The sequence below is a fragment of the Hyaena hyaena genome, unplaced genomic scaffold, assembly GCF_003009895.1.
Source record: "Hyaena hyaena isolate Hyena2069 unplaced genomic scaffold, ASM300989v1 scaffold_973, whole genome shotgun sequence".
NCBI classification, from domain to species: Eukaryota; Metazoa; Chordata; class Mammalia; order Carnivora; family Hyaenidae; genus Hyaena; species Hyaena hyaena.
The window spans coordinates 16,976-89,064 of NW_024081601.1; the positions used below are offsets into that span (position 1 = coordinate 16,976).

The window sequence follows — 72,089 nt, forward strand, 5'->3', positions numbered from 1 at the left end:
AAAAACATTCCTGGGTTAAAGCACTGACAAGAAGCTTTTAAAGAGACTTACTTCTAAAAAAAAAAAAAAAGGCAGAGAAAAAATTTACAGTTACAAATGTTATAAAGCAAAGATCTAGCAACAGGTAGTTCAGTGCCTAGGGTCAGAAAGAAACCTGTCTAATGTTTAATCAATCTTAAGGGAACTTCAATGCCATCTTGGTGACACTCAACATAAGGAGAATTGGGAGAGGGGAGTCTGAGCAGAATGACAGTGGACTGAACCATAGTTAAAATATTTTTACAGAAGCTCTGCCATGAGAACACATTGCCAGGGCCATCTCAGTGCATTTGAAGGGATCTAAGTGAAGGACACTGAAGTTCAAGGTTCTTTCACGTCCCAATGTATCTATCACTGTGAGAGTATATGAGGCACTGCCATTCTTTACAATACTGCAAAAGCAATTGTTTTGAAAATTTGGCTCCCCCAATGGCTCTTAACTCTTCTCTTCTGTATTTGCAGCCACCATGATGTTTCACATACTACAATGTTGAAACCACTGAGGTCACTGTGCTTCTGCTGCCCTCATATGATCCTCTCACCACAACCTCAGTGGTCTTTCAAAGATTTAAACAAATTCTATCACTTGCCTGTTTAGAAGTACAAAGTTATTCCCATTTCACTTCTAAGTAAATCCAAACTCTATCCCGTAGCCTGTAATGGTGTAAATGATCTGTCTCCTTCATTTACTATATTCTAGGTATTCTGACCTGCTCTCACACCTCGAGCATGTTAAATATTGTCTTGTCTGGGCATTTCCAGAGGCTGATTCCCCTGTAAAAAAACCCCAGCATTTTCTTCATTTTTAAAATCATTATAAAAATGATGGAGAGAAACATTTAAACTTAGGGACGCCTGGGTGGCTCAGTAGGTTAAGTGCCGATTTCGGCTCAGGTCATGATCTCACAGTTCGTGGGTTTGAGCCCTGAGTCGAGCTCTGTGCTAACGGCCAGCTCAGAGCCTGGAGCCTGCTTCAGATCTTGTGTCTCCCTCTCTCTCTGACCCTCTCCTGCTCATGCTGTCTCTCTCTCACACACACAAATAAATAAAAAAACATTTAAAAAATTTAAAAAAAAAGAAACATTTAAACTTACTTTGGTTACTAGTGACCAACTGTTAACTCCATCAGATTTTCTTGTATAGCTTCTAGTACATTCTTTCTTAATCATCACTTCATTGATTATGCATTGCATTATTGCATTAGAAGTAGTGAGAGTTTATGTCTTTTATAGTTGGCCTATTTTTCTTAGAGAAATAACAAGCAAAGTCATTACCTGAAAGTTAGGATGGAAAGAAATTGTTGGTATTTTGTGGGAAAAGAATAAGGTAAGAAACACCAGGCAATGTAAATAACAGATTTGCTGTGCTATACTAATGGACAATTTGACACTTAAACATTCATTTGAAAAATATTTATTGTGCTCCTTGTATATTCTAAGTGCTCCTCCAGGCTTTTGTGATACAACAGTAAATAAAAGAAATTCCTTGTCTTATGGAACTTAGGTTAGTGGTCATGAATTTTAAATGAGACAACTGTGATTTTCACCAGCCATGTTCGGTTGGGCCGTTTCATTCACAAAGCAGAGAGAACAGGAAATTAACTAGAGTTGAGGTTTTGCAGATACCGACATGAAATGAAAGAAAGGAAAGGAAATTGATGAAAAAATTATTTTAATCATGAACCATGGAGTTTTAGCTGGTAAGGAACGAGGCTAAGACATCAGATTTGTGAAGGACAATAAAAATTGGCAGTATTAATGAAAGGTTGATCTTGATGGAAGACAAAAGATTGTTTAAATCAGAGCATTAGAGGAACTAGCCTGGAATACAGAGGGTGAAGAACAGGAGACTATGAACTTCCTGTAGTAGTAATAATTGGCTGTGATAATGTGAATGATAGTGATTCTTGGCTCTTTTGTAAACTGACACAAAATTAAAGCCGGTCACAAAACTCTAGGGTGAGTCCTGAGCTTTTGTATTTTTAAATGTTCCCAGATGATTCAAATTTACAACCAGTGTAGAAAAACCTATCCTATGGGAATCCTATGGAATGAATGGTTGAGGTAGCATGGAAGTTGAACACATTGGGGAAATGAGAGACCAGAGAAAGAATTAGCTACATATATATGTAGCAGGACTTTAAAAGCACTGTGATTCACAACAGAGCTAGTGTTGAAGATAATTATGGTGATCTAGCTGGAAAGAAGCGTAAGTAATACCAAAGTAGATACTAAGTTTATAGTTGATGGCATGAGATTTAAAGCTTAAGTGGTTTTGTTCTGTTTTTGAGAGAGGAGAGATGCAGAATGGCTTTGAGGCATCAATGAGAAATTAAAAGCTCTCTCACCCAGAGGTTTGAGGGCTACAGGGAAACAAAAAACAGTAACAAAACCACTTAACATAAAGAGGCGGCATAATGTCAAGGCCATATGTGGCTCAGTCAGTTGAGTGTCTGACTTTGGTTCAAGTCATGATCTCATAATTCGTGAGTTCAAGGCCTGCATCTTGTGGGTTGTTGTCATCTCAGAGCCTGCTTCTGCTCCTCTCTCTCTCTCTGCCCTTCCCCTGCTCACCGACGCTCTCTCTCAAAAATGAATAAACCTTAAAAAAAAAGACAATGTCTATTTTTAGGGAAGAGCCAAAAGTCTTAGTTTTAGTTATCTCTAAAAGTGCATGACCTCCAGAAGGCACAGAGGTATATTCTAGAAGTTAGACATCATGGGAGTTGGAGTTTGAAAACAAATTCCTCAGAGTTACATGAAGATGGGAGATAGAATAGGAGTCTGAATTTCTTAGGGTAACAGACATGCACAGAGATAACGGGCATTACTGTTCTTGGTGTCAGCTTCTTAATAATATAAACAAATCGCCTTGTTTTGTTTTAAAATAATGCACTCTCTCCCAAAATAGCTGCTTATTACAATAAAGCTTAAAAAGCAAATTAAATTAAATTTAAAAGTGGTTATTGTAGGGGCACCTGGGTGGCTCAGTCAGTAAAGCGTCCAACTTTGGCTCAAGTCATGATCTCATGGTTTGTGAGTTCGAGCCCCTCATTGGGCTCTGTGCTGACAGCTAGCTCAGAGCCTGGAGCCTGTCTTCAGATTCTGTATCTCTCTCTCTCTCTCTCTGACCCTCCCCTGTTAATGCTGTCTCTCTGTCTAAAAATAAATAAAACATTAAAAAAAAATTTTTTTTAAAAGGTGGTTATTGTAAACAAATTACATAAAAATTTAGGTAGCCAGCACCCTAAAATTACACTTTTAAACTTTTTCCTTGATCCATAACTTCTTGGGCAAGGAATCCAATGGTCTCTGTAATTCACTCCAGGCCTGACAGACACTTCAGGCTCCTCACTGTCAACATGAATATTGTCATCCTTTCTCCTCTGTGAGGAGTGCAGCCTTTGTTCTCAGTGTTAAATGATAATCATAACATGTTAAGCTGTACTATACAGTATCCTGCATAGCCTTGAGAAACATTAGCTTTAGGTCTAAAGCTTAAAGACCTGGGTTTAGATCCTACCTCTGTTACTCCCTAGCATGTGACCATGGACAAAGACGAGCATCTCAGATATTTAGCTTCTTTGTTTATAAAAGTGGGTTATTACAGTACTTACTAAATGCAGGGGGTTACAAAAATGTGAAAAGCCATGTGAAAGCACAGTATATGGTATGTATTGGCTCTTCACTAAAATTGCTACTTTTCTCATCTATCTCTGCCCACAACACTCTTTTAATATGAACACTATTTTCATCACTTTCCAGAAAAGGAAATGGAGGAACACAGCAAACAAATAGCAGGACCAGGCTGAATCATGCCTGTCTGCTTTTCAGTTGGCATGGTGGCAGATCACCATCTCTCTCAAGATTACACACAAGTACAGAGTAGAATAGAGCTCATTAGCCTAGAACTTCTTCAAGAAGAACTCTTCTAAAGGGCAAGTAGAGTTAGCCCGGAGTGGGGAGGGAAATACATTTCTCACCACTGTGTCAGGACTTGGCAACAGTCTAACAACCCCATTGATCCTTGTTGCTCAAATAACCCAGGGGCATAGGGTCACCTATTCAAATTAATTCCTAGGATACTAGATAGATAGAGATATGTAATTAGATACATATGCATAATTAGATATTATTATATAGTTCCTGAAGGGGGAATCTATCAGCTAAATTCTAAATTGTAATGATTATGCTGATATCATTACTAATAAAAATAAATAATATAGACTGCATGTTAGACTCAAGGCTTAGAGATTGAGCAGTATGCAGAGTTACAAAGCAGGAGGCTGTTATGTTGCATTTATAGAGCGTTGTTTCAGTAGCAGCTGCTTTTTAGAAATCTGAGAGGACAGACTATCAACATGGAACAATTTTCTTTGATGATAAACCTAGTTATATCTCCATATCTTTAATAAAATTCTTTTGAAGTAAAATGGATTAAGGTTAAACAGATTGTCTGGTTTATACCTCCCTTTCTAAGCATCATTCAAATTCATTCTTTATCTTGGATATTAAAATGTAGACCCTGTATACATTTAATTTTAAAACAAGTTCCACGAGAATAAATAAAACTAAAAAAAAAAAAGTCTTTGCTGATAAATTTGTCAGATTCCCTAAAAGAGAAATATCCCTTCATATATGATTGAGATGTGTACTAAGAAAGCAAATATGACACACTGTGTGCTTGTTAGTATGACATCAGGCAATCCTGGGCTAAAATTCTGATGCTATCACTTATTTAAACTCTCTAAGCTTCTGTTCCTGTATGTTAAAAATGATAACATAATTAACTCATAAGGTTGTTGCAGTGATTAAATGAGACAACAGAATCAGCATGTAGTAATCATTCTGTATTATTTGCCTTTAATGGAAATATTTTTATTGTTATTAGGCAGAAATATTTTTATTATGAAAGTCATTACAGTTTATGACTCTCGGTAGAGAAAGACTAAGATTTCCCCAAAATCAGCACAAAAGAATTCCAGACCCACCATCTCCAAAGTCTGAAACTTATGTGGCTCACCCCCACTCATCTCCAGGGCTGGATTTGCAATATAAGTCTCATTTTGTTAGCTATAGCGCTGCACTTTGGTTTCTTTAATCTATATCCATCACTCTTAATAAAGAAGACATTTAACAGAAAACAACCAAACAAACGAAAAAGACAGGTTAGAAAAATGTTAGCTGTATCTGACTATAAAGAAAGCAGACACCTTAAGAAAAATGGGAAACCATTTTTAAGTCATAATTATGAGTGTCTCATGATGAGAAATACCAAGGTTATTTTTTCCCTTAAATATAAATCTGTGTATTTACTTTAAATTAAGTCAATGTGCAATTTTTGTGAGTCAAAAGTTATAAAATACTGGCAACTGTATACAATTCAATCAAAATAGATGTGAGAATCACTTTTATCCTTGTTAATTTGACATTTTATTTACTTAATATATTTATTTGTTGGGCTTGACAGACATATAAAATAAATTATATACTGTATTCATCACTTGTCAATACTTGTCATGTTATATGATTGAAAATGTGATTTTATCCTTTAGTAAATAGCAAATGGGATATGATATCTTATAGTTAAAGTTTAATTAAAACTTTACCTTTTTATTCTAAAGAATTTTGTCTTTATATATGTAAATATATATGTGTGTGTGTGTATATATATATATGTTGTGTGTGTGTGTGCCTCTGCATGTGTCAGCTGAGGATTTAAAGAAAACTAGCAGAAGTGAAATAGTATTTTTTAATTATTAATTTTTTAACCTTTATTTATTTTTGAGAGACAGACAGAGCACAAGCGGGGGAGAGGCAGAATCAGAAGTAGGTTCCAGATGCAGCTGTCAGCAAGAGGCAGATGCAGGGCTTCAATCCATGACCTGCGAGATCATGAGCCAAATTTGGTAACCGAATGAGCCACCCAGGCACCCCGCAAAAGTGAAACAATATTAGGAAAGAGAATCAGGAATGTTCAACAAGGACTTGTTAGTACTTACAGAAAATGATATGAAAAGTGTTTGTGATTGCTTATTGATAAAAACTGTCATTTTAACTCCATTAAGATAGTCTCTTTTCCCCAAGCTGTTTTAATGTCTTAAAATAAATTCTATACTGGATGAAAAAAATGGAGAAAGTTATCAGTATTATTCCAAAAAAATAAAAACCTATAACCTAATAATAGATGAGATTGCTAAAATTTATGATGTGAATGAAAAACTGTTGCACTTACAAGTTTATCAAGCAAAATGTCACAAGCTCAAAATATGCCTTCATGTGATTCTGCTATAAAGAAAACAGATGAAACACCTAAGTGCTCTACAGTATAATTAAATTATTTTTGTGAGTAGTAGTAGTATCAACATTACTGTTACATTCTAGGCATGCGGGGCACAAAGGGTAATGATACTAATGTTTATTTTTAATTAAAAGACAGTGTAGAAAATTCTGCCCCAATTTATTGTGTCTCTTGCATTTGCGAAAATCTCAAGACAGGAACATGCTCTGTGGCACTTTATCCCTTGAATTGATCATATTGTCTGGCAGCAGAAAATGTTTAATTATCCTCAAACTTGATCTCCCGTTTCTGCTAAATGGAACATTGTGTTCAGAGCTGGGTAAGAAATTAGACATGTAAACAATCTATTTACATTAGTTCTTCTTAATCTAATGGGTAATTTAACTCTCTTACAGCTTCTCTCTTAAAATACCATTGACTTTCTTAAGGGGCTGGTCTTAACAGAGACTGAGTTACTTTTCTCTACAATCTTGATGTAGCTATTGATTTTCAAATGTAGCAAGGCAGAAATTAGGTAAATTCATTCACAGCTTCAGGATATCCAAATGCTTTATTTCACAAACAATAATATTTGATATGTAAGCTAAATATTTGAGGAGATTAGATGCAAAAATAAAAACCACCAGATTTTTTTAAATAATATTTTTAAAACCCAGGGTCACAATTCAGCTTTAGGATCAATAAGAATCAGTTTACTTCACTCATTACTTACATTAAGTGGGTGTAATTAAATCTTTTTTTTTAAAGAGACAAAGTGTGAATGGGGAAGGGGCAGAGAAAGAGAGGGAGACACAGAATCTGAAGCAGCCTCCAGGCTCTCAGCTGTCAGCACAGAGCCCAATGCGGGGCTCGAACCCACCGATCATGACCTGAGCTGAAGTCAGATGCTTAACCGACTGAGCCACCAAGGTGCCCCTAAATCTTAAAAATTAAAATATATTTCTTAGATTGATATTCACAAAAGGCTGAAACTAATTTGTTCATCTGGAAGCTTTCCATTCTGGATCTCTATACATGTAGACTTTGAGATTTCTGGGGAGCCTCCTGTCAAGTGTCTCAAGGACCCTTATTGACAGTAAATCATAAAAGCACCTTTCACAAGAGACATTAATAAAAATGCATGGTGACATGTTAAATTTGATCCAGCAGTTTAATGATGCTATAAGTGGGATATAAAATAAGGGAGAACTTTCATACACTTTAGGACACAGTAAGATAGGCCCTGGTATTTACCTAAAGTGTTCATTATGAGAATTGCTCGAAGATTCTTTTAAAAAATAGAAATTAAGATGACTATGTTAATATGATGTTGCCATTCTTCTTTAACTGATAGTCATGATACCCACCTATTCAATAGAGATGGTTTCAAATAGGGCTTATATAATTATAGACATAGGAACCAAGTTTAAATCATAATTTGTTTGAATAACAAAATATTTCAAGATTAATTCAACTAGAGTATGTTATACTGCAGCAGCAGAATATAAATAATGCACAAATCTCTACCTTGCAAATGCAGAGAATATTTCTTAAATTTGATATGGATGAATAAAAGTATAATTATTACCTAAATGAAGAATTTATTGCACTAAGTGGAAAACAAAAAACATTGTGCAAAGGAAACTAATCCATCCATCTTCCCAATGGTGTGAATTTCAAATCTTTAATATAGAACTTATTTGCATATTCAAAAGTAATGTATTATCTACTCTGCACTCTAAACACTAGGAATAAACAGCTGTATATATGTATTCCAGTAGCTCACTGGCCCTAAGGATGACTGACAAGCAAGCCAAATATTATATTTCATGATAAGTAGCTTACATATAAAATGCTATCAGACCACAAAGGCTGATCATCAAATTCAGCCCGGGAGTAGAATGATTTTAAAAGTTTATTCTAAAACTGAGGCAAGTCAGAAAAATAAGAGTAAGGTTGAGAATGGAAAGGAAACATTCTTTTAAAAGAGAGCAGCATGCATATTACACTTGTTCAAATTTTATATCTCCTTCTAATAGACAACTGAGACCAGGAATTTTGTCGTTTTCATTTATATACCTATGATTTATAAAGTTTTTGCATACGATGTTCAATCAAGAGTCTTAAATGAGTAAAGTGAAATAAATAAATCCATCTGATCAGTCAGTGCCTGTATACTTACACAAACCTGAAGATACATACTTTTTTTTTTTTTAATTTTTTTTTTAATGTTTTATTTATTTCTAGGAGAGAGAGACAGAGACAGCGTGAGCAGGGGAGGGTCAGAGAGAGAGGGAGTCACAGATTGAAACAGGCTCCAGGCTCTGAGCCGGCAGTCAGCACAGAGCCCGACGCGGGGCTCGAACCCACGAACCGCGAGATCATGACCTAAGCGAAAGTCGGACACTTAACCGACTAAGCCACCCAGGCGCCCCTGAAGATATATACTTAATACATGCTGATTGAAAATCAGCAAAGTCAGAAGAGATTAAAGACAAAAAATAAAGCCAAGAGATAGTATGCTAAATAAAACAGACTTATGAAAAGTGATGTTAACATATGTCAAACACAGGAGTTTGGAAGTGCACTGAAGACTATTTGAGTTTAAATAAGAGAGTAGCAATAAAATCATAATACAGGACTAAGCTGCATGGACTATGTGTTGTATTCCTGCTATTGGTGAGAAACCTGTGATAGGATCATATCAATGATGAGCAATTTGAACAGATACAGAAAGAGATGATGAGTCTTTGATGCAAGATAGACAATTTTAATTAACAAATAAGAAAATTAACTGTTAGGCTAAAGTGTACATTGTGCTACCCGCCTGAAAAGCAGAAGCACAAGGAATTCATCTGCCTACAGCTTAGGATCAATGTTGTAACAGAAGAAAATGACAGAGAAAATATAGAAATTCCTCAGCTCTCTTTCATTTTGGACTATTCTGTCCAAAGAATACTCATAAAGCTATAATGGAGATAACAAACAGTATCTGGTGGGATATGAGTACTAATGAAAAACAGATGGCCTTCAGAAGGAGACACACAGATTTTTTAAATACTTTGACTTGGGCAAGTTGTATTCCTACAGCATTAATATAATGTAGAGATAAGACGCCTGAAGTGATGGCAGTGAATCAAGAGGACAAAAGAGAATAAGGGAGCTAAAAAAGGAAGACTAGGTGAAGACAATCCTGATTAAAACAAAATATACTCTCCACAGTACAAATTTTGAGACTCCCAATATTCCCAAGGAGAATTCTGTAATGGGTCATTTAAAATATTCCTCTTTTGAGAGGGTAGCAAATATGAAAGAAAGTCAACTTGGTTTTATCTGGAGCAAGTCATAGAAAACTTATTTTATTTTTTTAATTCCTTCACACATTCACTTCCCTACTTGACAATGTTTATTGATAGCTTTCTATGTGCTAACCAGGAGTTAGGATTAAAAAAAAAAAAAAGAGTGATTCACGGGAAATATCACATTTGGGTTCAAGCAATCAACTGTAAGCATAAACAGTTTTTCTAGTCTTAGAGGTGGGAGGGGACATATTAAAAATAGGACAATGCATATTGTTCTGCAGGGCCACTGTTTTATTGAAAAAAATAAAATCCTTTATTTTAGAGATACTTGAGGTGGCTGTTTGAACTTTAGCCTGAAGAAGAGAAAGAAGTCTTCAGAGAGAGCATGACAACTCTTCAAAAGGTGGTGGTGAACTGTCATGTGGAAAAGAGAGTAAATATAAGATCTAGAACCAAATGGCAGAAAGTCTGATTTATTTAGATTGAAAACAGTATGTAATCCTCTACATAGCAATCAATCCATGCAGAAGCTAGAGACTACTTACGGATGACTTTTTGGTGAGAGTATAATGGTCAAGTTTAAATGACTCTTCATGTTATTTTTAAAATGAGAATTACAATATTTTTTTTTACAGTTTTATAGTCCTTTAATAGTCTCATGCTTAAAAAGTTATTTGGAGCGAACATTGGCAATAAGTAGATCCATTAAAAGTCTTTTTATAGAAAATTCAGATTTATATAATCTTGAAAAGATATAATCAAGAGACCATATAATTGTCCATGATTTTCAAAATGGTTTATTTTGAGAACAAAGACTGGTTGTTCATATTTCCTGTAGGACAATGGGTTCAAACAATATGAAGAGTATGCTGCAAGAACAAACTAATAGACTCTTGTTATTTTTAAATGTGGGCTAGGCTTCAGAAAAAGGCTGTGAAACTTTGATCACAGATCTTCTGTGATAATACAGCATCTCTTCTGGAGGTTTTAGAGCTTTGCCTCATCATCCATGTTTCAGATAGTGTATAATACGTTATCATCATGGCTTCTTCCATTCCTACAGTGGTTCAAAATTCACTCTTGTGTGTTCTAATAGTTTCAGGCTCCTGCTGCTGCTGGAATAGCTTCTCCAATGGTAAGTAATATTTTTCACAGTTTAATTTTATGATGGTGATTAGTGCTTTATTGGTTCTTTTTTGTTAAATAAAGTCACTAACTTTTATCCTTTTGACATTAGTTTTAAATGCTGTATTGTTTCAAGAAATTAAATATCTACATATGCCCTTCAAGTATTTTCTAATACACATCTTATGCTACTTTCAAGTTCTATTATTAAATATTATGAATAGCGTTCTCAAGAATATGAGATAATCTTTTCTTATTATTACATATCATAAAAATATAACAAAACATTTCTCTCTGGTTAACACTATCTTTACTAAATCAGGCTGAAATCATTTATAACTATGATTTTTTTTTAAATTGTAAAATAGATTTTGCAGTTTCTCTTCCTATTGAATGCACTGTTTACTAATACATTTTTTCTGGCTTATTCTCATGAAATAGATACATGTTTTAACCCATCAGGTCAGGGGTGATATGACAGCTTTATGAGACAGGCTTTATCTTGCTACTCAAGTATCTTTAACTACAAGAACTATAAACTCAAACCAGCTGATTTTGTCCTCTTTAAAATTATTTCTCACCTCTAACAATTCCTGCTTACATCCCATTGACAATAATGCATCACAGGCCATTCCTAGGTGTAAGAAAAGTTGGGAAGTCAGGAAGTTAACCCATATATATTGCTGCCCTCACCATAAATAAATGGGTCAGTGTTAATAAAAAAGAAAATGAATATCATAAGTGCAAATAATGTCTGGCATAGGACTGAAGGGATTCAAAATTTCAAGGAAAACAAGAATATGTGAGTTAGTATCCTGAGAGATAAACTAGAGGAAAGTGTACCTTAGCGGAAATTGTACCCTAAGTCGAAAAATATCTCATATATAATGTTTGTAGCCACTGTAGTCAATGGATCTTTAATTCATATTATGCTTTTTTGAAGGCACAGTATTTCAAATTCTAATGGAACTATTACCATGGATCAAAAATTCTTCAGGAAAATTCCCTGAAGAATGTTCATTGTTTCAGGAACTGTTCAACTTATAAAGGAAATATATATATGAAAACAGGATAATGGCACAATACCCTTGCCCTTAACAAATACATCTGAAACAATTAACAAAAGAACATACAAAAATAATGACAGCATAGTGATTTAAATACAAATAGAAATGTCTATAACATTCTATTGGAATAAAAAATATCAATTTGTTGTCACTGGAATAGAGAAAGCTTAGATAAATTAAGGCAAAGTGAGACCAAAAAGCATAAGAATATTTTGAAGGAATTTTGGGGAAAAAGCATAAAATATTACCATAGTTTTAAAAATGACAACCCCATGGAGAAGATTCAAAGGTTGTGAACTTAGTTAATAGAATAAGTCAACTTTCTTACTGAAAAACGTTTAATACTATATGACATCAAATGGGCATATGAACTTTCTAGCTTATTTTTAACCTTTTAATATTCTACCATTGTACACCCTACTTCCAAATTGACATCCCTGAAATAAAATCCCATCATTTACACAGAAAACAACAGGACAAAATTTTTCAGAACATATTTCAATTACTAGAGACTCTATCACTTTTATTATTGAAAGACTTTTTAGGTTTTGCCATCTTCATTGTAAGTTAAAAAGAAATTAGTGAACTATCATTATCATTCAAAAATATCCTTATATCTGAATACAGATTAAAAAAAAAAAAGAAAAGAGGAGAGTAAAAGATAGGAAAAAAGAAAAGAATAGGGAATTACAGGTAAAATAAAAGAATTAATTTTGAAAGGAACAAAAAATATATTAACATAACTGCTCAATATTTTTCCTAATGTATAAACTCGGTAACATAAATGTCAAATGATGTCCAGATATGGCATGATTTTCAATCAAAAGTAATGCATTATTTTTGCAAATAATATTCATGAAGGCCTACTACATAAGGAAGGAATAGCTAGAGTGAACAAAAAGTAAAGTTACATTGGATAAGCTTTATTTTCCTACATCCTTTCAAAGACTTGAGAAAAATGAAGCTAACAGCCAACATGGACAAACCGTATTACAACATAAACATATGATGGACAAAGGAAAGGAACTACAATTCTAAGAAAGGTAAATGTGTTTTTACTTTAATACTAATAATTTACTAATAAATTTATTAAGAGCTTTAATGTGACATTTTTACCACTATTATGCATATGAAAATAAAAACAGTGCAAATATTAAGAGAAATCCTATTATCATCCACATTCCATACTCCCATTTTCTTAGATATTTTTAAAAGTAAAACAAGATTTAGTAGGAGCTATTCATTTTTGAGCCCCTGTTTGTATCATGAAATTGAAAAGAAACTCAACCAAAAATCCCAAGATAAGTTTTCCAAATTTTATTGACTTAGAATAAATGGTATAGTGTAATATATATTACATCCTATTATAACTTAAACATTAAGGCTAATTTTGAAATTCAGTTTTTAGTTAGCTTGAATTATTAGTTGAAAATCAGCAATTAACAGTTATCTTTGTGAAGGTTCCTTTTAACATTTATCCTCACACATTTTATTTTTATTTGAACACTTCAGTTACCTTGGGCTTATTTAACAATTCTAATAGAGGTTCTAGCAAATTGAATAAGGCTCCTTCTCTATGCCCCTGGCCTCACTCATGTAATCTCATCTCTATCTTCTTGAGCTTGAAAAGAGGTATTTTCCATTTTATATACAAGAAAAAATGATGGAGAAACACTTTAAAATTTAAAAAGCACCTTTTCTTTCATTATTTTTGAACTGTTCCCAAAGGAAATGGAATAGATTATCTTGCCTTTCATGTGAGTATGGGTAGCTTCATATGTTACCTATAATTATGACTGAAAACAGTAGGTTTGCATAAATCTTTTATCAGTTGTCTTAATGCCCTTTCAATTTTAGTTGTGACTATTATAATCATATTTTGAAAATATGAATTTAGGTCCCCCAAATAATAATTTTTTAAATATGTTTGGGGCGCCTGGGTGGTTCAGTTGGTTGATCAGCTGGCTCTTGATTTCAGCGCAGCTTATGATCTCACTGTTTGTGTGATGGAGACCCACCTGGAGCTCTGCACCGACAGTGTGGAGCCTGCTTGGGATTCTTTCCCTGGGATTCGAGCCCTGTGCTGACAGCCAGCTCAGAGCCTGGAGCCTGTTTCAGAGTCTGTGACTCCCTCTCTCTCTGACCCTCCCCTGCTCATACTGTCTCTCTCCTAGAAATAAATAAAAAACATTTAAAAAAAAATTAAAAAAAAAAAAGAAATATCCTATTGAACAAGTGACTTGAGTTTTCTCAGTCTGTTTTTTATCTGTAAAGTGGGGATGTAATTTATCTTGCAAGGTTTTTTTTGAAAGAGTCAGATAATAAATGTAAGTTATCATAATGCCTGACCTGTTAAATACAAAAATGTTCTTCACCTTCTCTTCTGGTAGCCAAAATTTACATAGCTATGTTCGTTATGCATTTTGAATTAGTAATTAGAAATTAAATAAAAGCATATATGTCCACTTCAACAAATCAAATATATCATCTTTTGCATAAAAAGAAAATGCTAGCATCTTGATGTGAATATTTTAATTTTTTATGTTCTTATTTTATTTTATTTTTTAATGTTTTTTATTTATTTCTAGGAGAGAGAGAGAGAGACAGCATGAGCAGGGGAAGGTCAGAGAGAGAGGGAGTCACAGACTGAAACAGGCTCCAGGCTCTGAGCCGGCAGTCAGCACAGAGCTTGAACCCACGAACCGCGAGATCATGACCTAAGCGAAAGTTGGATGCTTAACCGACTCAGCCACCCAGGGGCCCTTGTTTTATTTTATTTTTGAGAGACGGACGGAGTGTGGGTTGGGGAAGGGCAGAGAGAGAGAGGGAGACTCCGGGCTCTGAGCTGTCAGCACAGAGTCTGATGCGGGGCTCAAACTCACTGACTCTGTTATCATGACCTGAGCTGAAGTCAGACGCTTAACTGATTAAGCCATCTTTATGTGAATCTTCACCACTTTATGTGAATATTTTAAAAGCCAGCACATCTAGGACTCAGATGATGCCTTGTGGACTGAAATTTTACCTACTCTCCTAGGGTTCATCCTTAACATTCTTTTTTTTTTTTTTTTTTTTTTTTACAAAGAGTTTATTGTCAAATTAGTTTCCACATAACACTCAGTGCTCATCCCCACAAGTGCCCTCCTCCATGCCCATCCCTCCTCCTCCCCACATCCATCAGTCCTCAGTTTTTGTCAGCATTCAAGAGTCTCTCATGGTTTACTTTTCTTTTTTTTTGTAGAACACTTTGTTGATTAAATTTAAATCTGAAGTACACTGGCATTTGGATGCTTGGAGGCTTCTCAGTATTTTGTTTTCTTTTTTTTTTTAAGTAATATTATTCAAAAATATTTTTGTTTACCATATTGTCTTTTTTTGTTTTGTTTTGTTTTGTTTTTGTTTTTTTTTCAATAGTTTATTGTCAAATTAGTTTCCACATAACACTCAGTGCTCATCTCCAAAGTGCCCTCCTCCATGCCCATCCCCCCCTCCCCCCCACATCCATCAGTCCTCAGTTTTTGTCAGCATTCAAGAGTCTCTCATAGTTTGCCTCTCTCCCTTTCCCCCACCATTTCCCCCCTTCTTCTCCCCCTTGTTCCTCCGTCAAGTTCCTCCTAATCCTCCTATACGTGCAAATATATGATATTTGTCCTTCTCTGCCTGAGTTATTTCGCTCAGCATAACACCCTCAAGGTCCATCCATGTGGCTACACATGGCCAGATTTCATTGCTTCTCATTGCCATGTAGTATTCCATGGTATAGATAAACCACGTCTTCTTGATCCATTCATCTGTGGATGGACACTTAGGCTCTTTCCATGTTTTAGCTATTGTGGAGAGTGCTGCTATGAACATTGGGGTACACGTGCTCCTATGCATCAGCATTTCTGTATCCCTTGGGTAAATTCCTAGCAGTGCTTTTGCTGGGTCCTAGGGGAGTTCTATTGTTAGTTTCCTGAGGAACCTCCACACTGTTTTCCAGAGGGGCTGTACCAGTTTACATTCCCACCAACAGTGTAGGAGGGTGCCCGTTTCTCCACATCCTCGCCAGCATCTAGAGTTCTCTGATTTGCTCATTTTAGCCACTCTGACTGGCGTGAGGTGGTATCTCAGTGTGGTTTTGATTTGTATTTCCCTGATGAGGAGGGATGCTGAGCATCGTTTCATGTGTCTGTTGGCCATCTGGATGTCCTCTTTGGAGAAGTGTCTGTGCATGTCTTCTGCCCATTTCTTCACTGGGTTGTTTGTTTTTCAGGCGTATAGTTTGGTGAGTTCCTTATAGATTCTGGATATTAACCCTTTATCTAATATGTCATTTGCAACTATCTTTTCCCATTCCGTTGGTTGCCTATTAATTTTCTGGGTTGTTTCTTTGACTGTGCAGAAGCTTTTAATCTTGATGAGGTCCCAACAGTTGATTTTTGCTCTTGATTCCCTTGCTTTTGGGGATGTGTCAAGTAAGAAGTTGCTGCGGTGGAGGTCAAGGAGGTTGTTTCCTGCTTTCTCCTCTAGGGTGTTGATAGTTTCCTGTCTCGCGTTCAGGTCCTTGATCCATGTTGAGTTTATTTTTGTGCATGGTGTGAGAAAATGATCTAGTTTCATTCTTCTGCATGTTGCTGTCCAGTTCTCCCAACACCATCTGTTAAAAACGCTGTCTTTTTTCCATTGGATATTCTTTCCTGCTTTGTCAAAGATCAGTTGGCTGTATACTTTTGGGTCCACTTCTGAGTTCTCAATTCTGTTCCATTGGTCTATGTGTCTGTTTTTGTGCCAATACCATACTGTCTTGATGATGACAGCTTTGTAGTAGAGGCTGAAGTCTGGGATGGTGATACCTCCCGTTTTGGTTTTATTTTTCAGGATTACTTTGGCTATTCGGAGTCTTTTGTGATTCCATACAAATGTTAGGGTAGTTTGTTCTAGTTTTGAGAAGTATGCTGGTGCAATTTTGATTGGAATTGCATTGAATGTGTAGAGTGCTTTGGGTAGTAATGACATCTTAACTATATTTATTCTTCCTATCCATGAGCATGGAATGTTTTTCCATTTCTTTGTGTCTTCTTCAATTTCCTTCATAAGTTTTCTATAGTTTTCATCATTCAGATCTCTTGTATCCTTGGTTAGGTTTATTCTGAGGTATTTTATGGTTTTTTGTGCAATTGTGAATGGGATCAGTTTCTTGATTTCTCTTTCTGTTGCTTCATTGTTGGTGTATAAAAATGCAACCGATTTCTGTAAGTTGATTTTGTACCCTGCAACTTGGCTGAATTCTTGGATCAGTTCTAGTAGGCTTCTGGTGGAGTCTGTCGAGTTTTCTATGCAGAGTATCATGTCATCTGTGAAGAGTGAAAGTTTGACTTCCTCTGTGCCAATTCTGATGCCTTTGATTTCCTTTTGTTATCTGATGGCTGATGTTAGGACTTCCAGCACTATGTTAAACAGCAGTGGTGAGAGTGGACATCCCTGTCGTGTTCCTGATCTCAGGGGGAAAGCTCTCAGTTTCTCCCCGTTGAGGATGATGTTAGCTGAAAGCTTCTCATAGATGGCTTTGATGATGTTAGGGTTCATCCTTAACATTCTTAACTTTAAAGTTAATCCAATGAATCCAGCTCTCTAAAAATATTTTGTTAAAAAAATAAATCCAATGGAAAATAAAGTAGTAGGAAACAGTAATAAAGTTGAAAGGAGACAAAAGGCTGAGAGGAAAGAATGAAATTAATTATAACCTTTTGCTTGCTTTTCCCTAAAAAAATCACTTAGATAAAACCTATTTGTTTTGGTGTGAGAAGAAATGTGTGGGGCTTTTTTTGTTATTGTTGTTTGTTTCAAATTTGGAATTTTATTCTCTTTTGATATAAAACTATGGAACACTCTGATAATCTATATCATATTAGTAAGTATAAGAGAAAACAGGTTAAATAATATTTAGAGAACAGTACCAACAAACCCTATAACAAGCAATGTGTTTTTATTGTTTTATTATTTTTTTAATGTTTTATTTATTTTTGAGAGAGAAAGAGAGCTTGAGTAGCAGAGGGTCAGAGAGAAGGAGACACGGAGTTTGAAACAGGCTCCAGGCTCTGAGCTGACTGTCAGCACAGAGCCCGATGTGAGGCTGGAACCCACGAACCATGAGATCATGACCTGAGCTGAAGTCGGACGCTTAACCAACTGAGCCACCCAGGCACTCCTAAATGTGTTTATTTGTTTTTTTAATTGGTACTCATAACCTACAACTGTCAAATATGTATAACTTAAATGTTACAAGTCCACATTTTAAATGGTCTTCTCAATTATAAACCCAGATTTTCTGTAGGCTTCACAAACCAGATTGGCAGCTAGAATATGTTGAGTCAAGAAATAAATCATATATGTATATATTTATATACATATATGCATTATATAAGTGTAACATATACATATAAAGAAATATCTATCTATCTATCTATCTATCTATCTATCTATATGTATATAGATATAGATATAGGATGCCTGGGTGTCTCAGTTGGTTAGTCGTCTGACTTCGGCTCAAGTCATGATCTCATGGTCCGCAGGTTTGAGCCACACATTGGGCTCTGTGCTAATAGCTCAGAGCCTGGAGCCTGCTTCAGATTCTGTCTTCATCTCTTTCTTTCCTTCTCCCACTCACACTCTGTCTCTCTCTCTCTCTCTCTCTGTCAAAAATAAATAAACATTAAAACACACACACACACACACACACACATCACCTAATAAAGTCATATTCTGTTAAAACAGTATGGATTTATTTCAAAAACTTAATCAAATATATTACTAATGTGTTTTCCAATGCTGACAAAGATATTCAAGTTTTTCACTTTCACAGATTCCAGACTGAGCTGCCAGATGCTGAAATTCTCCTTATGGGTTAAAAGTTTATTTCACACCTAAATTTTTCTTGGTTAATGCTAGATATTTGCTGAAAGTTGGTTGAACACATAACAGCTTCGGAGTTGCAAGAGTTTGATTTGCACAGGCTATAACATCTAATCTGTTATGTGCGGTCACTCATTAACTTAGCTTTAATAACTACCAACACCAGAATCTTTCTTTATATATCTTTTATCAGTAAAGTAACTAATCTATAGTTATCACGCTATAAATTTATTTGGTCAACACTGAATTGCACCATTTCGTTACTTCTTTTCCAGAAAAGCTTTGGTGGAGGGACTATTAGGATCTGGTATTCTAGCTTCACCAAATCTCCTTCAAAATGCTTTATGCATGTTGTCTAAAGATGAACATCTCTGTAATTTTGGTGCTCTTCTCTGTAATTTTGCAAGAATACTCACCAACACAGTAAATGTGGCTTCTCCTGTTCTACTAACAGCAATACATGTAAAAACCCTGCATCTGAAGCTCTCACCACTTCAAAGATGAATGAATGATAATACTTCTCAGAAACCATTGTTTTGTGAAAATCGTCTGATTAAACTGGTCTTCCATTTATACAGCATGATATATCAGGAGCTGGTAGTCCACTCTCTATGAAGTTCATGCTGCAGGATCTTCCAATTCAGTCAACATGTTCTCTGGCACTTGAATAAAATGCGGTGGGTAAGATTTCTTCTGGATTGAATCCTGATCATTTATTTGATCTGGATCCTGATCATTTGAAAATGATCTACTTCTTACTTGTGACATTGGAACTTACAGTCGTTGTGTGTTTGAAACTGTGCTCTCTCTCAATTTGAGCTTGAAACATGGCAGCTACCTTCTGTGATCCTAGTAATCTGCAACCTATCTTCTCATATGTTAGGTATTGACTTCAATCATGAAGAAGGCTGTCATTACATTTCAGCTTTCTCTCCAAATCTTGACTCAAAGCTTCTCTTTTGATCCTGTTATTTGATCATTGGGAGCCCTTGATATGGACCTAGATTTTACACTTTGGAATGCCTTAGCATTTACAGGTTGGCCACCTTAGGGTTGTTGATAGTTGGAATCCACAGTGGAAGGGATTTATTGCTGCTGAAATCAGACACCAGTGGCAATATGGAGCCCAGGAAGCTGGCTATGGACTGGTAATGGGTGGCTATAAACTTTTGGCTCTGGTTGGAACCAGAAAGTTTCTGTAGAGAGGCAGAGAAAGCAGAAGTAGACATGATGAGGTGAGAATTCACTGTTGAAGAGGCAGACATTTGCTCTGTGCATGGATTAGGTTGGATAACAGAAGACTGGTCTGGCTAGAAGATCTGGAGTTTCAACAAAACGTGTTTTTTTAGTGTTTTATTTATTTTTGAGGGAGAGAGAGACAGAGTGAACAGTGGAGGGTCAGAGAGAGGGAGGCACAGAATCCGAAGACAGGCTCTAGGCTCTGAGCTAGCTGTCAGCACAGAGCCCAACGTGGGGCTCAAAACCACGAACTATGAGATCATGATCTAAGCCAAAGTGGATGCTCAACTGACTGAGCCACCCAGGCACCCCTCAACAAAATGTGTTTTGATATGCATTACCTTTCCTGCAAATTCTAATATTAATTAAACAAAATTGAAGCCAAAATCATTTTAAAAACAGCAAGGATGGCCTTTAAGATAAGACTTGAAGTCAAATGTTTAACAGGGCTTATTATTAAAATATAATTTAAAATAATAACTTGAGCACGGAGAAGTATGCATTAAATTCCATAAGTTTTTGCTTTACAAACAGACCATAATTTGGGAATGATAGTAGTTTCCATTTTATGTGAGTTTGTAAATGTTGTGATGGATGTTTTAATTTATAAATGCCTAAGGCTTCTTTGAAATATGTTTATTTTAAAACCATTCCAATTATTTATTTTGTCATATGCTGATAGGTGAAAACAGATCAGTAACATGAGGAAGAGATCAGTAGTCATAAGAGGTTAATTTAAACCAAAAGTTTTCTGTTTGTAAGTCTGTTAAAAAAAAAGTTTTACCTGCTGTGTGTGTGTGTGTGTGTGTGTGTGTGTGTGTGTGTGTGTGAATGAAGTAGCAAGGAAAAAATCATGAGTTTTGGAAACAGAAGACCTAATTAGGCCAATTTGAAAAACCTAACTGGATGCCCTTAGGCATGTTAAGCTTTCAGGCTTTTCATGTTAAGCATTCATTTTTAAAATGCTAAAATATATACCTACCAGTGTTATTATCCATATGAGTGGCTCTGGCCAATCATACCCTGTTGTGACTCTCAGGATCCTTGTGGCACATTGATATTTACAGTGCTTTCCATAGACTGTTCATAGTCACCTGGCTTTGTCCTCAGTTTGTATTTTGCTAATACAGTCTACCATTAAAATTTGGCCTCAAGACTTTTTTAAGAAGGAAGCTAACTTTTATTGAATGCTTATTTACTAGAAATCTAGTAGTGCATGTATGCACATTATCTTATTAATTTATATGTATATTACCATGACATATTTATTTTTAATTCTCATTGTTAACAAACAAAGCAAGCCTAAGAATAACATACACAAATTGGTATTTAGGAAAGTTAGGGGGCTTCATCTGATATTTGCATCATCATCTTGAACTGAATACCAACTCTTTGCCAGTTTTATAATGTATATATTTTTTCATTAACCATGACCATAACCAGGCAGGTATGATTCTTACTTATATTTCACAGATGAAAGATTGGGCAGTAAAGAGCTTACATAACTTATTACCAAAAATGATATTTCAATGGCCGAACCAAGGTTTAACCCCAGGATCATCTGACATAAGACTTTCAACTCCTAACTAGCTTATAGGAATCTCTGAAAGTGAAAAGGGTTACAGTTTAAGTGTGATCAGAGATATCCAACTACAAGTCATCAAGATAAAAATGGGACTCCTCTCCAATATTTATTTTTAAAATATTTTTAGTTTATTTATTTATTTTGAGTGAGAGAGAGAGAGACCATGAGCAGGGGAGAGGTAGGCTCCAATGCTGTCAGCACAAGCCTGATGTGGGGCTTGAAATCACAACCCATGAGATCATGACCTGAGCCAAAACTAAGAGTCGGATGCTTAACAGACTGAGCCACCCAGAAAGCCTTCTTTTCCAATTTTAAAACAAGTGAATATCCCTGATATTTGCAGGAACTTAGAATTTTGATTCCTATTGCATTGATACAATAAAGTCATGACTATTATAATATTTATATTCTGTTGTTATATAGATTCACTATTAGCCAAAGATATTTTTCTAGCAGAATCTAAACTTTAATTCTCATTTTCATTTATGTACTGAAGATTAAAGAAAAAAAAAAAACACAACACCTTAAATCAGCACACTGATGTTCATGTGTTATACTTCTGTCATTCTGTATTTCTTTGCCCTTTATTAATTCCTTATTCAGAGTGTAGATTTTATTATCATTCTTGTGAAAACTAATTTTTTATTTGAGTTTTTAATTCTAGTTAGTTGGCATACAGTATTGTATTAGTTTTGCAGGTGTACAATATAGTAATTCCACAGTTCCATACATCACCCTGTGCTTATCCTGACAAGTGCGCTCATTAATCCCTATCATGGATTTCCCCATCCCCCCCAGCCCTTCCCTTTGTAAGTTATCACATTGTTTTCTATATTTAGTCAAAAATAATTTTTAAAATTTCACCATGGGCTCTATTAGGCACACACATATACATGATTACTGTTAATCAGGAATATTTCAAAGTGTGAAAACAGAAAATGCCTTATCTAAGCCCATTTATATTGAAATGTTAATAATATGTTGCTATTAGAGCTGACATTCAAATGAGTAATTTAAGTGTCAATATCTATTTTTCTATTTATTTTTTCTATTTATATATACATCTAAGTCTAAACACACATTTATACACACATGCATATACATATTTGCATGTGAAGATATATATTTGCATATGCATATGTGTGTGTATACAGGTGCCCACACACATAAATATTTATGGCACACACACATAAATATAGCCAGAGAGAGATGACAGATATTAATTTAGCTTTAATAATAATTAATACCTAGAGTAGTAGATTGTATAAATGCTACAAAGGAAACAATGTTTTCCTTACCTACAAGGTACCATAATGGAGATAGAAAGTTAACAAAGCCATTTCTATCAACAACTACTTAAAAACAAGAGACTTAAATAATTTCTAAGTGAATACAAATGAGGGTGAAAATTAAGTGTAATTAGAAAAGACATTTTCAGGGTAATGAGTCTTATGCAGGGACGACCTTCACTGTAGAGAAAACATCTAAAGTATGAAGTAAATTTGAGAATAATAATCCAGATGTGAGAAACTACATGAAAACACAGAATAATCTGAATTTTTAAAGAGATTCTCAGGGTATCAACTTTTGGGAGTCAGAAAAGACATACTTAGAAATATGTCTGCTGTAGATCTGGACGTCAAAATAAATTAAATTGATGTAAGTGTAGAACTGCTAACACCGATCTAAGGTGCTTGGAATGAATCTCACTTAGGAGTCAAAGAAGATTATTTAGGCTGAACAAGAGGTGGCATTGAAAATGTATGGGAAGACTGAAAGAGCTATCTATACACATCCTTCCTCTGATGCCTACTTTTGTTTGTAGGTTTCATTACCACACACTTCATTATGAAGAGATCTCACCAATAAAATATATTTCCCAACGTGGTACAGTAGATTGAAAAACTGACCACAATCTTTTGGTCTTCCTTATGTTCACATCCTTTCAATATAAATTTCAAAATGTAATTTCTTTGCTTTAAAGAGTGAAGTTTCTTTTTCCATTTCTTGAACACGCACGGGCTGGGTATATGACTTGGTTGGCCAATATAATGTAGTGTAAGTGAGAGCATGCCAGTTCTAGGCGCAGGGGCTCAGGAGTTCACAGAAACTTCTACTGTCTCTTGGAATCCTACCCAGATGTTATGTGAACAAGTTTCAGCTGGTCTGCTGAAGCACAAGAGACCATGGAGAGCAGGGACACTCTTCCATCTGCAATCATTCCACAGACCCACTTCCAAACTGATCGTTCTGTGAGCTCAGACATATGACTGAGCCACGAACCACCCAGATAAGGCCTACCCAACTGTCAAATCACAGAATTATGAGTTAAATAAATGGTCATTATCTTAAACCTTTAATATCTGAAGTGGTACGTTGTGCAGCAAAGCTAACTGATACACGGTCAATACCGTCTTGGTGGGGAATATGGTTGCACTAGTTTATCATGCAGGGAATCTACACGCATTCTAGGCCATATGAAATAGGTTTTCCTGACATTTTACTCACCTATAAGATAAACTTATTTTTCACCAAATTGTATAAACAAGTCAGAGGTGTCAGTCTTACTTCTGTAGGTTCTAACTTAAAATGAACATATATTATAATTTTATTCTCCAGTGAGTTCTGGCTTTCTGTTCCTGCCATATGAAAGCTGTATGGCTTTGGTGACTGCCCAGTCCACTTTTGGAATAATCACACAAAACAGACTCTGGTTTTAAGTCATTTTACATTAGGCTGCCACACAACTGTCTAAAATACCAAAGAGAAGAAATGGATTCTTCTGCATATAACATCTTGTACATTTTAGTTAGGTGTGGTGTAACTTCAGGTTGAGAAGCTTTGTAGCATTTTACATAGTTGCCTTTCTGTGTGCAGACTCTATGTATATGTGTGTATGTGTGCATCAAAGAATAAATGGTAATATAAAGCAAATTGCTTTTCTTATGGTTCAATGTTCATTAAAACCAAATGTCCCTTCCATAATGTAGTTAATGTACTTTAATTATTCTGTCTTGTGCAGTTGTGACAAAAGGGAACACGTAATTATTAAAGGGAAAAAAAGTACACATTGTACCAATAATTGTCCACACTGAAATAGTATTGCTTTTTCCCTGTGAGTAACCTGACTACTTGCCAAATAATCCTCTCTACACCATTTAAATAATATAAATTATTCTTTCACAATAATTTATCTTTTTATTGGGTTTAAGTGAAATTTGTTTATTTCCATTTACTTTTGTTCCACAGTTTTAAACAATGCAAGGCCACGATAAGTTTTAATTTTTTTCTGGCATAAATTTTAAACATAAAAAATGAATGAATGTTATTTTACTTAAGAAAGGATTGGTAGCAATCATAATGACCTTAATGCTAATCTTTTCTATTTAAACATAGGAAAATCTATTCCCCTGATATTTATTTTCCTCTGTTATTAAATTAGAATATCTACAAAGATAATAGATGAAAAATGGTGGAAGGTCAACAGATAACATGTATAAAGTGGATAGGCCACAAAATAATCTTTCTTATGATGTTCAATTATTAGGAAACACAAATGGAAGATTTTCAGATATTTGAAGCCTTTCTCTGTCTCCCACTCTATCAAATTAACTTCTGTTTTTTAAATTATTTACTCTACCAAAGAACAGTCTCTCTCTTTCTTCTTTTTAAAATGTTTTAATGTTTATTTATTTTTGAGAGAGAGAGAGAGACTGGGAGAGGTGCAGAGAAAGAGGGAGACACAGAATCTGAAGCAGGATCCAGGCTCTAAGCTGTCAGCACAGAGCCCAACTCAGGGCCAGAACTCACAGAGCCCCACCCAGGACAGAGCTGCTTCCCAGACAGAGCTGAACCCAGGGCGGGGCTCGAACTCTCAACTGAGATCATGACCTGAGCCAAAGTCAGATGCTTAACTGACTGAGCCACCCAGGCACCCCACACTCTCTCTCTTTCTAAATGAGATTATATGATAAACATTTGAGGAACTTAGTCAAATGCTGATGTATCAGAAAAAGAAACTGTAAATATAACAGAAGGGTGGGAAGAAGGAAAACAACCCTCTCCCAGAGACTTCTGTAATCTTTCCAAATGAGGAAGTTGATTTTCCCCAAAAATGATGATTAAAAAGGATAACTGAAAGAAGGAAATGAAGGAGAGACCAATTTTCAGACCAATTTTGGTGGTAGGTTTTCTGCCGCTCCGTTCCATAGATTATTTTTCGGTATTCTGACAGTGAGGCGTCAGCTCTGGTAGGGGCTTTTTGATTCTGACATTAGTTCCTATGTTGGTTTCAGGGGGAGTGGCCACCCTCGTGAATCACTTCTTCTTGGATGTGGGAATCTTTCTGATGCCAGGAGTTAGAATCTGGTTTTGGCCTACAGCATTTCCACCAGTATTCTAATCACTTAATTCTGTTTAGAATTTCTTTATGTTTCTATTTACTTAAAATTCTTATGTTAAAATTCCTAGAGAGTTTTCTTTCTTTCTTTTTTTTTTTTTTGATAAGGCAATGAATTTGCCTAATACATTAGGATTTCATATGAAAAGGATTGAAGAATAGATTAGTTTCAGATTATAGGGATTGTTTAACACCTTGGTAAGAAATTAGAATTCATTCTAAAATTCATGACAAAACATGAGAGGGGTCTTTCAGCAGAGAAGCAGCAGGATCAATATGTATTACAAACATGATTCTGGAACCTGTGCATGGAGTAAGTGGAGGATACTAGACCAGAAGCAAATAGTTCAATCTGATGGAAACAGTTGGAGCTAACATCAATTACAGCATGGAATAACTGGTAATTCTCTGAGGTAGTACTCCTTTCGTAAAGAATAGACATTAGATATTTTCAGTACTATTAGAAAAATAGTAGCCAAGAAGAACCCTTTTTTTTTTTTCAAATTACAGTCACCAACTTTCATTTTGTTCAACACTTTATCATTGTAACAGGCTTGCCAGTTAACCCATGAATGGGTAGTATGTAAATGAATAGATACAGGGTACATACAGCAAATATCCTTTCTTTGCTTGAAAGTTTCTGGCAAATACATCAATTCTTAAAGCTCAAATACACCAGTTATTTTAATTAAAATGATAGAGCATTGGGAGAATCAAAAACAACTTGAATATTTGTCAGCAATAAAGCCAAGTGCCAGGCCCTGTGTAAGTACTCAGTACACATTAATTTTCTTACTCCCCATTATATCAACAACGCTGAAAACACCCTGATATTCCACTAGGAAGGTAGGCATGTTCTTAGGCTACAAGGTAGCCCTAGGTTTAGATACTTTGTCAATGAAATACCCAAGCAACTATGTAACCATTGAACAAACTGAAATAAGCATCATTTGAGAAGATAAATATCCCCTGGTGCTACAAGAAAAGGAAAAAAAAATCCAACTATGTGGCCGGAGGGAGGAACAAAACTTTCTGAGCAATAGAGCACTCAAGATGAGCACTGAAACAAAAATGGAAGAGCGTAATCTATGAAAATAATATTAAGGAAGGCAGAAATCAGTATGGGAAGAGACGGATATAAGGATAAGTGAGGCTGAGTTTATATTGTGAGGGAAAGTGGTGGGCTAAGAAATCAGTATTTAATTGATAGACTATAAAAACAAAACGTCAAAGAATTTTAAGTAGAGAATTAATCAATTAAATAATTTACAAAACAATAACAACAACAAATAAAACCCCCAAAACCTCTGGTGTCTACATATCATTTTTAGATGGAATTCCTCAGAAAGATAAATTTAATTATGCCTGCATATGTTTGGCCTATATGAAGATTTGCCAAAAAAATTTTTGTCAACATTTTCAAAGTTGGAGATATCATAGTTATCAAGCTCCAACTTCTAGATTTTTAATTTTTTTAAATCAAAAGATATATAAACACATAGCATGAATTTCTACTTGGCAACTGTAATGGGTTTAGAGAGGAAGGCCTACTTGGTATCAGTTTTTGAGGCAATGGAATCACCTGGGGCTAACTTCTGTCCTGTGTTTATATTTTCCATCAGAACATTTCACTTATCTAAGGCTTTGGTATATCTGAGAGATATGAAATCTGAATTATGGAATTTGGTGTATTATACCCCCATTCCTAGAATACAATTCACCCCATATAAATCTATGAAATACCCTAAGCAGCCCATTATATCTGGATGCCATAGGATTATAAGTACTATTACCATATATATTCATTGTTTATTTCAGGTGTGTTTTCGTGGGCAATTGCTCTGGCTAACAGTAAGTGGGAACAAATAAAGGTAAAAGAGATGTAAGTATGGAAGCCGAACTTTACACTTGATTATGCCTTCATATTTATTACTTGAAATAAAGTTTGTTTCCTGTATAACCAAAGTGGAGGGGAAAACTCTAATTTAAGAATTGCATACTCATAGAATGCTAATTTATGACATTCATCAGTTATAATAAAATGTGTCTATGTGTTTAATTTTGCTATTTCCTGTTTAAATATTGCATGAATATTTTATCACTATAGTGAAAAGTTTTGCAATAAAGTGATTACTTTTTTATTATAACACAATAATTTAGTTAAATGAGTGTCTCTGTATGAAAGCACTTGATTAGGCATACATGGGTCCTTGATCACATGAAAAGTCAGGAGGTTTTTGGAAGTTTGGAGATACCTAGCTGAGACATTTAGAATACTACAGTTCTGACACTGTTCTCCAACAGTGATTGCTTTCTGACTAACTACAAGGTAAAGTCAAGGGAAAAGGGAGAAATGAAAAAGGACACAGCTGGGCGTGATGCTCCTGCTGACTGCAAAATCAATTTCTGGCGATTGAAGGAAGCAAAGGAGAAGCAAAAGATTTCCATATCTTAGAGATGTGCTCTGTCACACAGAAGCTCAAGCAAACACAGGTAAAATAAATGTTTCTAGATTATGTAACTTTTAAGTTCTAATTTGGTATGTTTGCACAATTGTTTACAAAGCCATTGAGTCAGGCCCATAAACTTAAGATTAATTATTTGCTCACCAAAATAATTTCATAAAGTAAACCAAGTGTTAGCCAGTAAACAAAGAATAATATAGTGTTGAAATAACACCGTTGCTAAGTATGCATGCACAGTGTGCAGAATTATGGTTTTCTGGTGGTAGTTTAATATTATTTTGGCCCAGGCTACTTAGCAGGAATATATCACTAATAACCTCTGATAGCCCTCACTTGGACACACACACACACACACACACACACCCACACACACACCGTGATGAGTGGGATATATGAAAGAAATAATATCTAAATGAAAACTCCAGGTTATTAACATATAGGCTAAACCCATATTATGACATAGGGTTTGGTTAAGGCTGTGAAATATATGTATATATAGTTCATAGTTAAATGGAAATCCTTACTTCCACTGTTTCTCAGACATTCTCTTTATTTTCTCTCTTCCTTCTAACAAGAATCAAAGTAAGAGGCCAAGTGACATCAGATATGTATAGTCAACTTCAGCATAACCTCACCACATGGAAGTGGATGGTACGCAAAGAAGTGGAAAATAAAGAAGAATGGATAAAGCACATGTCATGAACACAGTCTGATCTCATCTGAAATGTAACTCTGGGGACCCTGAGTGGATCAGTCAATTAAATGTCCAACTTTTGATTTCTGTTCAGGTCCTGATCTTGGGGTCTTAAGATCAAGCCACATGTCAGGGGTCAGGCTGTGTTGTGCGAAGCCTACTTAAGATTCTCTCTCTCCCGGGGCGCCTGGGTGGCTTAGTTGGTTAAGCTCCGACTTTCCGACTTTCGCTTAGGTCATGATCTCGCGGTTTGTGGGTTCGAGCCCCGCGTCGGGCTCTGTGCTGACTGCCAGCTCAGAGCCTGGAGCCTGTTTCAGTCTGTGACTCCCTCTCTCTCTGACCCTCCCCTGCTCACGCTGTCTCTCTCTCCTAGAAATAAATAAAAAAAGCATTAAAAAAAAAAAAGATTCTCTCTCTCCCTCTGTCCCTCCCTCAGTTGTATGTGTGGATGCACGTGCTCTCTCTCTCTAAAAAATATAAATAAATAAATAAATAAATAAATAAATAAATAAATAAATATAAAAAGTGTAACTCTATCATTGCCTTGAAATGAGGCAATTTTAAAGGATGGGAGGAAGCAGAAACACTGTTCTATGCTTTCCTTTTGCTCCTCTTCACTCATACATCATGTTTCTATTCATCTCATAAATTCTGTTTATGTCTTAATCGATAAAACCAACTTCTTAGAATAATCAGCATGCTGACTATTTATATCCAGGTTTATAGATTTAAAATATACTCTCTGAGGGTATACGGTTTCTACAGAAAAAAGAAAAAAAAGCATTTCAGAAAAAGGCCATAGAATAGAGATACAGAATTTTAACATTTGCCATCTAGTTTTGAGGTGCCATTCTGGATTTTAGGAATTTCAAATTATTCCTGTGATTCACAGACAAAGCCAAGTTCAGTGATGCAGTATTCTTCATTAAGAAACATTTAACACAGTAATGGTCTGGGCCAACTGGAGAATGAAGAAAAGCAATTTAAAAGAGCACAGCATCTGTCTTAAGAATAATCACTTGTTCACCACATAAAATGAATAATTTAGATGGCCATTAGCCACAATTATTATAGGTGGGTAAAGGCAAATAGAAAATTGTATAATTTCATGGATGTTAATTGCATTTTGGTGGAGGAAGAGAAATTCATGCACTTGCTGAATTGAACTATAATATTAAAATGAAACAACTATTTGGTTGCTTGTGAACATCAGGGTTTTAAATTGCATATTGATTTTTTCTATTTTTAATGTATTATTATAAAAGATTATATAAATATACCAAGCATATGTTTCAACAGTTAAGAAGTCATGGCTTATTATTTTATCTAAATCCACACACAATTTCTCCCATCACCCTGCCCATATTACTTTTATAAATATTTATAAATATTTGCACATCCTATCATTTAATCTGTATATTTTTTAATTGATTCATTTTCATGCTGCTATCATGTCCATTCTGAGTTCTTCTCATTGTTTCCCCAAATGATTGAAGCAAAGGAAGTCATGTCTACCAACATATACCACCATTCTGCTTTTCTTTGATGAGCAGAGTATTGGGGCTGTAACAGCAGATGATTGCTGAAATAATGGTATGTCAGGTTTCCTCATCCTTATAATCATGGTTTCCATATATTACTTAAAAATGGCTTAATAAATGTTTTCTGAATGAGTTCAGAGAATTCATATTTTTATGACCAATTACTTTCATCAATTCATGCCAATGTTACATGTAAGTGAACATTCCTAATATAATAGCCTATAACAACATCCACCTCTTATTATCAGAATAAGATGTGCAATGCTCACAGAGCACTTAGCACAAGTCCTGACTGTGATATACTGTTAAATATTTGAACTTAATATTTATTTTTTATTACTTTTTGCTTATTATTTTTTAAGTTTGTTTATTTTGAGAGAGAGAGTGTATGCTCATGAGCAGGAGAGGGGCAGAGAGAGAGGAGACAGAGAATCCCAAGCAAGCTCCATGCAGCTGGTGCAAAGCTCAACACTGGGCTTGGTATCATGGCTCTGGGATCATGGGCAGAGCCAAAATCATGAGTCATATGCTTCACTGACTGAGGCATCCAGGTGCCCCTGTTTTATTTCTTTTTGAAAGTGATTTTGTAATATCAGCCACAAAGGAATGAGGATCTCTAAACTTCCCTGAAGCAGACTTGCCTTCCCAATCATTCATGCTAAGAAAACTCTTCAAAACCTTAAACCCACTTTGGAGCTTGGATTTAGTTCTACACTCACTGTGATCAAAAACAGCCTTTTATCAACCATACTTAAACCACAGTGACAGAACCATTGTTTTGCTTTCTTAGTGCAGGATCTCCTAATATCCTGGATATGTATGATGCAGATATTCTACAATGATTACAAATAGTATGGTTCTCTTTCCCCAAATGCTTGTGTAGAATCCCACTAATCATCTCAGTAGTACACTTGCTCTCTAGAGCTCTAATCTCTACATAGAAGAGTGTCAAGTTGGGAGACAAATTGGATAGGGGAGAGAGAGGGTGAATATAATTCATTATTAAGAAGAGTGCATCAGTAAGTCAAGAAATATTATTAAGAAAAAAAACAACTAAAACTGTCATGAGATACTTCAGTAACATAAACCATTTATATTTATCATGCAACATTTTCGCCTAATACCCAATGCACTTAAAAATTCTAAAACTACAGCGAAGTTGGATAGCTTACATTTACATGAATATTAGGGTCTATAATATTTATAGCACCAAATTTCGGTTTGCCCTAATAATTCAATTTTACATTGAAATGGAAACACCACAGAAAATCAGTCCTCTAATTGTGGCAAAATGTGCCAATGACTATATGCGGAGTTTCTGCCTAATACTCTAATCTAAGGGACAACATTTACCTCTCAGTCTAGGATCTCCTTCAAATATGGAAATGGAAGCAAGAACCAATTAAATATCAGACAAATATTTGATTATATTCTGAACTGTGTTAATAACTTAAATTGATTTCATTCTGTTCTCTTTAGTTGCCTGCATGCCTTTGTAAACTTGGACATAGTAGAGGTTAGGGCTGATTTTTTTGAAAAATGTATACAATGATCTTTGTTTTCTATGTAAGTAAACAGAGGGCAGCTAGTGGCAACTCTGAACAGACTTCATAAGTACAGCGAAGACCATTTGGTGATACATTCTAACTAAGGAATTATGAAGAACACTCAATAAATGCTCAGAGTCCATCCATGTTCTTTCACACGTCTTTCTCCAATGCCTCAGACAATAAACCGTATCACATTTAAATATATTTTTAAAAAGTTCCAGATATTGCTATGTCCCAACATGCTTTTCTGTTTCTACAATATCCCGGATGTTCCTATCTTGTTTTAGTCAGTCTTTTATAGAAAGTTTCATTTTAGGGGCAAAATAGCAAAAGGATAGTAGTGGCGATTTTTTTTCCCCCACCCAGGTCCCAGTGAAGAGTAAAAATTCACTTATGTGAAAATGAATGTATCATGAAAATGAATCTACAAAGATTTTTTTTGAGGTACACATATTAACTAGATATCAAGGAAATCATTTCCTGATGTTTTATGGATGATGATTATACATGTTTAAGTTAAACAGACATCCATTAAACACCTGCTAGAGACGAAGCAATGTAGTCAGTACATTATACCTGTCCCCAAAAGATTATATTCTAGTGAGAAAACACAGAAATATGTTAGCATAGAAGATGGACTCTTAGCAGACCTTGAAGATTTCAGGATGATTTCTGTATGACCTTCTCTCATCAATAAAGCCTATCTCAAGTATAAATATACAATTACTTGTATAAATTTATTATTTCTAGAGCAGCAGAGCCAGGAGGACAGAAAAATAACTGTTTTAACAGCTTTACCACTGGAGTCCAGGGCAGTATTTGGCACGCCGTAGGCACTGTTTATTATATAAATACCAAGTAATAGGTGTTCCCCATTAGTTGTGATTTAAAAGAAAGCTAAATTAGCTGAGCAAAAATGTTTCTGGGAAGGGCAAGGTTTAAGTGAAGGTAAGATGGGGTAGGAAATTTGTGATAAGGCTGTGTTAGACTGAGTGAGGATCACAAGCCTAAGCGTGAAGGAGGAGTGCTGCAGGTGATAGAGTTCCAAACGGGGCATCCTGGAGATGAAGCTGGGAAGTTGTACGGGTGCACACCAAAACATGATATGCTATGTGTCCCTTGGTAAGGAGCTAAAGCCTATGTCTGAAGGAATAAGATGGCGTTTACACTTGCAGACATACTATCACTACCTTCTCAAATTAACCAAACGGGTTTAACAATTTTGTCACTGATCAGAAGGCACATTCACACTGAACTATGACGGTCTCTAAACAAACAAAGGATTAAACCCAAGAACAGAAATCTTATGACCCTGCCTGTTCAGGATAAGATGAAACATTACAAGTTTTCCAGTAGGGAAGTAATAACATCAAATTGGTGGTTTAGCTTATTTCTGTGGTAGAAGATTGACAAGAGGTACTGAATACAGACACTGAATGTGATAATTAAATGAAATATGAATATTCTATATTAAAGAAAAATGCCATATTTAGCCTTATTTTGTAATTTTATTAATGTATCCATTTGGTATTTTATTTTAGACTTAATTTTTTAACATTATATTTATGTGTTTAGTTTATATTTCTTCTCATTTTTACTCCCTTCTAGCAGGACTTGCTAGTAGTTTATTTTCATTCCACAATAAATAACTTGTTCTCTTTACATGTGCAGGAGAATTTCCAATCATTGGACTTCCCTTCTGGAAACTGGGCTAAATATTTTAATATCCACAGTCTCTTCTAAGTGGCTTACTCCTTCAAGTCTTCTCACATACTATTTTTATACTACACTTTGCCGGTCCTAGATAAAAACAGAGTTTATTTGGGGCTTAACTCACTGATTAGTATTATTTTATAAAAATAAAATACATCCATTTTAGCAAATTCCCTATAATCATTTTCATGTTACTTGTCTGAGATAATGAGATAAATTTATTAATATTATCTCCAGTTTCATTTTTTTCTTTCTCAAATATAAAACTATTTGTATTTATTCTAAAGAAAGTTTTACCATCAGTTTTGACTCAAATACGTTTGACTTTATTCCAATACATTTACCTTTCTGATAGTTTGGAAGAAATGTAGGGAAATTGCCTATGCACATCGATTTTTTTCATTACAATGTTTAAAAGATTAATATAAGAGAAAGATACTGTTTTACAAAACTATATTGCATGGAAAACTAAAACCAAATATTCAAATACCTGTCCAGCAGTGTATAGTAAAGCAGAGGTTAAAAAACTGATTTCACAATTTTCTTATATTTATCACTTCACAAATATATCAAGAACATGTTGACTTAAGAAAACCTATGGTCAGGTATTCAATAATTTATGTGTTTTTTCACTCTCTGACACCTATGGCTGATCATTTTTGTCCAGCTCAATGCACACAAAAGGTGTATATCTTCAAGTAATGTTTCCATAGCAGAGTTTCCATTTTTTTCCATTTAAACATTTCCAAATATTCATGCCTAATTATACTAGAATAGTATCATATCATTGATCAAAAATTTCCCCTTAATCATTTTAACTGTATCTTCTACTTAAACGTAATTCTTGTTCATTCTTATCTCAACAAATTTTTCAGTGTCCTTGAATATAATAATATTTAAGTTATCTGTTTCTTATCAGACTTTTACACACTACTTCTAGCATCATTGACAAATCTTGGTTGCAATATTTGTTTCTCTTTAGGTGTTTGCCTAATGGTAATTTTCTATTATCCCTATCTTTTCTACATTCTACTTTAAGGAAGAACTGTGATTCTCCTCTGTTCATTTATTTTTTAATTATTCATTTTTAAAGAAAGATTCTGAATATTTATATTAGCCCTGTTTATCCATAATTTGCATTTCCATAATTTATCACAAACTGTCTATAAATTAACATTGTTATTTATTTTGTTGTTCACATTGTCCTTGATTTGGCCATTGGGAGCTGCTACATGTAGTGGGTGCTTGTGCCTTTCTTTTAATGACTATATCATATTTTTGAGCACTTCATTAATTAGCATCATCAGATATTCTACACGTATTCTGTACTTTCCCTAACCTCACCATGAAAATGGAAGATTTTTCCAAGGATCCCTGATTATTTTAAATTGGCAAATAGTATTGGGGCTAGACATGTACATGTATTCACTGGTGCTAGATACTAAGTCCTTTATACTAACATACATACAGCTATGTAATCCTGTATTTATCCGGATAATTTCTTTATGTGTGTGTGTGTGTGTGTACACTGACAGCTCTAATTCCAATCTATCAATCACCAAAGGGATCATTCTAGCCTTCTTCCTTTCCTTATTTGTTACTGTTTCCTCTGATACTATAAAAACTGTCATTATTATTCACAATGTGTTTACTTAGTATTACATAAAAACTATGTACATGTGTGAAGGTGCTTCAGAGTCATAAATGAATTCCTCTGTAAGAAACAAGTGTATTAACTAGAGTAAAATATGTGTGTATATTTTGTTTCATTTTAAACTTTAAAAAGTACAAAATACTGTTTTCCAAAATTATATAGGTTAGTTCTTCCTAATCCACTTCACTATCTTTTGTCATTCACCTGTAATACAAGTAAGTTTGTTTATTACTGTGTGTGTTCAATACTGGATCGGTCCTTTTCCTTATCCTTGTTGATTTTAATTATTTATACATGGAGTGTAAGAGGGGTATGGGAAACATGGTTCTAACGATAACTTCTATGAAAGTTGGATATACGTAAGGTGCAAATATAGTTTCTTTAGGTAAGGGCATATATACTTTGTTTAGTATTACCAAATTTCTCTCCAGAAGAGGTGTAGCAAATTGAATTTCTACCAGAAATGTATGAATATGAATATGCACGTTTCCCTACAATCTCGCAAATGTCATAGTTTTTAATTTTTACCAATCTGAAAGGGGAGGGATATTTAAGAACCATTTCTACATCTGGTGTGTGTGTGTGTGTGTGTGTGTGTGTGTGTGTGTGTGAATTTCCTGTTCATGTCTTTTTTTCTATTTTTAAAATTTTTTTTCCTATGCCTATCTGTTTTTAAGACTTTCTTATATATAAGATGTATAAGACTTCTAGTTAATATTCTAATTATTTTCTTTTTCAGGGTGTTTCTAATGTTTATTTATTTTTGAGAGAGAGAAGCGGGGGGAGAGGGAGAGAAAGAGCAAAACACAGAATCTGAAGCAGGCTCCAGGCTCTGAGCTGTCAGTAGAGTCCCACCTGGGGCTAGAACTCACAAACCACCAGATCATGACTTGAGCCGAATTCTGATGTTAACCAACCAAGCCACCCATGCACCCATCTTCTATTTTTCAGGTTTTGATTTTGTTTTTGGCATTATCTGCAATGCAACTTATTTAATTTATTATACATGAATCTTTTATTGTTCTTGAATTTGAGTAAGAGCTCAAAATCCTTTACCTACACCAATCTTAAAGAGAAACTCACTCATGATTGTTGTACTTGCATTAGATCCTTAGTCCATTTGCAGATTATCCTTTGTGTGGTATGAGATATGGATCACACATAATTCATTGAAGAATAGGTATTTTTGTTTCAGTGATATGAAATTTCACCTATATGTTATCCAAAAATCTCTCTCTTTTTTTTTTTTTGGTCTATTTCTGGGCTTCTTCCTTAAATCCAATAACTTATTTACTTTCCTTGTAACATTAATTTTCAATTGTAGAGACCTTTTGGTATGTTTTAAAATCTCGTAAGTCTAGTTCCTTCTCGTAGTTTTTCTGTTTGGGTGCTTTCCTACCTATACTTTCATTCTTGTTTTCTTATATGAAATTTATTATCAACTTGTCCAACCCTATAAAAGATCAGGCATATTTTTGAGGATTATGTTTAATCTATAAATTAATTTAGGGTGAATTGACTTATCTGATCTATTAACCAAGAATGTCTTTCCACTTTTTCAATCTATTTTTATGCCTTTCAGGAATATTTAAAATTCTTCTTCATAGGGGCCCCTGGTGGCTCATTCAGTTAAGCATCCAACTTTTGATTTTGCCTCAGGACATGATCTCTTGGTTGGTGAGTTAGACCACAAATCAGCCCCAGTGCTGATGGTGAAGAGCCTGCCTGGGATTCTCTCTTCCTCTCTCTCTGTCCCTCCTCTGCTCACTCTCTCTCAAAATAAATAAACTTAAAAAATTCTCCATAAATGAACTTCTCCATACTCATTCTTCTTAAGTTTATTCCAACATATGTAATCGTCTTTGTTGCTATCATTAATGAGTATCTCTTCACTACAATGACTTCTAACTTATTAATTTTGTGTATGAAAGTGATTGATTTTTGTATTAATTTGCTAGAGCTGTCTTAAAGTACCACAAATTGAATGGCTTAAACAAAGTAAATTAATTGTATCAGAGTTCTGGGGGCTGGAAGTCCAAGATCAAGGTGTCTTCAGTGCTGTTTCCTTCTTAGACTGCTAAGGGATAATGTGTTGTATGTCTCTCCCTTATACAGAGAATTTATTATTTTTATGTTTAAAATTAGAGGGGGCATTATAGGATTTTTAACAATGATGGTGAAATAAGAATTGGTTTTTAGAGGCTTGAAAAAAAGGATTAAAGTTTATAGGCAGAGGGAATAGTTAGGAGATTATAGCTTCCAAGTGAAATATAATTAGTATTTGTAGGTAATATCTTAGCAGTTCCTAAACTAAAAAAGAATAAAAGAAATCTTAATTTGCACACTGTGTGGGAGAAGAAATCTGAAGTAAGCCCTGGATAGCAACCTGGTTGCTATAAGAGCAATCAGGACAGCTTCCAAGGTGAATTAGTTTGGGGGTAAATGGTAATGAGTCTAGTTTTGTCTACTAGTTTCAATATTTGGTTGAAAAGAAAGATGTGCATGGTTTTTCAAAGGAGTGGTATAAAATAAAAAGAAAAGAAAAGAAACCTAAGAAAAGGAGCCCCGGAAACAGAAACTGCTGTTTAAGATTTAAGGAGCAAAAGGACCCAGGAAATGATATGGATGAAGGGAAAGAGTGTGATTTCTAAACAAGTTCTAAAGTAACAGCCAACAGTAATGAAGAAATGAAAGACAGTAAGTTCCACTGGACGATATGATATGGTATGATATGAAATGATACGATATATTACAAAATACTTCAGTTTAGATGGTGAATATAAAAGTTGGGGATATAAAAGGTGAATGATGACTAATTAGGAAATATAAGGTGAGAAAGTGGGGACACCATATGCCTTTTGAAGAAACTTACTTAGCCTTTGAGGAGAGGGAAAACATTAGTCAAAGAGATTGAAGTAGTAAGAAAGGATAGATTTTTAAAATTTATTTTGAAGTTTATGTATTTGTTTTGAGAGAGAATATGTGTGCAAGAGAGAGTGGGAGAGGTTCAGAGAACAAGAGAGAGAGAGAGAGAGAATCTGTTACTGCAGAGCCCAATTCAAGGCTCCATCCCACAAACCATGAGATCATGACCTGAGCCAAAATCATGGGTTAGATGCTAAACCTGGTGGGTCATCCAGGCATCCCAAAGATTGATATTTTATAACTAAAAGAAAATTGAAAACAATTTTAATGCTTATTTATTTTGAGAGAGAAAGAAAGTAAGAGAAGAGGAGGGGCAGAGAGAGAGAGAGAATCCCAAGTGGGATTATCACTGTCATCATACAGCCCAATGAACCTTGAGATCATGGCCTGAACCGAAATCAAGAGTCAGCCACTTAAGTGACTGAGCTACAAGGTGACCTGAAAACTGAACAATTTAATCAAATTAGTAAAATGACCTAAGGTAAGGTTTATTGTTGATTAGATGATGGTGACTTAAAGGGTATTTGCCATGCCCTCTGCAATTTACTACAGTGAAATTCTGTATGGAAGTGCATTGTAGTCAAAATAACAGAAAAGCATAATCTTCATTAGATAAAGGCATAACATTTGTGGAATAACTTAAATATGCAAAAAATAATTGCTATCAGTTGTGATTTTTCAATAAGCTTAATAAGATTAATATGGAGTATGACTAATACTGAGTCAAACCACTGACAGAATGAATTAGTACTCAGTTACAAAATATTTCAATTATGTTTTCAAAATTAATGATTCCTAATGGGTTATTTTTAATATAAATAAATATGTGAAGCAAAAGCTTATAAGTGTGTAATTACTTACACATTCTGCTCCCACATCTGTAAGAATTTAGTTGAGAAAACAGGATTAAAGAAACAAGAGATGGGGTGCCTGGGTGGCTCAGTCGGTTAAGCGTCCGACTTCAGCTCAGGTCATGATCTCATGGTTCGTGGGTTCAAGCCCTGCATCAGGCTCTGTGCTGACAGCTCAGAGCCTGGATCCTGCTTCAGATTTTGTGTCTCCCTCTCTCTCTGACCCTCCCCTGCTCACACTGTCTCTCTCTCTCTCTCTTTCAGAAATAAATAAAACATTAAATTTTTTTTAAAAAAAGAAACGAGATAGAGAACACCATACAACCAAACACACACACACACACACACACACACACACACACAGAGAAAAGGAGGAAAAAAGAGGCACAGGTTAAGTAAGGGTCATGTCATCCTAAAAGAGCTATAGTAGAATACTGCAGAACTGGCCATAAAATTTTTAAGAACAATCTTTGGTTGTCATAAACACACTTCTTATTGCTCTTCCTCCCTCCATCCCTTCCACACTGCTTCCTTCTTATATCACTTTAAAAAAATAAGTCATTTATTGTGAAAATCCACTTGCACCAGCCTGTTGTTAGAAAAAGATACTTTGCCATGTATTTGTTGGTAATCTGTATGTCTTCCTTGGAAAAACTTTCATTTGGGTTCTCTGCCCATTCTTTAAATAGAATTGTTAGGTTTTCATGGTGTTGAGTTTTGTGTTTTATGTATTTTAGATATTAATCTCTTAACTAATATATCATTTGTAAACACCTTCAATTCAGCAGGTTGCATTTTTGTTGTTATTGTTAATGGTTTCCTTCACTCTGCGAAACCTTTTTATTTTGATGTAGTCCCAATAGTATATTTTTGCTTTTGTTTCCCTTGACTTGGGATACACATCTAGAAAAATGTTGCTATGTCTGATGTCTGAGAAATCACTGCCTGTGCTCTCCTTTAGGATTTTTATGGTCTCAGGTCTTATATTTAGATCTTTAATTCATTTTAAGTTCACTTTTGTGCATGGCATAAGACAGTGGTCCAGTTTCATTCTTTTGCATATACTTCTTCAGTTTTCCCCCCATTTACTGAAAAGACTGTCTTTCCCACATTGTATATCCTTCCCTCTTTTGTCATAGATTAATTGACCATGTAAGTGTGGATTTATTTCTCACAGTTTTGGAGGTTGAAAGTTCAAGATTAGGCCACCTGCATGGTCCAGTGGGGGCCCTCTTCCAGATTTCACACTTCTTATATCCTCAGATGACAGAGGGAAATGGAGATCTCTTCAGCCTCTTTCATAAGGGCAAGGATCACAATTATCAGGACAGAGCCACCTAATCACCTCTCAAGGGCCCTAATTTCTTAGGGGTTAGGTTTCAACACATAAATTTTGTGGGGATGCACTCAAACGTTGGCATAATTTATATCTGTCCCATTATTTATGTTGCAATAGTTTCCATCAGGTATGATTAATTTAATGAATGAGTACATTATTAAAAAATGTCATTATGTTGATTGGCCAATTAAGGTCTTTATATAATTTGGAGTATAAAGTATTTAAGACAAAAGCCATTGTGATTTAAAAAACATTCTCAACCTACGGAAAAATAGAAGTTGAATGATGGGACATAAGAATATAACATCAGAACTGAAAGCCATATTCTGACTGGTCTCACATTCTGAAAGTGGATTGTTTATTGTTTCATTTTGGCTTGGTTTGGTTTTGGTAATGTGAAAAAGTTGCCCAAGCTTATCCTATCAAATACTCACTTGTTCTATATATATTATCTTCTTTTCAACTTTCTTCATAACCTTGACTGATTCAGAATTTTCATTTGTTCTTTTTTCAAAGATCAATTATTTTTTAATTTTTAAACTCTTATTTATTTTTGAGAGACAGAGAGAGACAAAGTATGAATGGGAGAGGAGCAGAGAGAGGGAGACAGAATCTGAAGCAGGTTCCAGGCTCTGAGCTGTCAACACAGAGCCTGACGCAGGGCTCAAACCTATGGACCATGAGATCATGACCCAAGCTGAAGCTGGACGCTTAACCAACTGAGCCACCCAGGTGCCCCTCAAAGATCTATTATTAAGCATTTATTAAATGATAAGCACTGAGGTTATACAGGTGTGGATACTAGAGAGTATCCCTGTGACAGAGAGCTGATATTCTAATAAGGGCGAGAGTGGAGGGAGGGCAGAAGATAAGTACTTTAAATATTGAGATAGTTTTACTGGAGATAGTATTATGAAAAATGTAAAGCAATAAAATGAGAGAGACTGATAGGAAGACACAGGGACTGGTGACTTTCATAAGGCTGCCAGGGAAGGTATCCCTATGGAAATTACAATGCTAGTTGAACTTGAATGACTTATCTGTTATACATTTTTATGTATGGGCTTTATATTTGTCTATAATCATAAAGAATATAAAACTTAAATAATTCGTAAATTGAATTATTTTAATTAGTAAGGAAATATTTGAGTAGACGTATTATAACCTACAGCACAGGCTCCCTTGAGATCAATGGCGTGAGTGAGTGTAATAAGGGGAACATTTGAGGGTACGGCTTTTAATTCCAAACATAAAAAGATAAAATTGACTGACACAGAAATCAAACTGAAATTCTGGTCACTGGATCTTCAAGATCTTTTAGCTCAAACTAGTCAAGCCTATGAAGAAACAAGACAAGATAGATCAAGTGCCATGTCTGCGGACATTAATTACTGGAAGCTATGGTCTCACCTAAGACAAGTAGCTAAGTCTTCATCACACTGAGTGAGATGTAGTCAACTGAGACCATGAGCCACAGGAAAACTAACAACTGTTAAACAAAACAACAAAAACAACTAAAAGGGAAAGTCCTGATTTTTTTTCAATATTAACAACTTGTCTTAGAAACACCTTTCTTTTTTGTGTGAATACTGTCAATGTTTCAAAAAGATAAACTTTAAGTATCTGAAATGAGTGTTTGTGGGCTGGCTCTACTTGTAACTCATTAGGGAGATTTTTAAGTCATTCTGTTTACCAGAAAACTTTCATTACACATCTACTATATTCCAAGCTGTGGATAAAGGAATGAAGAAGGCATGGTTTTTACTTTGAAGGGGCTTACAATCTTTATTACCCTCCCAAGACAGTTGTGAGGACGTGAGCAAAGAAATTTTGTGAATTGTAAAGTGATAGTTAAATGTTTCTTGTCATTAAAGAAACATAGGGGTTAAAAGTATAAATGGCAGGTGGCTGATGATGCATGCTACTGAGATGAGGAAGAAAAGGCACGGATTGAGATCAAAGATTATTTACTGCCTCATTATGATGCTTATGATAGATAGAGGACAACACAGTAAAGAAGTTAATAGGCATTTTGTTATGTATTTTCATCACATAGGAAGAATCACTGGCAGAAATAGAAATAAGTATATACATTGGGATATGATATGTGAGAAGGGAGAGTTGGAAAATATGAACTATACATATACGAAGTTTTGCTGTGATGGACAACAAAGAAATGCAACAATATCTGGATATTTAATTGATGTCAAGGAGAGACTTAAAGTTTTTACATATTAAAAAAAGTCTCCCATATGACATTCAGAACTTACCAGGTATCTGCTGACTGTTGTCAGTGCTGTTTTTCTTTGTTAACATAGTTGAAGCAATGCATGAAATGCTTATTAGCAAATGCTCATAAATAATGTAAAGTATTTGACTACAAATATTGTATGGTTCAATCAATATTCCAGCTGAAACAAATTATCCTAGATTAGCATCTGATTGTCTTGGGTATTCCTAAATTGCTACCTTAAATTTTAATTGACTCTGGAAATGAAATAGGCGTTTAGAAATATACAGAAACAGGTAGTTTTTAACTGTATGTTTTTCTTTATTAATTCTCTCTTCCTTTAGGATCTATGACCACCTTCTGCTCAGCTTTGTATTACATTTATTTGTTTTCCCTTTTAACCTGACTCAAAATTCACTTGTAATCTCACCTTACTTACAATAGCAAGAACTTTAAGAATATTATCATTAAGGGGAAGTGGTGATTTTCTTGGTATCTATATATTTCATTTGAAAATGACCACAGACACCACAACAGTAGCTGCTTTATAAAGAAATATATTCATAAAGAAAAATAGAACATACTGAACCTTATCAAAGAAACGGAACTAGTTACTATTGGTTGAATTTAAAATGTTGGCTATACGGCAGAGGTGGGCAAATAGGAGCTGTTCATCTATTTTGCATATACTTCTTGTTTTGCTGTGGGATGCATTTAGGGTAGACAATTGTCCAGCTTCTCCCAAGATTGGGGTTTGAGCACTAAAACCCGAACCAGAAAATCTCTCCATTTTAGGCAAAATGCGGCAGCCGGTAACCACACACTCTACAAAGCACTTTTACTTTAAAGAGAAAATACAAATTGCTAACAAAGACCTTAAATACTTTGTTTAAACATTAGTAATCTATCTGGTATATTAGATTTATCTACATTTTGCGAAAAACAGAGTCTCTGACGTCTATGTAAATAATGGCTTCAAACTTGTTTTTAAAAGTTCATGGGCTCAAAGAAAGAAATTATTCTTCATAACAAAGATGTATGATACATGCAATTTTATTTTTCTAAGCTACGGTCTCTAAGCCTAGGCTGAATCAATATTTTTCAATTTGTTTTCAACCTTAAGGTTTTTACAACTAATGCAACACAAGAGTGCAAACCACAAAGAAACAAACTTCAGGTTTTTAAATTTGGAATTTAGAGTAGGGGTACACATGATAGCCATTGCTTTGAAGAAACAAGAGGTTTTTTCACATAACAAAAGAAGCAGGATTCTTCTTTTGTGGAACAAAATTCCACAGTGGTTGTTGAAATGTTGTTTACATCTTTTCTCAACTGTCTATCATCTCTGATGTGACTGTAAATATCCAAGAATTTGCCAATATTCAGCGTTATGTTTTTGATTCTCAACTCTGACAAAGATCATCTTTCACAATACAGTGAATTTCAATAAAATCCTGGGACATGACTTGGGAGAGTTTCAATAAAACAGAAAAAATGATGGTAAGCAAAAAGCTTAAATATGAACTTTTTAACAACTTTTGGAGATAGGCAGGAGTGCAAAGATAATTAACCTGTTTTGAGAGATATCACCAGACTGAAAATTATTAAATAAAAAATATCTGATTGCTGCAACACTTGGAGAACTGTTTCATCTGTCTTTCAGGGAAAAGCACATTATCAAACATACATAAGGCATTGCAGCTGGGCCGAAGAAAAAATCAAGACTGTCAGAATACCACTGCTATACTGAAACCTTATTTAAAGAAATCAAGTAAGCTTCCAAACAAGAGCTACATACTAATTCTTCTAGAGTCCCAGCACATGAAATTTAGTTGCTGTGGCACTAATTGCCTTGTACTTCCTCATTCTGCTCCTACTGTATCAATGCCAACCATCTTTCCAGCTAGCCAGGCTTCCTCCCATGTCTACAAACCATCTGATATTTCCCTTATTCCTATGCTAAGTGAAATATTCTGTAATTTTAGTATGAGCCACTTTATAATTTACTATCTTTCCCTGTAATTATACATATGCCTATCATTAGCTAATAAAAAAATAATAATGGCTAACTTTCATTGAGTACTTTTTATACCTCAGACACTGACTGTGCTAAACACTTATATTTACCATTTTATTAAAAAGAACACTTCAACAGGCACCTGGGTGGCTCAGGTGGTTGGGTCCGACTATGACTCGAGTCATGAAGTCGCAGTCCATGAGTTCGAGTCCCATGTTGGACTCTGTGCTGAGAGCTCAGAAACTGGAGCCTACTTCAGATTCTGTGTCTCCCTCTCTCTCTGCCCCTCCCTCACTTATGCCCTGTCTCTGTCTTTCAAAAATGAATGTTAAAAAAAATTTTTTTAAAGAACACTTCAAGGCAATTTTTATCATATGCTTTATTTTACATATGAGGAAACCAGAGGCTCAGAGAAATAAAGTTACTTGCCTCATTCAGAAAACTAAACATAGTAAATTAGAAGCTATAAAACAAGATTTTACCATGTGAGATTAAATATATATAGTTTTTTACTTTCTTACTCAAAGAAAACATTCCCTACAGGTTTTTATGGATAATTTTTAGAGATATATATTATCTAAACAGTAGAAAGTTTAGCATGACTAGAAAATCAGTCTATTTACTTGCCAATCCTTGAAACTAACATTTATTCATTTTGTGGACAAACACTACAGAGAGTGGTAAATTAGAGGAACAGCTCATTCACTAGCAAAGGTCAGGGAACCCAAAATTTTCCCCAATCATGTCCTTAAATTCCTTACAGAAAGAATTCAAAAGGCCCTCAGCTTGCCCTAGAATAAATAGATTTTTTAAATAATGAATAAGTATCTGTGTATGGGTACACATTGTATGTGTATGTGTACATAATTAGAAAAAATACAGGTAGAATTTAAATTAGAAAAACAATAGGTTGATAAATGGGTACACAGAGGATAGGTAGATCAAAAAATAATCAAATGCTATTAAAAAGTGGCAGTGATTATGACAATACACAGAGTGGGGAAACTGGTCACAGGAAAATTGCAAAGATAAAAACATACAAACAAAACAGAAGAACTGTAAGTCACAGAGGAAAAAAATATATATGGTACGCATTTAGGAAGCACTAAAAAATGCAGCACCATTAAAAGCATGCTTAGTGTATTGATTCCTTTTACCATCTAACCTTGACTAAGAATACCAACTAATTTAATTTCAGATTTTATTCAGCAAGGCAATCGGTTGAGCATATTGAAACTTACGTATAATATACTTTCTTACATGAAAGGAATAGCCATGGGAGAAGTGTGTGTTTCTTAGAGTTCTATCTTCTCACCACCCCTCTGAGTATTTCCAAAGCAGCTGACATTTTGTTGTATTGATACCACAGTTATTTATTTTCCTGTCAAGTCTCTATTACTGTCACAATCTCACACTTGTAACAAAGTACATGTGACCCCAAGTCTTAGGTATTTTATGGCCTTGTTTTGTTGTGTATATGTGTTCGATAATCACTGTTTTCCTCAAATTTATTTCCTTTTTGCAGTTCTGGCCAGATATATGAACATTATTTCTCTTCAGTCTGCCAGTGCTGCATTTGCTTTCTAATACACACGCTTTCATATTATTCCACATTATTCCCTCTTAATGGGTTTTCATACACACCTCTTTGTCATCTTCATCCTCTCGTGTGCCTCTGTCTTCTCCCAGCATTCTCCTTATACTTTACACTCTTTCCCTCTATTGGCTAGTTTTCCTTTGAGGACATTTATTTCCTATCTGTAAAGTCCACCTAGCCTAAAGTGATTTCTAATTCCTTACAAAACTGAAATCTATTCCATCTCTGCCGCAAGCTAAGTTTTTAGTTTTATGTTCCTCCATGCCTCAGCCTCAATAAGGTACAAGTACCATAATGAACTCTGACCAAATTTCAAGGATGGCTTCTGTGGCAAAGCAAACAGACTGTGCTTCCATTTCACAAGGTGACGGTAGCCAGGAGACTCTTCACTCATATAATATAAGGCAGGTAGTGAAAGAGTCATTGGTTCCAAGGCAGCACTCGTAAAGCTCGAAAAGACTCTGCTGGAGATCATTTCTCTTCTCTTGAGAATTATGCTGATTACAAAGCATCACAAACAAATATTAAAACCTATTCTCAGAGACACAGACACCAAAACCACCTCTCACAGGGAAAGAGCAATGTGTTTGTCACAGATTACTTTTCTTATTTGTTTCTTTTTGTTTTCAATTTCATAAATTACATTTTAATCTTGCTTCCTATATCATCCTAAAATCTCTATGATACAAGAAGCAAGATTAGAAACACAATTACAAAGATAGTAATGACAATTACTCTTTGTGGCATTCTCCATGACACATACTCACAAATAAAAACTACTAGAAATGCATATAAATAGTGAATCACTGCCACATTCTATTTAACTTTTTTTTAAATATTTTTATTTATTTCTAGGAGAGAGAGAGAGAGAGAGAGAGAGAGACAGAGTGAGCAGGGGAGGGTCAGAGAGAGAGGGAGACACAGACTGAAACAGGCTCCAGGCTCTGAGCTGTCAGTCAGCACAGAGCTCGACGCAGGGCTTGAACCCGCGAACCGTGAGATCATGACCTGAGCCCAAGTCGGACGCTTAACCGAATGAGCCACCCAGGCGCCCCATCTATTTAACTCTTTAAAATTTTTTTTATAGGGGCGCCTGGGTGGCTCATTCGGTTAAGCGTCCGACTTGGGCCTAAGCAAAAGTCGGACACTCAACCGACTAAGCCACCCAGGTGCCCCTAACTCTTTAAAGATTAATAACTGTGCACAGGTGAGAGTTACCAGGAACAGATAATCCTGCTAGAGTAAAAATTACATAAAAATAATAGTTATTACAGATTTAAGGTGTTACTATTATAGTATGTTAAAAGCTTATTATCACAATATTGACTATGTGAAAATTAATGCAAATTCACAAATAATTATTGAGCCCTATTGTAGATACTTGCCCCTGAACCCACAAGAAACTCATACTACTTTGTTCTTACTACTATGTTAAGTAGTTTGAGACAAACAGAAAAGTTTAAAGGATTCACTATACATTGTAGGAAAGATTAAGGGTCTCTCAAAGCTTCTGGGTATTTTAATTACTTTTAACACATATTTCCATAGCTTTATATGAGAATCATGTAGATCATCAACCTAGCTCTTCATATCACATTGCACAGTGGTGGAGACTAACATTCTGTAATAAAGGACCTATACAGCCTCAGTTAGAGATAATCCATTTCACACAACACAGGAAGTATAAGGAACTCCTTTGTCAGCCTTCTCTGTTATTCTCACTCAGAACTAGTTTTATGCTCCTGGTTCCAAGCTATATTTATGTATCTCATAGTGGCGGCTTACACGTATGCCACAGGGTAATGATCTGTGTTCTTCAGTAAGATTCACGTGGCAATAAAAGACAATTGTCCATGTCCATAGGTCTAGGACAGAAAGACTTCTCTGACAACCATCCTAACCATGGCCTGCTATAAGTTCTGGCTAGCAAAAGAGATGCTTTATTATATCATTAAAGAGCCATGAGGCTATTTAAAATAATCTCGTTTTTCTAACAGTGGTCATTTCTGGCTTTGTTAAGAGCAGCATCATTGAAAAGAATATCCTGAATATTTCCCAGTAAAAATTATTACTAACATAAATAGGATATAGCTTGAAAATTGGAAACTGTGTGTCAATGGTCTCATAATTTTGAAAATCTACTTACATACTTCTCACTTTGCTTTTAAGTTTGGATGGAGAAATAGTCAAGTATGCATTTGAAAATGCTTTATACACACCTGAAACAGCATCCCTTTTCTGAATAGCATATAGAAAATGAAAGCCTGTTTTCTCTAAACTAGACATGAATATTGAGTTTACACACTAATTACTAGGCCAGATTATGCATATTATGAATAACGAGAAGGTAGGGAGAATTATTATGTCACACTGTTACTATTTATTATCATAGAATTTCAAAGAATTGATTCATATTTATAAATATTAAATCCAGTAAGAGGATTTAATAAATCAGTATGAGGACACATCATTACAGTGAATTCTTGAAATGTCCACACCCTTTAATCACCTATGTTTACTTAGAAGTTTTCTAAAACTATTGCCATTTTAGGAGGTTCCAGGACAGGTTCAAAGAAAAGAACTGTGTATATTTTCTTTTTTTTTAATTTTTAAAATGTTTGTTTATTTTTGAGAGAGAGAGATTGAGAGAGAGAGAGAGTACAAGAAGGGGAGGGACAGAGAGAGAAGGAGACACAGAATCTGAAGCAGCCTCCAGGCTCTGAGCTGTCAGTACAGAGCCTGACGCAGGGCTCAAATTCACAAACCACAAGATCATGACCTGAACCAAAATTGGACACTTAACTGACTTAGCCACCCAGGCACTCCTAGTATCTTTTCTTAATAACACAGATTCTTATTTTTTAAAATGTGGCCATCTTAGCTGTTGATTTACTTTATACGGACTGATCCTGCTTTCTCTTTTTACAATGAAGACTAAGGACACAAATTAAATGTATTTTTGAAATATATTAAAAATATTGTTTTGCTAATGTTCCTCTGTTTTTCCTTTAAATTCTTACTTCTTGATTATCCTTTGAGATAAAATCTAAGTAGATGATGCAGAAAATGGAGAGTGTAAGATAGAGCTATTATGCCTCCCAAAGCAAACAAATATATTTTCAAGTACATTGATGTGTGCATTTATTTCCCTTTCTCCACCCAAATTTTCTTATTTATTATCTTATTATTGATAAATTCTTTAGAGAGATTTTTCTCAGAATGATGCATTGAAGGATGTACTACATATTAGAAAAAAACTTTAAAATCAAGATTAAGCATGTCAATAAAAGTCTGAACTTGAATCAGATCTCAGCAATTCCACTTCAAGTCCTTTATTTAATCCACTGGTCCACTGATATATGAGAAGCTGTAAAAAAATTAATAAAATAAAAAGATACAATATTATAAAAATAAGTTATTCTGCAATTTCTGTGACAGATCTTTCTTGTCTTAGCATTACTTCATAACATCCAAAGTTAACCCTACCTTTGTTAGCAGGTATGTCTTGCTGGACTATGAGCAGAAATGTGTGTATTTTCTCTATACAGGAGTCTGGCTAAAGTAATGATTTAGTAGAGAGTCACAGAGGAGTTAACTTTCAAAAGAGCTTGTTTTCATGGTTTAATTCTTAAATAATACTAGTGTTGTATGTGGCTTGATTGTAAAATTACTTGAAGTGAATTGTGTATATTGCTTGAAATAATTGTGTCCACTGATATGCCTCCTGAGAAAACTGAAAATATCCTTGGTTGGATCTGAAGTGTAACTTTTTTCCAGAAGTATATTTATTCTTTCCAATATCCTAAAGTGAAATGACATGCCACAATTTTCACTAAGCGCTACATCTAAGAAACAATATGAAATGTAAAAGGCAACACAAGTTATTTGAAAGCCTCCTTAGGAAACTTATTTGAAGAGTACCATGCTGCTGAAGACTAAGTATACTGAAACAAATTAAAAACCAAGAACAAACAAAGCACTAATATAATCAAATGAGGCCATACAAAGTTACACCTGGAATGCTTGTGGACAGAAGCGGTCGAGTGTTGCTCGGAAATCCCAAAATATAATAAAAGAACAAATGACTAAAATTAACATGCATAAGCTTTTAAGAAATAAAACATAATTTCATTGAGGACAGGGGGCACACTTCTAGGATGACAAATGTAATCAGTCCCTGAATCTTTTTTGACTCAGAAGTACACACCTTTCCAAGTTGATATGCTTTATTTAGAAATAGAAAGGAACCACTCTGATTAAATAGTATTGAAACTGATTAAACTTTTAACCTCTTCTGAATTAATTAAAAAGCACATTGTAACTCTATGATTATACAATTTACCAAAGGATATTACTCAAAATAATCCCACTTATGCTCATTATATGCTTTTCTAAAACACTTGTTTATAACCTAAATTTAAGCTTAACACCTAGGGCAATTGTCTATTTTTAAAATAAAAATAACTACCTTATTTCTGATTATATAAATAATACATACTCATGATAAAGCAAAATAAAGTTTAGATTATATAGAAAAGCTTAAGGAAAATGTGATAATTATGTGACAAATAAGAAAAAACTAACTGCCTCCAATCTGTTACCAATGACATTTTATGGCTCTATTCTTTCATGTATTTATAATTTAATTATGCATGCATATAAATGCACTGTTATCAAAGTTGGTTCATATAATTTAAATTTGTTTTTTTGCGGTGGGCAGTTGTGGTAGGCAGAAAAAAATTGGCCTTCATGATTCTTGCCCCCTTATTACCACATGGTATGTATACATATCTTCTATAATTTCCTCTTTCCCTTTATGTGAGGACCGTTAAATGTGATGGTATATCACTTCTGTGATTAGGATACCAATCAGCTGATTTTGGGTGAAGCAAAAGAGAGATTATTTGGGTGGGGCTAACCCAATAAAGTGTGCTTGTTGAAGGAAAGTGAAGCATCAGAGAGGTGGTGTCCTGCTGGTCCCAAAGAAAAACCAAACTGCCACCATATTATGAGGAGACTACTGGGACACGTGGCAAGGAAATACGAGCATCAGTGGGGACCTGAGAGAGTGCCCAGCATACAGCCAGGAAAAAAGGAGGGATTTTAGTCCTACAATCATAAGGAACTGAATTCTGTCAATGGCCATGCCACAGCCTTCTGAAAGAACAAACCTCTAGCATCAGAAGGCAGCACAGCAGCAAAGGAAAGCTTGATTGCAGTTGAGACCGAACTCTTACTCAAGTGTAAGAATCACAGAAACACAGAATCACAGAATCTGAGAGATAATCAAACTGTGGTATTTTAGGCCATTTAGTTTCTAGTGATTCGTTATGTAGCGATAGAATATTAATACAGATAATTAATATAGACTATTAATACAATAGATTTTGACATGAATTTAATTTTTTATTCTTACTTTGCTGCTTACTTATTTAGCTGGTAACAAGTTCAATCTGCCCCAAATATCCACAAAATATACCATCATTTAAACATCTACACTTTAGTCATTTAGTAGAAATGTATCATTACTTTATGAAAGTTCATTTTATACATAGCTCTCTATATCTCTGTTTTCACACTTAAAACATACATCACTGTGACCCTTATGAGAAAATATAGGACACCTCTAACTCATTTCTTTGGTTGCCATATATTCCATGGTATGGCACATGATACTCAATTATCCCCTTGTTCAGATTGTTTCCAGTTTGTTTCCACTAGAAACCATGCTGTAATATATTTGTTCCTACAATGTTACATATTGGTAACTAAATTTACACAGGACAGAAAGTCATGAGTATGATTTCTGGGTCAGCGAGCATATGAATCTTTTAATTTAATAGATAATGTCTGAAAATGTTCCAAAAATATCTGTACGTATTCATGTTTCCAACCATAATGTATTAAAGCATGACACTTCTAAATGTTTTCAGACTTAAAGCTTAAAAATTCTGAGAAATGAAAGAGAGATCTTACAATACAATGGATTTCTTTATTATGTTTATATAACATTATTTTATAATTACTCATTTATATTAGTTGGTTGAATGCTAATAATTTTATTGTATTTTGTTTCCATCAAATATGTTTTGAGTTTTTGTTTTATTAATTTCAACAATTGAAAATTATAAACTATTTACCTGAGCTAGAATTGCAATATTTTTACCATGAATTTGTGTTTTACTTTGTTTAATGGTCAAACTATATTTTCTGCCAGAAGACTAACAAGTTGTACCAGCAACGTTTACCAAATAATTCATTTCTCCACTAAACTGAAATACCAGATAGATGTGCATTGTTTAGTAACATTGCTAAAAATCTCTCATCACTGCCGAATAATCTCTCATCGAAAATATAAAAAGATTAAAAGGTTTTTTATGTGTTATAGAATCATAAATTGAAAATAGTTACACAATAAATATGGGAAACATTCTTAAAATATCTCATTAATAATTTATGATCACCATATTTAAAATATTTTATGTCAACAGATTCTTAATAAGATAGCATTACTGTTTATCACTTTTATTTGCTTGAATAATTCTACCTTTGATTATTATCCTTTGATTATTATATTACCATATATATAAATATGACAAATCTAAGGTCAATATCATGGTTGGACTAATTTTCTGTGGAGCAGGAATCACTAGACAGTGATTTAAAAATGACAAGATATTTATGGTAAGACTTGTTAGCTATTCTCCCAAATCCAGGAGTTCCTCTTCTTTGTGGAAAACGTTAAGAGGCTCCAAGCTCCACTGAACTTTCTTATGGCCATGTGACTGCTTACCCAGTGAGATGTGAGCAAAAGTAACTCTGAGCCTGCTCTAGGCCATAAAACACTTCCTTTGGAAGCTCTTCCATGATCTTTTGCCTTTCTCAGTAGCTGGAATGGAGTGAGGACAACCCCAAAAGCCAGTGTTAATCATCAGGCATGATTACCTAGAGGGCCACCCTGCCAACCTGTTACCTGCCCAATATTGTTACATGAATTAAGAAAAAAACTATTACTTCCAAATCATTTTGTTTGTTTATTTATGTGTTTGTTTGGCTTTTGTGTTATTTCTATTTTTCGTTCTGCAAACTCGCCTGGTTTTAACAGGTACCAATTACATACTAATCAATATCCTAAGGAGTTTCAGATGCATTGTTTCATTTAAAACACTTTAAAACATTCCAGAGGAGATACAATAATCTGAGAATTACTAAATGTGCATTTTCAAAACCTCTTGTATTATTTTCTCATTACTACGTTATTATTTTATTTACACATTTAATGATTAAAATATAAAGGAGCTGGTAAACATTACTCTTAAGAAGGGATATAACAAAAATCATTAGAATGGCTCAAATTAAATATATGTAAGAATATGAGCTGGAAGAGATCTTGCATATTCATAGAACTCTCAACAAATGCTTCTTGAGTGCCTAAAGCAGTTGACGAGGCACATTTTTATGGACAGAAGACAGAGATCTTATTATAATGGAAAAGAAAACAATTTATAGATGATAAAACTCAGATATTTATCATAATTATATAATAATCTAGTCTGGAAGCTTTCCCTGCATCATATGACAACTTATACTTAGCAAATGATGAAGCCAAGGACGGAATCCATGTGACTTGACTTGAAAGCTTATCCTCTTTAGCAGAATGCTATACCAAGAATGCTATATCATATGGCCACAGATAGATTCTAATAGATACTTAGCACAATTTAGCTGCTGGCAATGGAAATATTCCTACAGGACTTTGTACAGTGATACATTTACTCTTAATCCAAGTGAAACATGGAAATCCAGACTGTGAGGCTAAGTGATATACAAATATATAGGACAGATGTAGGAACTGGCTATATAAAGGAGTATCCTAGAAGTTTGCATTTACTATTGAGTTCAGGATAAGAATCTAGCTAAAGATGCACAGCTCTTATCAAGAGGTGCACTGCTATTAAAGACCATTAATAGATTACCAGAAAATAATCAGGAGCATGCAAGACATAAGATTAAGACAGTTATTTAAGAATCAGGAAAGAGGGCACCTGGGTGGCTCAGTCAGTTAAGCATTCTATTTTGGCTCAAGTTATGATCTCACAGTCTGAGTTTGAGCCCCAAGTGGGACTCTGTGCTGACAGCTCAGAGCCTGGAGCTTGATTCAGATTCTGTCTCCCTCTCTCTCTGGCCCTCCCCAGTTTATATTCTGTCTCTCTCTCTTTCTCTCTAAAAATAAGTAAACAATGAACAATTTTCTTAAAAGAATCAGGAAAGTAATTAGAAAATAGATAGAAATGTTTCACAGATAAAGTCCTTTTAGAAGGCTGGAAGGTGGTAAAGAACTAAGGCTAGAGAAGAAAAAAACAAGGAGGTTGAATTTGTAAGAGACCTCTCCTTAGGTGAAAAGATGCTGTGTTCATGTAGGTAAGCTAAATTAAAAAAAAAAAATGCCTTAAAAATGTACAATGTCTCAAACAAAATAGAAGATAGTTATTTATTTTCATAATAGTCCAAAAGAAGTGTTATAAATCGTGAGTATTTCTTTTCCCTCAGGTAATTTACAGACTCATGCTCGTTTCAACTGGGGCTCTACTATCTCCTGGGGTCTTGTCATTACCTGCACCATGGTGGAAAAGAGGGAAAATAAACCCATATGGTAGGTTTTTGAAGTGATATATTATAATGGTTTGGGAAGGTCTGTTATGGCAGTAACCTTATCTTTTTAAAAAAACTATAGGTATTTATTTTGAGTGAGAGAGAGAGAGAGAGAGAGCAGGGGAGGGGCAAGAGAGATAAAGAGAATCCCAAGCAGTCTTCACACTGTCAACGCAGAGCTCGATTCAGCACCCAAACCCACAAACTGAGAGATCATGACCTGACCTGAAGTCAATAGTCAGAAACTTAACCGACTAAGCAACTCAGGTACCCTGGCAGTAACCTTATCTTAATACAAGTGTTTTTATTTATTTATTTATTTATTTTGCTAAATAGTATAATTTATCTATTCTACCAGATACTTTACATAAACCACGTCAATTAACATTGTATTCCCCAAAATCTCAGTCAAATACTCATACCTAACTATAAAAAAAAAAAAAACACATTAAAAACTGTTGGCTGTGTGTTTAAAAGAAGTAAAAGCAGATTTTGCCATGATGCTTTATCTGTTTTATTTAGTACAAAAGTCAGATCTAGAGTTGACCATTCCTCAGTCTGTGCAAACTAGGCTAAACTACCAAGTTTACAGCAAACACAAATTGTAGCATTACCATTTTGTTAGGGTATTAAATATTTCACATGAAAATAGATGAGAATATTTGGACAAATTTATTCTATTCTCTTTTATTTTTCTCTTGAATAGTGTTTTCATCTGCTGTTGTGAATATAGTTCTCTTCTATCAGTCATTTGGGACTTTCACTACCATCTTCTTTAGCTTCTGGATATTAAAGTAAAATATATTTGCTCCATCTAGACACATCAACAAGTAGAGACCATATATCTGCAATGTCAGTTATCAGCTGACATTAAGTATCACACAACGTTGTGCTAAGATAAATAAAAAGTGCTATGAGGGACTCAATGCATTCACACACACACACACACACGCACACACAAATGGCAACCAAAATGCAAATCTCCTCTAACAGTAATTTGTTTTATGATTTTAAGTTTTTTTTTTTTTATTTTTTTTATTTCTAGAGAGAGAGAGAGCGTGAGCAGGGGAGGGTCAGAGAGAGAGGGAGTCACAGACTGAAACAGGCTCCAGGCTCCCAGCTGGCAGTCAGCACAGAGCCCGACGCGGGGCTCGAACCCACGAACCGCGAGATCATGACCTCAGCGAAAGTCGGACGCTTAACAGACTAAGCCACCCAGGCGCCCCTTTATGATTTTAAATATGAAGTACCAAGGAGCCTGGTGGCTCAGTCAGTTAATCATCTGACTCGGTTTCAGCTTGGGTCATAATTGGACTCCGTGCTAGCAGAGCCTACTTGGAATTCTCTTTCTCCCTGTCTTTCTACCCCTCCCTTACATGCGCTATGTCTCTTAAAATAAATAAATAAATAAATTTAAATAAATAAATAAATAAATAAATAAATAAATATGAGGTGTCTGTACTTGAACCTAATCATTAAAGGTTATTGATACCTCCATTAACCTAAATTACAGAGGGTTAAATAAGTATCCCAAAGAAGACAGCAACAGGAGACTGCTGAATGATAGTGAAAAACTGATGTGTTTTTCTATTAGTATAAAAATAATGGTTAAAAAATATGCATTTTTTGAAATTAGAATTATGATTTATAAAGTCCTAAAAAGTATTACTTTTTAAGGTCTCCTCTCACAAATTTTATAAAAGATAGCATATAATTTTTGAATGACAAATTAAATCAGACCTTCATACTTTATACTTGAATATAGTACTCAACCTTTGGAAACATTACTAATGCAAATGTGCAATGAGGAACAATATTAAGACTTAGAGATCTAATGGCCATAGAGGGTCCAAGAGAAATTATTTTATTTACGGAATTTTTAAAAGTTTATTGTTTATTTGAGAGAGAGACAGCATGAATGGGGAAGAGGCAGAGAGAGAGAGAGAGAGAGATCCCATGCTACCAGGACAGAGCCTGATGAGGAGCTCAAACTTGCAAAACCACAAGATCATAACGCAACACCACAAGATCATAACCAGAGTGGAAACCAAGAGTCAGATGTAAAACCGAGCCACCCAAGTGCCCCTAAAAGAAATTATTTTAAATGTTTCCTTTGAAGAAGAAGAAAAATCTTTGTATTTGTTCTCCAACAATAATCAAATGCTACATGGTATCCAGCCATCTCTGGCTGGAGCATTCTTAGCAGGGAAATAATGGCACTGAAAACAATCAATGAATTTTATCTCCTGCTTGATAGACTGCCTTCAAGACTAATTACAAACACACAAGAGTTCAATGTTCTGAAACACATAGCTATCTGACATCAGTACATAAAATGGAAAAAAAAAACCCATCTTTCCTTACTTAGCAATAGAATATTGTTAAGAAATGTACTCCTCTAGACACTTTTTACCATAGTATTTTTGTCCCTTTATTTTTAAAAGCTAAAAATATGTAGTATTTTTATTGTTTTTTTAAGTTTGAAGGAACTGTGAAAATTAGAGTTGCAGTAGGAAAGGATAGAGAAGGTGATCTAAGTATATACATTTTTCTCTTTACCCTAAATTTCCTAAGTGTAGCCAATGGGAAAGATAGATCAGAAATTCAAGAGATGCTTATGAGAGAGTTAAGGAAAGAATGTGTTCTTTTGCCTGAAATCTCGATATCCACTTCCTTATTCTAAGGAAGCTTATTGCCTTCTACAACAATTAATGTGCTTGGAGGGGGCAACTCGCTAGCTCAGTCAGTAGAATGTGTGATTCTTGATCTCTGAGTTGTGAGTTTGAAAGCCACATTGGGTATAAAGATTACTTAAAAACAAAATCTTAAAAAAGAAAAGAAGCCAACTAATGTGCTAGGAAAGATAGCCACCAGAAATGGCAAACTTATTAACCATTCTCCTGTTATCAGAGGAAGACCAACTGCCTATCAAACCCTAAAACCTCCAGCTGATGTGAAGAATAGGTTTTCTTTAATGCCATTCTTCTTCCTCTAATTTAAGGAGAAGATCAACTTTCTACTGACCTCGTGAAGAAACCCAACAATATTCCACTGGCCCCTGCTTAGGGAATGAGAGCAAGGATGACTTGCCAGGGAAAATCAAATTGTGACAGAAATGTTTGTTGTGAAGAGACCATACTAGCTACCAATAATAGGGAGTATATATTATGATATACAAATATAAGCAGGCAATTTGAAATTAAAATCAACAAATAAAAGGAATCAGGCAACTGAAAACGAGAGACCTAGGGAAATAAAGTAAACGGACTGCAGTAAAGGCAAAACAAATTAAAAGATTATAAAAAAAGAGTTCTGTAAAAGTATTAATTATACTTTCATATGAGTATTAAAATAAAGGACTTCAGTGAGAATATTTACACTTTCAACAAAATAAAATCAAATTACAACAATAAATGTTTGAGACAGAAAATTCTGTCTAGCAAGAGAAACATAACTCTGAAAGTAAAAAACAATGGTAAAGGATGTGACTAGTAAAATAAATTAGTGTAATAGGAGATAGGTTAAGTAATATAAAGAGAAGCAGAAGGGAGAAAAGGTGTGATTAGGAAGAAAGAGAGAAAAGAGAGATGGCAGAAATAAAAAGATAAGTAAAATAAACCTACAATGCCCAATATCTCAATGTGTAAAACAGCGTTCTATATATTGACAAGATAGAAGCCTGCTCTGTCTAATCAATAGAAAATGAAATTTATAGGAAATGTAACATTCTTACATGAGCAGAGGTTTTGCTTTGTTCTGCACCTAGAACTGTATCTGAGACAAGGGAGATTTTAGCAAATACTTCTTGCATGGATGGATGGATACACAGATAATGGCAAGATGGATAATGGAGAAACAAATTGATGGATCTTTCAAAAAGAAAATTTTACTCTTTGTTCTGATTTTACTGTTTGGCAAGCATATGTTTCCAGAATTTCCCGTGAACCTTAGCTAAAGAATGATAAGATCTTATTCCCTGAATGAAATAATATTCAATAATGTTAAAATAATAACACTTTTGTTTTTAATCTGGAGATAAAACCTATTTCTGAGTGCTGACAAATGGCTTATTGCATTTATATGACAAAATTTATTTTTAAGAATCACAATTATAATGTAAGTAGTTTTTGTTTATTCTGATGATAAATATTTAATATACATCCTCCTGAACAAGAGAGCAATAGAGTTACTTAGTAATATGTTCTTAAGAGCACTAATGCATCTTTAAATAACAGTTCTCAGGTATCCACATAACAGCTTAAATAACAAAACACAAATGGGAAGAAAAAAGACTCAGGAGGTGGATTTATAATAAGATATCAAAACTTTTAGATCAAGGTCACCAGTTTAGATCTAAGCTAAGTCATCAGTCATTGACATAATTACCAATTTGTCAAGATAAGATGAAATAGTTCTCTCAAAATGCAGTTTTGTTAAAAAAATCAGGATGAATTAAGGTTCGTATGACAGTTTTACAGTTATGATTATTCAAATGATAACTAGGATCATTCAAATGATAAATGATAAAGAATTTGCACTAAAATATATTCAAGGGAAGCTCTATGGTATTCATTAACAGGTCTTCACATTTAAATATTGCCAGTTATTAATTTCCCTTTAAATGTACTTTAATAATCCAATGAATGAAAAAAAAAATGAAGAGAGCATTGGAAGTCACTCTTATGTTTAACTACAAAATTATAGTTTAAATGATAAATATATTGGTAATACCGAAATGAAATAATTGGAATATATCTAAAGTAGCTAGTAGAGAAAGTATAAGTCATCGATAAATTCTTTTACCTTACACATAAAGAAAATGATTTCCAAAATCTAAATCTTTGCTCATTGTAATGCCCAATAGTGGCCAGTAACTGAAATTTCACACTTAGAATCCATGTCTCATGAATTCTCCTCCACTATCTTTTACAACTTATAGAATTGTCAAATCACTATGCTATATACTGAAACTAATGTAACATTGAGTATCGACTATATTTCAATTGGGGCACCTGGGTGGCTCAGTCAGTTAAACTTCCGACTTCAGATCAGGGCCCCCTTTCGGGCTCTGTGCTGACAGCTCAGTCTGGAGCTGCTTCGGATTCTGTGTCTTCTCCTCCCATGCTCACGTTCTATCTCTGTCTCTTAATAATAAATAAATGTTTTTGTTTTTAAAAGACCAGTAACTATATTTCAATAAAAAAGAAAGCCTCAGTCTTTTGAAAGGCATAAAAAATTGCATGGGTGTACCTTAATTAATTTGATTAGTCTTTTATGGACATTCAGAAAAGTCCTTACATATTTGTGACCAACAGTAGCTATAGGATAACTTCTTAGAGATTAATTTGCTGAATAAAAAAATCTGCACATATTTAATCTTAATTAGGATGCCATATATATATATGTGTGTGTATACATATATATATCAGCAGTACACAAGAATGATTATTTCCTTGCTAACACTTTTTGAAGTTACATCCTTCCAACAGCATGAAACCTTTTTCAGACATTTTGTGTAGACTGTGATATAAAGTTCTGGAGTATAATCCAATACACCTTTATAAATACAGAAGCATTTATAAAGACTCTCACAATGATGTCGATAAAACAGCATCTCATACTAATGATGAACTCAGGGGGAAAAGCATTTATATCCAGATAAAAGCACACAATCATTTTCTTCTTGGCATTAACAAACGTCAGATGATTTATTTTTAAATTATTTAACGGCCTTATTTTTAGTGATCTTTAAACAAATGCTAAGGGAGATTGTTATAATGATCTTTCAAAGAAATGAAAATCAATATAAAAGTCACAGTGCTTGGCACATAGTAGGCATAAAATATATTTTGTCATTAAATTATTTTTGGATCTTGTGTGTGTATGAATGTATTTTATTTAAAAAGTGTCTGGAATACAGAATATTATGACAGAAATCTCTCTTCTCCAACTGAAATTTAAATTACATAAACACCATAACTTTTGACTTAAACAGACCTTTTAAATTATTTTGCTTTCTTTACTTTTCTTTGTTTGGTTCAGTTAGGAACTTTTCTACTGACAGTCTTCCAGTCAATTTGTCAGTATTCTATTGTATTCAATCTGCTCTCTTATCCAAAAAGTTCTTAAATTCAAATATGGTGGTTTTCAAGACTAGAATATCCATTTGCTTGTTTAGATAGAGATTTCAATTCTTTGGTAATATCTTCTGTGTCTTTTTCACGATTTTCTCCTCATCTCTTCTTTTTTTTGACTGTATTAATTATAGTTAATTTACAATACATGTCCACTAATGTTAAGATCTTTATAATGTCTTCATTCACATGCCTGGGTGGCTTAATTGGTTAAGTATCCATCTATTGATTTCAGCTCAGGTCATGATCTCTAAGTTTGCGGGATCAAGATCTGCATCAGGCTTTGTGCTGACAACCTGCTTGGAATTTTCTCTCTCCTTCTCTCTCTTTCCCTCCTCTGCTCACATGCTTGCACATATTCTCTCTCTCTCTCCAATTCTATCTCAAAATAAACAAACATTAAAGCTAACTTGCTCCACATATTTCACTATTTATAATATCCAACATGATAATTTCTAAGGATCTTTTTTCAATTTTAGAGTTTTGTCATGTAAATTATGACTGACACTGTGAGACATGTCACAGGTATTTAATAAAAACATGGTTTCTTGGTCTTTGACACTGTATTTTCATACTACCTACTTCATCTCTTGCTTTATGTGCTTCATTTACAATTATTGATGAGTTTGTTAGTTTCCTGTTATATACATTAAGTACATTTAACTGAAGATCAACTACAGACACAGAATTCTGAGAATAACAAGCTAAACATAATTAGGGATAAGAGCTTTCAAAAGGACTTAAGTGATTTTAAATTGCTAAAAAAAATCTAAATTTTTAAATATGCATTTCCTCATTTCTTAAGGAAATTATTTTATGTATGACAAAAATTATATCAAGTGGCTTTATTTTTTGTTTTTGTTTTTTAATGTTTATTTATTTATTTTGACAGAGAGAGAGAGCAAGAACACAAGCAGGTGAGAGGCAGAGAGAAGGAGAAATAAAATCACAAGCAGTCTCTATTCCATCAGCATAGAACCCAATGCAGGGCTCAAGCTCATGAAGTGTGAGATCATGACTTGAGCTGAGATCAAGAGTCAAATGCTCAATCAACTGAGCCACCCAAGTGCCTCAAAACTGAAAACTTTTGAAATACTGGTTAATGTCCATTTATGAGTATGAGGCCTTAGATGATAAAATTCTTCCAAGTATTTGTTTGCTTCTCCTAATCAAATCATTTGTTTCCACTTCCTGGGCACTAAATTAAATATTTCACTGACTCTCTTGCTTTACCTACTCAAAAACCCAAAGCAAAATATTTAGCAGCTTGTCCTTAGGCATGTGAAAATTCTTAGTGCATTTAATTAGTGGTACTAAAATCTCTTCCTTATTTATTTATATATTCGTTCGTTCATTCATTCATTCATTCATTCATTCATTCATAGATTATCCCTTTGCTGAGCTACCTTTATTTATATTGCTGAAAAGTTATTTGTGCCGAATGTTCATCCAAAGTAACAAAAAAAATCTTGCAGCGCCTGGTGGCTCAGTCAGTTAAGCATGCGACTTCAGCTCAGGTCATGATCTCACGGTTCATAGGTTCCAGTCCTGTGTCAGGCTCTGTGCTGACAGCTAGCTCAGAGCCTGGAGCTTGTTTCAGATTCTGTGTCTCCCTCTCTCTCTGACCCTCCCCTGCTCACGCTGACTCTCTCTCTCAGAAATAAAAAAATAAAAATAAAACAAATTAACAAAAAATCTATTTCATATGAGTTAAAACTATAAATAAGCATAAAATAGATAAATTGACAGACAGATGAATAGATAGGTAGTGAAAGATGGCTATCCAACATTTAGTCATTATCCTTTAATTTCTACATACAACACAAGTCTACTAAGTTTATTTTAAAACATTTTACCTGCTAAATGCAAAATAATACTAGGATTCCCAAAGTAAGAAGAATATGAAATAAAAACTAACACTTCTTTCCCAAATGAAGTCTTCTTAATTCAAACACCTTTGAACTAAAGAAAGTAAGGGTAACAATATTTTTAATTATGTTTGAAGTTTTAATTATTGTATAGAGTTAATAATTCAATTTCTTAGTCATTGTATCTTGCAACATTAAATAAGTGTAGCATCTTGTATGTCCAAAGAATGAACAGTTAAGTCATTGTGTCAGCCTGTGTTACTTTATTGTTAACATTCTATAAACCATGCTGGTTTAAATGTCAGTTTTTTTCCCTGCCTCTCCATATCTTCCCTCTTATAAACTAAACATCTGTTCTTCTATAGTTAATAGTCTGTCCTTTGGTTTGTCTCTTTTGTTCTTCCTTTGTTTGTTATGTTTCTTAAATTTCACATATTAGTGAAATCATATGGAATTCGTAACCCTCTGGCTGACTTATTTTGCTTAGCATTATACTCTCTAGCTCCATTCATGCTGTTGCAAATGGCAAGATTTCATTCCTTTTATCTCTTTTTAAGGTTCAATAATATTCCAGTATATGTGTATATGGAACTTTTTCTTTATGCATTCATCTATCAATGAATACAATCAGCTTCCACTAATGCTACAATAAACACAGAGGTTATATATCCTTTCAGATTGGTCTTATTGTATTCTTTGGGTAAATACCCAGTAGTGCAGTTGCTGTATTATAGGGTAGTTCTATTTTTAATCTTTTGAGGAACCTCCATACTGTGTTCCACAGTGGCTGCACCAGTTTGCATTCTCACCAAGAATCCACAAGGATTCCTTTTCCTCCAGACCCTATTTAAAAAATTAAAAGTGTAATTTGCATCAGTGTATCATTTCTACATGATGTTATTCCTGTTTTAAGACAGGATACAAAAACAGAGGTATGTATTCATTTACTCAAACATTTATCTTTTGCATTTCTACCAGAGGAGAGATGGTAGAAAACTCATTTTCATGGAAAACATTCCTAATAATAGACACCTAAGTCACTTGGCATGGTTCACAGATCATTAATGACTAAATATATTATTTCCAAAACTTTTTATTTCCTTTTTGTTGACCACTTACTTCTGCTCCACAAGATACAGAAAATAATAAGTACATGAAAAGCAATAGAAAAAGAACTTTTAGGGATACGTGGGTGGCTCAGTCAGTTGAATGTCCAACTCTGGATTTTGACTCAGGTCATGATCTCACAATTGTGATACAGAGCCCCACACTGGACTCCAGGCTGACAGAGAGTGGGGCCTGCTTGGGATTCTCTCTCTCCACCTGCTCTGCCACTTCCCCGCTAGCTATTGCATGTGCTTTCTCCCTCTCAAAAATAAAAAAGAAATTTTAAAAAATATCTTTAGGGGTACTTGGGTGGCTTAGTGGGTTAAGCATTTGACTTTGGCTCAGGTCATGATCTCACGATTCGTGGGTTCAAGCCTCATGATGGGCTCTGCTGATAGCTCAGAGCTTGGAGCCTGCTTCCATTTCTGTGTCTCCCTCTCTCTGCCCCTCCCCCACTCGCACTCTGTTTCTCTCTCTCTCAAAAATAAACATTAAAAAATGTAATATTTAAAATTATTTTATATTTAAAAATATCTATAAGAAGTCTAACCAAAAGTAAATTATAGTTAAGTTGATTACATATACACTTAGGATCCAAACTTTTCAATTAATTAAAAACGTTGCTGTAGTTCTCTGGAAAATTGCTGTTAATTGCAATGTATAATATATATTATTTTATCAGGCTGCAAATTGTATATGGAGTGTAATTAAAATCATGTAAAATAGCCTATGCATCAAAGAAAAATTAAGAAAATATACCAAGTTAATAAAGTCAAAATTAAAATACATTGCATTTTGCCAGCCTCTGACAGAGGACTTAGGCTTCATGGCCTTAAACAAAACTACAAAGAATTTCTGCTGGAAACATACTTCCCAATACCAATTTAACCTTGCTTTTTCTTCTGTTTCACATTCTTATTTTTCTATTGTATGCCACAAATATCTTTCAATCTAAAGAAAGAATTATGAATTAATAGTCCTCAATATTCAACACTTGGGAAACAATAATATCAAATAAGATCACATTTATTTTCATGTAGAAATGAATATTTGAAAAATTTGAGGATCTGTGAAGTCATATTAAATACATTTTATTTAAATAGGCACAATACTATGTGTTCATTTTAGGCTTCATTTTTAATCATATTTTACATACAACTTAAAACTCAATCACATGTGAAAACAAGATGTGTTCTACTTACAGTTATAACTATTTATCTTTCATCTAAAATGTTTCAGTTGAAAATTGAAATCATCAAAATTACACATGGCTTCAGTGGTTCTCAAAACCTCAGATGCAGAGTGGAATAATCTGGAAGGCTTTTATATATCCTGATGGCTAGATCATATCCAACACCAATTAAATCAAATCCCAGGGGCTTTTTTTCATCTCGGGTGATTCGAAAATATGTTTAAGTTTCATTTAGTATTGCTTAATAGTGCCTCAATTTTCTCTTTTGTTTTTGAGGTTTAACAGTATAACAAGCAAACAATTCCTCATGCATGTCTAATGATACTGTTCTCTCCAACTGCTTATAATGTGTTTTAAAGTAACACCTACAGAGTTCCTGGGTGGCTCAGTTGGTTGAGCATCCAACTTCAGCTCAGGTCATGATTTCGAGGGTCATAAGTTCGAACCTGGGATTGGGTTCTGTACTGACAGCTTGGAGCCTGGAGCCTGCTTCATATTCTCTCTCTCTCTCTGTCTCTCTCTGTCTCTCTCTCTCTCAAAAAATAAACATTAAAAAAATTAAAAAAACTAAAAAAAAGTCAAGGAACAGCTACAAACATTGAGATTTCACATATTCAGGAAGAAGAAAAGATGAATTTCTCGTGATTTCTTTGGACTGTCAGTGACTCTTCCCTATACATTCAACAGTGTCTGCCCCTTCCTTGTAAAGGAGAAGCCTTTGACTGAAGTTGAACTCCTTTATTAGACAAAGGAAAAAGTGATAGCTAAAATCTAAGTATTTCATTTTTAGCAGAATTTGAAAAGAAACCTTTTGAAATTCTTTTTTTTTTTTCTTTTTAGAAAGAATTATTAAAGCATTTGGTATTCTTCTTGGCCAGATGAATCATTCACAGTTTTCCAGTTCCTTGAAATTTATGACCATCCTACATGTAGTAGTTATAAATAAAAAGGGTCAGTATAATTTATAGTGGGAATTTTTTATTGGTTCCCTAGTAATGTTGTAAGTGTCATGATTACATTTTATCCTTCAAAAAATTTTACTGGTTTTTGTCTTTCATTGTGGGTTTTTGGTATTGACTGGAATTGTATGAAAAATAATTATAAATTGCTACTTAATCCAGGTTAGAAATAATTGTGTGGGAGAGGGACTAATGGGAAATTACAATAACAAATAACTTTTTAGACCTAAATTTATGTTAAAAATCAAGTCCACATTATATGAAACTAATTTCATGTTCAAAGGTAATAATATTTCTAAATACCTCCTAGTGAAAGTGTGTGTGTGTGTGTGTGTGTGTGTGTGTGTGTGTGTTTTGCTTTGCTTTTCATCAGTTAACTTGATATCTGTCTGTCCACTATTTACTGTTGACCAAGGAATAGTGTCTCTAGAAGTTCAGAGCCTATGTCTAAAGCAAATCCTTTCCATGGAGGAAAAAAGATGAAAGTCCAATAAACTCATGTACCAATCATCTGGCAGAGCAGCTGCCAAGGGTGAGGCCTCAATGACTAGAAAAGAAGGCAGAACCCAAAGTCAGTAGCAATAAATGTTATGGATGCTGACAGACTAGCAGGACCAGGTTTATCCTGGGGAAGATATCAGTAAGTGTGAAATAATAGAAAATATACACATTGGTCTCTGCCTCCAGTTCCAGACACGGAGCTCCTGACACCTCTGTAATTCCCTAAGTGGTAAGAGCACTAAGATCATCTTTTGTTCTAATATTTGGTTTTAGGCCCTAGTTCTGACACTGGGCTCCTGAAACCCTTGTAATTTTCTGGCTGAAAGGAATGACTTTTGTGCTTATAAAGCAACCCCAGGTGGGCTCCTGAATGGTCCCTGGATGAGGGTTGGTCACTGGAAAGACCAAGCAATAATTAGAGGTTTTGAATTTTTAGTCTTGCCTCCCATTTTCTTCAAAAGGGGAAGGTCTGAAAATGGAGTTAATGATCGATCACACCTACATGATGAAGCCTCCATAAAATCCCCAAAACACTAGGTTCAGAGAGCCTCCATGTTGGTGAACACATCCCCACCAGGAGAGTGACACACTCCAAATCCATGGAGACAGAAGCTCCTATGCTTGGGACCCACCCAGACTTCACAACATTGTATCTCTTCACTGGAAATTCATCTGTATCCTTCATTGTATTCTTTACTAAATCATTAACCGTTAAGTGTTCCCTGAAATTCTATAAGCAGCTCTAGCAAATTAATTGATTTTGAGGAGAGGGTCATGGAAGCCTCGGATATGTAGCCAAATCAGATAGAAGCTGTGGGTTACCTGAGGACCTACTAGTTGAAATTGGCATCAGAAGTAGGGTGGGGGTCAGTCTTTTGGGACTGAACCCTTAACCTCTGGGATCTGATACTATCTCTGGGTACACAGTGTCAGAATGGATAAATCATAAGACATCCATCTGGTGTCAAGAGAAGTGCCTTCTGTGAGAAATAATCTCCATACATTTGGTGTCCAGAGTGTCAGAAGTGAAGTGTTCTTCATAAAGGTAAAGGGAATAGAAAGAAAAACCAATAGTTGCGTACAAGGTACCAAGGTATTAATTTCCTCAACAATGAAATCACATTTGGTACAGCAGCTATAATTGGAACCACCACATGATAGAGTTATGATACCCCACTGTTATTTCTCAAGATCTCTCTGTCTTCTACACTGGCCAAATTGAGTGAGATGTGATAGGAACCACCATTCATGGATACTTCAAGAACTTGATAGTGGCACTAATCTCTATAATCACTCCACAAATGTATTCTTGATTTTGATTTTCTTCTTTGCTAAGTGGAGGCAGTTATAGAGGCTTCTCTTTGGCCCCTCTCATTGTAATAGTTAGGTGTTGCATAGGTCAAGGAGCCAGTTGTGGAGATTTTGCCAGTTGCACACTCTTTTTCAATGATGCATTCTGAGACTGGAGAAATAACTGCAAGATAAGTAGTATTATGCCCTATGTGAGAGGAGCATGAGCTAAAACTCCACTGGTTATTAGATTTGCACAAGCTCCTACTCTGACTTTGGGCCACAGTTACATTTTTGGGTCTCCTGGAATTAGCGTATGTTTAGAATTAGTCCATTAGTCCCCAAAGGGAACTGGGAGAAAGATTAACAGTATACATGTTTGATAGTTTACCAAATCCATCCTTAAGGAGACCCAGCTTCCTCTTAAGGGGTTCTGGGTCTGAAACCTGGATCAAGTGACTCCCTGTTTTTATGATTCAGGTTAAGACTTTTGTTCACTTATCATAGAATTTTTCTGTTTATAAAATTCAAGTAAGAATTTAGCATGTCCATCTCTATTTCACTTCTGGGAATACCATAATCAACTAGCCAACACAGCAGGCCTACAAGAACCAGGGTACTCTGATTGCTGCTTTGACTCTGTTGTCCATTATGCTAACCGCACTTAATTTGACTTTGGCAACTGAATGCCCCCATTTGGTCCCTGTCACCCTGGGATCCAATTATTTTTATTACTTTTAGGTTTCCTAACTCAGTGGCTATAGTTACCACTGTAAGGTCTGGACTACAGAGAAAAACAATCACAGAGCTATTCAAGGATGTAAGAACTCCCCTCAAATTTATTTCTCCACTATTATTAAAAGTTATGTCTTCTGGACACTCTCAGTATGAGTGAGTAGGTCTTAAGTGACAAATTTACTCTAACATTCAATAACTTCTAAGTTTTTAAATTCTTTTCCTTTACATTAAACTCTAACAGATCCCACATTTCCAATATACTCACTGTAGGCCACCCATGTTTCAACCAACTAACCAAACAAACGTAAGGGCTCTTCATGACTCCCCAAGTTGCAATATAAAATGCAAAATCCTTCTTTATGAGCCTGTATCAATACATTCTGCCTGATCCAACTTTATATTCTTCTATCATTATCCCATACTTTTAGTATCCATTTCCATATATGTTCCCTTAATTTCTGTCTGTATAAATTAGAAAACACAAGTAGTTTTATGGAGTGCAATGCACTGTCTCATGGGTCATACTTTGTAGTTCATTAAGGCCTTGTTAGGACTTAAGTCTAGTAACAGGTCTAGAAGCAAAGAAGGGTGATAGGAGAAGGGTACTGAGGAGAATCAGCATTGTTTTGCATCACAACTGCTACAGGAAGGCCATTACAGTTTCCTCAGACAATATAATATTAATTTCCTCAAACTCAGATGGCAGGGATGGATCAGCTGATATCATTGGTGATTGGGAGGCCTCTTCCACTGGCAAAGAAAACTCACCAGAATTTAGAGCATCTGTGGCTTCATCGAAGTCTTTCTACACATCCTTATCATTGCTTACCAGGTTTTATCCTTTCCTAATCAATGCCCTCACTTTCCCATAGACACCCTGTGAGATTGTGAGTTGAATTTATATTGTAATTTAGCTAGGGCTAAATGAGATTATGCATTTGAATTTCAGTAATCACAGCTCTGAAACTACAGGAGACAAGGGTCTCCTTCAGGAAACAATAGAAGCCTTTAGGTCATTTATGTGGTACTTAAGCTGGAAATTAAAACCCCTGAGTTCATTTTTACCTTTCACAACCTTGTCCAAAGACATCAGGAGTAACAACCTGATATCATTGTATTCTTTAGTTTTCCACAAATGTTTGAAAGTAACATACACACAGTTACCCAGATCCCAGCTTATAAGTGGTTGGTTACAAATATCCAATGCAGACATTTTGTATATCTCTAGGACCAGTGTCTTCTACGGACTACCAGCACTATCTTACTGCTAGAAAGAGTCATTAAGATCTTTAACTTAAAGACCTAATCAGATTACGGAGCCATTTTCAGAAACCCTAAAATAAATTCACAAAACCTATCCTTAAAATTGTGTTTCTCAAAATCTCCAGAGGAACAGAATGAAAAAGATGTATACTGACATAGATTTATGTTTGTATCTATATCCATCTATATCTATCTATCTATCAGATTTATAAAGATTTGTAAAGAGTTCATGTGATTATAGATGCTGAGAAGTTCCACAATCTGCAAACTGCAAGCTAGAAACCCAGGAAGCCCAATGATGTAGTTACAGTCTGAGTCCAAATACTTAAGAGCTAAGAGCGCCTACAATATAAGTACTAATCCAAGGACACAACACAAATTTCCCAGGTTTAACCATCAGTGAGAGAGCAAATTCTCCCTCTTTCCACCTTTTTGTTCGATTCATGCCTTCAACAGATTAGATGATGCCTATCCTCAATAGGGAGGGCAACCTTCTATACTTAGTCTGCTGATTCAAATACTAAACTCATCCAGGAACACCTTACAGACACATCTCAAACGAACATCTACCCAAATATCTGAGCATGCCACGACCCAGAGAAGTCAATACATAAAATTAAATATCACTGAAGAGGAGGATTTCCCATTCACTGACAACTACCAGTATTTCCACCTAAAAGTTTGCTTGCCTCTCTGAGCATCAGTTTTCATAAATGTCAAAAAGGGATATCAATACAGAACTCATGTATCTGCTATTATGTATAAATGCCATAATATAGCCAAAAGATTTAGCCTATATCATATATTCATTAAGGATTAAATAAACCATACATACATTTTTTTCAGCAAGGTGGAAGATTTTTGAGACATCTAGGATCATACCAGTGAGCAACCGCAATCCTTCTATATAAAACACGCTTCCCCTTAGGAAATCTTCCCCTTAGGCTGCCATAGTAGCTATGAGGCCAACATTAATCATTTCTCTGAAGAACAATTCTTCTTTGAAAGAAAGGTTCTTTCAAAATGTAACTGAAATAATACAAAAGGTCAGACTGTCAAATCATACTCATAAGAATCAGATACTTTTTCTGGCATCAAACTTGACTAAAAATGAGAAGAATACTGAAAATCATGAGGCACAGGCAAAGCATGCAGAAACCTAGAACTGTCAGACTCTTTCTTAGAGCATAAGAATAAGCTCTGGCCCAGATACAGTATTTAAGAACTTTAAGTAAGGCATACAGGACATCAATTACACAGAGAGCTATTTCAATTGTTAAAGAAATTTTTACTTTTTATTTAAAAATTATGGAATAGACATTGAGATTTCTCAATAGGCCATAATCCATAAATTAACTCAAAATTTATTTTCCATGAGCAACCTAGACATATACCATGAAAAGAATTCCAAGGATAAAGTAATATTGCCAATAATTAATGCTGTCTGAAGGTCTGATTAGTATGTTTACAGGATTTGGCCTCATGATTTCTCCCCGAAGATCTCCAAGACAGACATGAGTTATGTATCAATTGCCTGTCTTATGTAAAATTAGATAAAGCTAGTATCTAATTGTATTCATGTATATTAAGATTACATTTATAGCATTTTCCTGTTCTGACACCAATTAGTATTTGTTATTGTTTCTGTTGGTGGTAGTAGTGTGTGTGTGCAGTACATGTGTGAAAGAGTTTTGTTAGATTAAAATAAACAGTAGAGAAGTGTATAGTCTATATCTAGAAAATCCAATTATCTTAAAGCTTATGCTAGGCAAAAATATTCCACGTACCTCATGGTCAATGTCCAAGTGGAAAAGAACACTGTCTCCATACTGTTTTACATATTTATAGGAACAAAGTAGAAGTGAGAAATCTATGTGAAT

General features: G+C 34.7%; 1 pseudogene; it reads right to left on the minus strand.

The window, feature by feature from the left end:
* Window positions 1–18,604: 18,604 nt before the first annotated feature.
* LOC120223213 lies at window positions 18,605–46,600 on the minus strand (annotated as a pseudogene).
* Between the last annotated feature and the right edge of the window lie 25,489 nt (window positions 46,601–72,089).